Genomic DNA, 72,089 nt, shown 5'->3' on the forward strand with positions numbered 1-72,089 from the left:
ACTGCGGCGTACCTCAGGGATCTTGCGTGTCACCTACACTCTATAACATTTTCACGAAACCACTCTTTGATGTGCTTGACTATCTGGGTGTCTCCTACACTAACTATGCTGACGACACCCAGATACTCATTCCCATCACAGGTGATTATCTAGCTGACACCAAGGCCCTCAACAACGTCTACCTGGTCATCCAAGCCTGAATGGCCCAACACCAGTTATGCCTAAATGACGACAAGACGGAGCTCCTGATCCTGGGCACCGCACAACGCCTGAGCAAACTAGAGCTGTCCTATCTGTCATTCACCATGGACGGTAACACCATACGAGTCTCGAAAGATACTAAAACGCTAGGTTTTTACCTTGACGCCACCCTTTCATTATCCCGACAAATAAATGCTGTCAGATCTGCTTCTGCATACACATGCAAACTCATTGCAGCTTGCAGACCATTTCTTACTACCCCTAACAGTGTCACACTAGCTAGAACCCTCATCATGGCTAAAATTGATTATTGTAGTGCTGTTTACTTAGGCACCAGCCAAGAGAACCTGAATAAACTCCAAACAACCCAGAACAATGCCATTCGTGCTGCCCTAAACATTCCCCGCAACCACCACATTTCAGAATCTAGAACCAACCTAAAGTGGTTACCTGTCAAGCAGAGAATTTCACTAAATACACTCGCCCTTATGCACAAATGCTTGGCTAACAAGGCCCCTATCTACCTCTGCAGTCGGCTGTCACGCCACTCGACCTCCCGACCACTAAGAACTGCCCAGCCCCACTGTCTATCGATCCCTAGGTTTAAACTGCAAAAAGCCGGGGGCTCGAGCTTCCCTGTCCTAGCCTCTAAGCTATGGAACTCCCTTCCCACTACAATCAGAGCTGAAGACTCATTCAACACATTCAAGGCCAAAACCAAATCCTGGCTTTTCTACCAGCTTTAAGACATGTTCAGCGCCCTTGTCTTACATACCCTGACCCGATGACCTCCGTTACTATTTTTTACTGTACACCCTATGGGTATATCCACTGTTAAGCCTTAGCGGGACTGAAACCACTGTGATATATGTAGATAGAAACCCTTTTAATATTTCTCTGAATGTAATGTAATGTACTTTTTATGTCTGTATATATGCATTTCTGTAACTTTGTACAAATTGCGCCCTGATGCCTCTGGGCCTGATGGTCTGCGCGTTATAAATAAAACAAATACAAACAACTACAAATTAGGAATTGTCTGTAGTAGGTCATGGCATCAGCACATGGTTACACATTGGTATTGTAACATAATTCATTATTAGCAATAAGTGGCCTATGGCCTTTAACCTTAAGTTTGTTTACACATGGTCTGCCCCATACTCCTGGCTACTCTTTAGACATACTAATTTATGTGAACACCACTTGAGCACAGACACCCTGACTTCGAGTCTCATCTTAATTTCCAGCCTAAGCAAATGGTCAAGCCCCTCTACGTGACTTCATTGCAATGAGTGAGATTACATCTGTTCCCCTGGCCAACTGTTAAATTATAAACCTGTGTCCTGTTCGCAAACTGATCATTCTTTCTTGCGTCAACCCCCCAGAACCAGAATGCTACCTAAAATTCATTGTGCAGCTGCTAACCGCAAAGGTTGTGAAGTTACTCATTCACTTGCCCTCTGCTTTCTGAAAACCTGGCAAAGTCAGTTTAAAAGTGAAAGTGCATTTTGCAAAAGGGGCCCAACTACAATGTTTCTGATTCATGTGTGAGATTCATAAATTCCCCATGTATTTGTATTATTGTGCATGGATGTTTTTACATTTGGTGGGCTCAACATTTTATCTTTCTGCACACATTCAAGCTAACATGCATCAATTTCTAGACCAACAGTAACACTAAAGTAACATCTCCCATCTATGATTACATCCATTTGATGTATATACAATTGCAACTTTGCGCCCAATTTGCTGCCGCTGTCCCCAGTAATCAATATGGTGTGTGCAACATAAACACTTTTTGATCTTTGGGACCTCCCTGACCAAACCAACAAGTTGTAAGGGAGGATAGACAACAGTATGTGGCATGGAATTTTTCAGCCATGGATGTGAGGTGTGATTTGGGATTGAAGGAGACTATGGTGCACATAGTTATTGACTGAATAATACAATCCTGTGGTCCTTCAATAACTGCAAGTGCATTGGCATGGTTTGCATTACCACCATGATGATGCTCTAATAGGCAGAGGCATACCAAGAGACATACCTTTTTTCTGGTTTCCTGTGTTTCCATCAGTTTTATTTGGAGACTAGCGATGGCCTAGTTTGTGGAGGTGCATGACCTACCTGAGTGACAGAGTTTTACTGCTAGATATGCATATGTTCAAGCAGTGACTACTTGGAAGTTGTGTTGCAGGAACGTTGGTGAGGACGGAGTTTCTCCCATTGATGTGGGAGATTACTAGGGTCTGGAGGGTAGTTTGAAGTCCTTGGTAGGAATACAGATTTTTATCATCTGGCAAAGGCATAACTAATAACAGGTGACTTGGGCATTTATGGTGATCTGTTGTTGCAAGATGAACATGCTCTCCACAGTGAACCCAAATGATTTGGAAGTTGGGGGCACCTTACAACAGGGTGGAAAAGCCCACAGAAAAAGGAGAGGTTGGCAATGTGGGAAATATGGTTGCAAGTAAGGATTGTAAGAGATTTAGTTTTATTGTGGTAAATTCAGGATTTGGCAGTATTTTCTTACCATAAAAATATTGCTGGTAATTTGGCGGTAAATTAGTCTTACATTTAGATTGGGTTTGGTATCACACTATTTTAGTGTCCATATCTTGTTAGCTTGTATTGATGGTAATTTTAGTGGTATCTTGTTTTACGGCCTGTGGTATAATGGTGAGCATGGTTTCTTTTTATACTATAACCCCATCCTAAAACAAACTTTTCCTTTCTATTAGAATACCTCCTAGTTGTCTGTAGAGAGTCCCAGACGTATACACTTTAGTAGAACCCAATGATTTTATTCATAACGCCACCTACAGTTTGTGGCTGGTATTACTGGCTTATGTGCATCCAGTAATCTATGTGCCATCAGGCATTACTGGTTTATGTACGTCCAGCAGTCTATGTATTAGATCAGACACCTTCCCATCAGCATGCAAGGAAGGAAACATTTATCACACCGCACACAAACCTCTGCTTTATAGCTGTTTATTACTAGCTTTCTCTTGTTTGCTATTTTACTTGCAGTGGACTTGCAGTGGATTAATTGCAGCAACATCTGCAATACAAGAGAAAAAAACAGAACACACAGATATGTTTTAAACATGGATTAATGTTCCCACAGTCTGAAAATAATTGGAAAATTAACATGCAATGATTTCCTAACATCCGTACACTGCAATAAATCTTAGTCACACATAAAGCATTTTGTCTGGTCCTCACTTAGCACTTATCTTACCAAGGTTGGCCTTTCTTTGAAGTCCCCCACACAACCTTGTTGTCTTCACAGATGCAGACCCAGTGTCAGTGCGAAACTCTTCTGTAATCTTGTGTGGAGAGCGCCAGATGATTACGTCCCACAGCTAGCGCTCTACCCCTTGGAACCTCCGTCTGTCTCCTCAGCCCAGCATGAACTAACTTCTCTCCTCATTTCTTGTTACTAAGAAAACTCTTATCCATCCCCTTATTGACGTGGCTTGCCTGCCTACAATTTCCACCAATCATAGTAAAATAATATGCTATGTACCAGCCCTCATTCTCAGAAAAATGAAAGCTTTAGGCCCAGAGTTACTGTTTCACTTTGTTTCCTGCCGCTTGCATTTTTTCTGTTCTCCACAAGCTGAAGAAAACGCCATTGTGCATTTAAAAATGAATCTCAACAGTGCCACCAAAAAATGGAATTCACTTCATTTTGCATATGAGACTGCATTTTAATGTTAGAGAAGTTAGAATTAGTATTTTAGTAATGTTAATAATGTTACTATACATGAAGCATCAACAAAAATAAAATAATCATGGTGCACTTCATTATTTGAACCTGGCAGCACACTAAGCTTTTTATGCATGCTCTGAATAGCTGCAGTTTCAAATTGGGCCTGACTGTGCTGGAAATCCTGTACTTTGCATACTACCAATAATGTTATTTATTATACTGGCAAAAAAAATGCTATATTACATACTAGCAAAATGCTATTATATTTTGGCAAAATGCTTTACATGTCCTCACATACCCTCCTTTTTTTCGGCAATTCTGGCTAACCAAATCCACAATTGGAGGAAACCCAAATTGTTCTTCTTTCTTTTTCTATTATATATAGCAGCTCAGTAAAATGAACATTGAAATATTTCTTAATAAACCACTGCTTAATCATAATAAAAGTAACATATGCCAAATGGGTCCATGAGTCCTCATACACATGTGCATGTATATGTATAACGAAATATCCACACGTCTTTCTTTGCAACTGAAGTGTCCGCGTAGGTTTGAATGTTCTTTTACTCATAGTCTTTATATATATATATATGGCATCAACATTTCATATATAACAAAAATAATAAAATAAAATAAATAAATAAATAAAATGACTAATATAACTAACTAAAACAAATAATTAAAATAACAAACAGGTGATTCTCCACCACACTTATTCTCAGTCCCATAGAATAATACTATGTTTAATGAGGAATGCTATAGAATTAAGTTCAATTCACTACTGTTCCTTTAATGATGTTTACCATCTTTATGACTGCACCTTTGAGATGTCCTGATTGTCAATTTCTCATCATCTGGTTCATTCGGTGAAACTCTTTCAGCCTGGCACTCTTGGGTGCTTTTCCATAGAAATCATCTCTTTAGGCATCCCTGTCGCTTTGTCTTCATCTCCATACTTCAGTCCGGAGACTTTACTTGAGCTTCAGTACGTGGACTCCATGACTCCATCATCTCTCGAGTTCTCCGGTCCTGTGACCTCCGACCCCAATCAATATTTATTAGTATTCTAAATTAAATAGGAAAGGAACAGATTAAGTACATAGCACGATACCAATTTTACCCTTTCTACCACTCAAGAACAAAATGTAATCCAAAATATTCCAATTGACTCTTCCGATATCTGAACTAAGCACATGTTAGAGAGAAAACAATAATATACATATGACATCATTATACATCAAAACTGTAGTAAATCAACCCGATTCAGCGCCTTCAATTAATTCTATTATCACACCTTTCTTAAATGTGGTATTTTCATCTGCATTTATCTCCACCATAATCATTATATCTATTTTTATTTGTATGGTGTGGGACACTATGAAGACAGTCACTGCATCTTTCTCTACATGTACTCAGGACACTTAAGCTGTCTCTACTTGCTCAAGTCTCCTGATTTCATGTTTGGGGTGGGAGGGCTTAATTTGGTCAACATGAACAAATTGTTCTGTCACCATTTGACCATCTGTCTTTAATATTTTGTAAACTACTGGAGACACCTTATCAATTATTCGAGATGGCCCTTGCCAGGCCGCAAGAAATGTAAAATGTTTATGTTTACCTTTTCCAAAATGAAATTTATGTACCTGACCCCCTACATTATACTCTTTCACAGACGTCTTTTTATCATAATATGACTTTGCACTGTCAGCAGCTCTCTCCAAATTTCACTGCACAAATGCAAATGCATGTTGTAAATGCTTCCTTAGTTCTTCCACATATTCGTGAACTGTAAATGCACTCACAAGTGTCTGCTCATGTGACCTGTATAATAAATGTGTGGCAGTACCATCTTCCTTCCTGTTAACACCTCATGAGGACTGATACCTGTTGCTTTAGCAGGAGTCGATCTGATTGCCATCAATACCAGAAGTAATCGTAAATCCTGACTGGAACCTGCCTCTGCTACAAACTTCTTTAATATCTCCACAACAGACCTGTTGCAACGGTCAATATTTCCAGAAGAGGCAGGCCGGTACGCAATATGCAGTTTCATTTTCATCCTCAATATCTGCCACACCTTACTCATTAAGGTGCTTGTGAAATGACTTCCTCTGTCCGACTCTATTCTTTGTGGTAATCCGAATCTTGAAAATATATGATTTATCAGTACTGTAGCTGCTATTTGTGCACTACAATCTGGTGCAGGGATACACTCTACCCATTTCAATATTAAACAAACCAGGGTAAAAAAATAACAGTTTCCCCTTCTCAACCTTTTTACAGGCCCTACATAGTCGATTTGTTGCAAATCTGACCATGGAAGAGTTAAACCTCTTTTCATCAGTGGAGCTCTATGCAATGGTGAAGCGGGTTTAAATTGGGCACATACCAGGCACCCCTAGTGTATAATTCCACATCTTGGGACATATGTGGCCAGTAAGCATAATCTTTCAGTATTTCTAAAGTCTTTTGTGAAGCTCTGTGTCCTGCAGTTATTGCATCATGTGCATGGTGTAACATTAGCCCTCTGAATAAAAGGGGTACCACCTAGTGTATCTGTCTTGTTATGGATTCCCTGATCATAAATCTATCCTGAAGTCTAATCAGTTTTTTTTTCTTTAATAACACCTTCAACTCTTCTTTCCCTGTACAATCATTTTCAGTCAAAGGATTTTGTTCAGGGTCCATCAAATGATCATAATATATCCCAAATATTGGATCATCTTTTTTGCGCCTCAATCAGATCCTGAGCTGGTATTGTACTAGAATACTGGTTGCTCTACCTCTTTTGGAGCCTTAGAGTGTGTAACTGCATCTATTTGTATTTCTCCAATTAGGTGTTCAACGAGTATCAACTCTCCCATAACAGCCCCAATATTGGCCAATTGATCTGCTTTATCATGTCCCTCCTTATCTTCTCCTGGAGTTTTCAAATGTCCACAAATTGTCCCCCAGTATACTGTTAAATCATTCTCTGACACTAATGTTTCTATAGCTTGTATCATTTTCCTGTGCTTGAGGAGCTTTTCATTATATGTGATCATGCCTCTTGCTTTCCAGCCAGGCAAATATTCTACAGAGCTATTTCATGCATAATGAGAATCAGTCACCAATACAATTTCACTGAATTTATTATCAACTGCAGTAGTAATTGCTTTATAAATGGCTGACAACTCTGCTACCTGGCTACTCCTAGCCCCAATTCTCATTCCTATATTAGGAATGTCCTCACATTTCAACCAGACATTTCCTATCCCTGATACCAACTGTTTACTGCTGTCATTTCCAATGTGAAAAGCACCTCCATCAACATATACAGTTGGGAATTCTTGCATGTCTTTTCATAAAAAGCTTTGTGTGGTGATTGTTCAAACTCCTGCAAACTAGATACCACCTCTACTTCATCTGATACATATTTACCTGCACAGTTATGTGAATCTGCTAATCCTTGAGCAACTGGGCTCTTTTTATTCTGGCCGTACCTCACTTCTACAGGAAAGCCTTGCAATACCAATGTCCATGAAGTAATTCTGGACTGTGCTAGATTGCCTGACTTAATCCTTGTACTCTGTAAAAACTGCAATGGTTGATGACTGGTCTCAATGATTACCTTTTCCACTTGAACAATGGGGCGAAAATGTTGCAACGCCCACACAGTGGTCAGAAGAGCCTGTTCACATTGACTGAATTTAATCTTAACCTGGGAAAATGCCTTACATGCATAAGCAATAGTTTTGTGGTTCAAATCATGTATTTGAGATAACACTGCTGACATACAATGTTCAGTGAAACCTATTTCTATAAAGAAATCTCTGTTTTTTATGGGATATGCTAAGCATGGTGCCTTTATGAGACATTCCTTCAATTTAGCAACTGCCTCAGATTGCTCCTTTTCCCATTTCCAGGGTGTATTCAGCTTCAATAGTCTAGTCAATGGTTGAGTAATTTCAGCATCATTTTCAATAAATTTCCTGTTATATCCCGTCATTCCTATTCAACTTTTTCAACCCTTCACATTTCTAGGCTCTTTCAATTTCTGTTTCGCGTTCTCTGCGTACATACATGTCTTTGAAGAGAAGGAATCGAGCTGTTCAACGTCCTATCCTTTTTACTTCTGAAAGTTTGTCAAAGAGAATATTGACAAACTGAATTCTGTTGTCACGTGGGTATGTTTGAAAGCCAACAACTGTACCCAGTGCTCCATTAACTAGTCCTTGGTCCACGTCAAGTTTACGTTTAAGCATTACTCTGCAATTAAAGGATAATTTTAATATCCTTTCCAATCCTGCTGTGTTTGAGATTGATTTTTCTAAACTATTTAGTCTTGTTGTGGCTTGGTCACACATGGGTAGTGTCATACCATGTACATCTAGTTTGTCTGTGGCACTAATTTCCATTATTGGTTGCATTTCTTTACTTAACATTATTTCATTGAATATGAAACAGCTTGCAAGAGATGGCATTAAGGCCATACAATTGACATTTTTGTGGGCTAATTGTTCCATAACATCTGTAGCACATGCATTATCACCATAAAGTGCATGAATGTGCCTGGTTTTCAATATTGCTTCTGCTTCTTTAGAAAGTATACCAACTCTGATACTTGGCATGTTGGCATAAGTGAGATCTGCTGATTACTGCATGTTTTCTGTTAATTCGCTGTATTGGAAATGTTGCCAAAGGTTGACATTTCCAATGCTGCCAACAGTTTTACGGCAGAGTTTGTGTCTTAATGTTTTAAAAATAGGCTGACCTTTTACTGGTGTCAATTGAAGAAGATCTCCAAAAACAATAATGTGTTTTCCTGCAAAGAGCTCTTCATAGTTTGTTTTGAGTACTTCTTGTATTCTGAGGTAAATCAAAGCCAACATTAGGTTGGACACCATGCTCACTTCATCTATTAGAAGCATTTTCATTTGTTTCAATACTCTACGTAGTTCCATTGCAGCTTCTGTAGAAAGATTGTAATAGTCTAATTTGTTTTGGTGTTCTACTGGCAGGAGTAGTAGTCGGTGTAAAGTGACACCACCTATGTTGTAGGCAGCTAAACCTGTGGGGGCAGTGACAACAGCTGACAGTTTGATGTTTGTCAATTGTTGAAGGAACTTACTGATGATTTTGATTAGGAATGTTTTGCCAGAACCAGCTTCACCACTGACAAGCAATAGTATAGGTTTGTAATTTTGGCAGGTGCATTCTTTGTTTTCATGTTGTACACCATGTGCAATTTCTTTTGTTACTTCTTGAAAAATGCTACGTTACTCATTGTTTAGTTTTGATTGTAGTATAGTTAAGTCTTCTTTATCTTCATACTGACACATGGTGTTTTCTACTTCTATCATATCAAATTCTGCCTCATTGTGGCTCTCCCAGTGGTTCGTGGCTTCCTGTTACAGAAGGTTGACTACTGTCAGGAGTGTCCTTATCTAGTTGGGCCTGGAGTTCTTCTTTGTGTTGCTGTTCATTGTGCAACATTGTTTTGTACTGTGTAAAGTTTACATCAGTTATAATGCTTTCATTTCCTTTGAAAGCGTCTTCATATGAGTCATAGTTATCCACTATTTCTTCTTCTTTTCTCCATGGTTTAAAGAGTTGTAGCAGGGACATGTAATACACTTCTTTATGTTGAGGAGTGTTTAATGAAAATTTGATATGATTAATTAAATTTGGTTTGGTAAGTTTTACTAAGCTGCCTTCACAGTTTGTCACTCTGTATTTACTGTTTTTTTCATCAGGTTTTATAATATGTTTGTATGTGTAGTTTTTGGCTATGTGGTATAGACACATGGTTTCCAAAGTGGTACTCCTGTTTGGGTAGTATGTTTCCAATAAATTGTTTTTTAAAATGTCTTGGCTGTTGGAATCATGTTTGGCTATTGTTTCTATATCTTCGTCTGATTTTAGAATTCTTTTTCTAGATTTATCTGGACCAAGACTTAGCCATACTATATTTTCAGTTCTTCCATACAGTGCAGTACAAATTAAACGATCAGCTGCTTCATAGGATCCACATTCTGTATGGGACATCATTTTTATGCCCAAGCTGTATAATTTTTGAGACACTGTTTTATCTGATGACATGTCATTCCAGAGGTCTTGCAGCTCTGTCTTTTCTGATTTGGTTAAGTATGCTGTGACATATCGTGCAACTGCAGTAGAATTGTCTGCAATGTACTGCACATCTATGTTTGCATTCCATAAGTGTGCAATGATTGCATTGTAATCATTGATATATTTTTCCTCTTCTTTTCTTTTTATGTAATATGTATTTTTAGGTGATTTACCTTTAACACTATGTCTAACTGAAGACATGAGGTTGTTCACTTGACCTGTATTTGTAACTGGTCTAGGGAAACCAAATTGGCATTTGGTGTAGTATTTCCCTTTGTTTTTGTATTTGCGACGACAATATTTGCCACATTTGTGTCTTTGTCCATGAAGATCACTATTTTTGGATTCCGATGGAATTTCACAAGTGACATATTTTTCAATAAACTGTAAAACAGTGGCATCACTGTCTTGACCAAATTTAGGAGCATCTTTAATCCATAAAAGCATGTGGATATGTGGTGCTCCTCTGGCTTGGCATTCTTTTCTCCAAAAGAAGTGTTGCACTTCTCCAAGAGGAGGAACAGTTTTATTACAAATAAAATGTAGCATAGCAATGAAGCGACAGTGAAAATATCTCGAAACATTAACAGGATCCAGAGAACAAAGTTCTCCAGGTGTTAGTATATCTATGTTTGTTTTGTTTTTGTTTGATATGCATAGGAAATCATGTAAATCTTCCCCTTCATATTCTGCACAACTTAATGTAACAAACCAAGTGGGTGGGCCCAGTTTTCTGATCATACAACATACATCTCCTTGAAGTCGAAACAAGTACTCTTTAGTACCACGCATATTTGCTAATAGGTTTGTAATATTTGATTGTAAAACCTCATCTTTTTGTTGCACTTTTTGTAATAATTGTGTAGCTGTCATATTTTGAAAGTGTGATCCTGATTTTAATATGTGTGCAACTCCGTAACATAAAGTTGCTAGTTCACTTTCAAAGAGTATGTGGAATATTTATTCCACATTTTGTCTAAATCTGGGATCTTCAGAATATATCCGTAATGAGCGGTATTCTGATGCTGATATTTGAATAGGTCTATCATCGTACCTTCCTCCTTTGCCAGTAGCAAAGAGTAAAAGAAAAGCACGTGCTTCTATACTTTTTCCCATATGCTGATTGGTGATCCTTTTGTTTGATGCATTTGGTACGTTTCCAGTGCATCTTCTATGGAGTCATTAGAGTCCAATGGATGAATTGTATAATGGTCTAAAGTGTTTGATATTGTAGCAGGATCTAGGAGCTCAAATTGACCAGTTTCTTGGTCTCTTGAATTATTTCAGTTGTATCCTTCAAGTTTTCTTCAATATTAATTTATTTGTAATATTCATTATTCTCTTTAAGATATTGCAAGGCTTCTCAAACTTTATGTAAATCTACCAGCTGTTGCCAAATTTCTTTGTCTTTTGTAGGTACTCCATTTATCAAGATAATTAAAGATTGTTGCATTGGACGTTGCACTCCTAGAGTGTGCACATTTTCTTTTAGATCTAATGGTAAATACACTACTTTTCCATGAATACCTTTCACTAATTCAGAGGGAGGTAATTTTGCAGTTTTTGGTTGAAGACGTATTGTTGTTTGAATTATGATGCTCTCATATAAATTAAGTTGTTGAAGGGGTTTTGGTAGTGGATATAATTCCAAATTATTTGTGATAGCACGTGAAGGAGTTTGGTTGTTGTCAAGTTTTGTAGTGCAGTAACTACAAAGCATTACGGGGTTAGTTATTTCATATTTGTTTTCTGCTATAAGGTAGAGAGCTAATTCAAACCATTTAGAATCTTCATTGTCTTCTATTTTGTATGATAGGTCTACAGTTTTTGTGTTACTTTTATAAAAAGTTCTGCGGCAACATACACACAGATGGTTTGGTACTTCAGCTGATGTACTTTTAAATTTTAGTATTTCTTTTTTGTATGTGTGTAGTAAAAGGTTGCCATGTGTAGAATTGTTACTAGTTTGGATTACAGCTATTTCATTCTGTAAGTGGGTTTCACTTCCAAAATATTTTTTCTGGATATAGTCGATTTCTTCTAGTAGGTCTTTTGCTGTACCATGTAGAAGAATGTTATTTAAATTGGCTAGTGCTAAAGCAGGACTTTTAGCATAGTACAGTTTATAAACTAGATTTCTTATACTTGCATGATGTGTTGATATCCTTTTGATATCATGGAAGGTTGTTTTGCAAGTAGGTCCTGTAATGCAGGCCAGTGAATGTCCTTGTAGTCCTGTGTACTTGTGTACTGGACAAGCATCCATATTTTGCAGTAGTTTAATTTTGATTTTGTCTTTGCTTTTCACATATTGATTGAGGAATTGGCGTAAAGACTTGAACATTTTTTTGGGAATGTTACACATTGACGTGCATGGCCATTTGTACACTAGATGTTCTGATTCAGTTGAATGGAGGGGTAAATCTACGTTTTCAGGGCATATTTTTGTAAGGAGTACTTCTTGTTCCATTATGGTATTATTAACTTTTTCATAACCTCGACCACTGCTATGTATGGCAATTGTATTTGTTTGCTTTTGTTTGTACGCTTCTTCATTAAAGTATGGTTTTGTGCTTGTAGTGTGACTCCATTCACCTCCACAGATATTTAAGAAGTTATTTCTGTTCACATTTCGTTTATTGAGAAGTCTTTTTTGTGATTTAGTTATTAGTTTTGTTAGTGGTTTCATTCTGTTTAACACTAAAATAAATAACTTTCTTTTGAGAAGAATTGCACTGTCTATCTAAGCTTCTAAGATTACTTTCCTACGATAGGTTTGAAGTGTTGAACCTGGTTTCTCTCCTGTTTTTGTAAGATGTTGAATGACTTTGTGGCGGAACATTTTGGCTAAAATACTTTTCTTGGTATGCTTACTTTGTACTATATCAAGATTTACAGAAGAAGTTTTATTTGTAGGGATAGTTGATTTTCTGTTAATTGTTTTTCGGGTTGTTTTACTTTTTGATAGAGGAGGCAAAGTTTTTGTACTAGAAACTTCTTCTGTTTCACTACATGACTGTATTAGCTGTTGTGTTTCAACTTTTTTTTACAAATTCTGCTATAGATGGATGTTTATGTTGGAGACTTTTCTTTTCATTTGCTCTACTTCTGTGTTCCTTTCTACAGAGTTGCTTTTTGGTAGGCATTCTTTAGGGTCTGTTGAAAAAAATACAGAAGGTATAGGTTTGGGTGTTCTGCAATGCATGTGTGTTGTGTGCATGAGTGTTTGAGTAAGATGATAAAAATGTATGTAATGGTGTGTGATTGTGCATTGGGAAGTACTAGGGATGGGTATTCTTGAATTAATGTGTTACTAAACTGGGGTTCAGATGACAGAAAAAAGTAAGCCAGTGGTGTGGAGAAGTATACATAGTATATCCAAAGCTATACTATTAAAACAGTTGTTTGTTCTACAACATCTAAATTCTAGCGGCTGAGTTGGGTAATTTGTGTGTCGAAAAATAGGAATTTGTGGGCCATTCTGCCAGTAAATCACTGTTTAAGATGGGGGGATTTTTGGTCAGAATGGTGCAGGATCTCTATTTTTAGGCACAGAAATAGCATGAATTAACCTTAGTGTGTTTGAGTAGTAATTCAAATATTATGGTAACATTCTACTTACTTTTTTTCCAAAATGAGCAGTTTACTTCTTAGTTGTTCTTTGTACTTCAAATTTGGCTGCTTCTTTCCAGGAGAATGGTCTTCACTGCAATTGTAAAAGAAAGAAATTAGTAATTTGGTTTGTATATAGCACTGTTTTTAATTTAGACATTGATTTTTTTAAATTGAAATGCTCAGCGCCTTCCTCAAAACCATTAAAACTATTTTATGACTAACTGTAGGAAAGATCTTTACTATAGCTTGTTTAATTCATAATGTACCACTGTATACCACTATTCCTGTAACTAAGCTTTTCCACGTAATATTGAGTCAATGTCATAGCCTGTTTTTCCACGTAATAGTTAGTCAATGTCATAGCCTGCTTGTCCTATATAAATGTAAGTAATTATATAAATTTAAAAAATTAAAACCAATTATGTGTTTGTACAAATATTATTGTTTGAGATTTGATCATAGAGTTTGCATGTAATTTTGTTTGATTATATGTAGTCTATATTTTATTTCAAAAATGTTAGTTTAACATTATTGCGTGTGTGTGTGTGTGTATGAAGAAATTAAACGGCATAAAGGTTTTTTAAGTCACAGTTCATTTTAGGACAATGAAAAATGATCGTAGATTCATTTTACCGATTATACAAGGTAAAAGTCGGTTAGAAATGTGTTCATGTACTGTATAGAAAATACGCATACCTGTAGTTTGTGTTGCATATGGATATGGACGAAGCTGCAAGTAGAAATCTTGGAGACTTGTATAGTATTTCTCTTAGATCATGCTTGCCAATGGTATGAGACTTGTACTCCGAGAGATTCACCGTACATTTGCAGTGCTGATCTATGATGATGTAGTTACATGTAGAGGTCTTGGATCTGATTGGTGGATGGTCATGTGATTTCTTAGATACATCCAATGAGGGAATGGCACAGAGAGTGAAGTGGAAATGGTAGAAGGGCTGTCCATGTTACGATATGTTCGCGGACATGGTGGTAGTTCTAGGACACCGCGTATTACATCCGGGGAATTTGGGGTGGGGAGGCATGCAAATGAGATTGAATGTAGCAAGGGATTGGTCAGTAAAGTTTAGTGAGTGTGTTGTGCTAGGAGAGGTTTTCTCAGATATTCTTTTTGCGAGAGAAGAACAGATAGCTATGGCTGAGTGTTTCAAAAAACAGATTGTGTGGATTTTGGGAGACTCATGGATACATTGGTTGAAGGTGCATGCAGAAAGCTGTGGAGTACCTATAGATCTTGGATTCGCACATGTGGAAGTGCACTGGCATGGAGTGCTTGGAATGAGGTGGTTGGACTTGCTACCTCTCTGTGCAACTTTGAAGATAGAGGAACATCCAGACATAATTGTAATTCATTGTGGAGGGAACAGTTTAGGACATGTGTCTGGAATTTCTTTGCAATTTGCAATGAAAGAACGACTTCAGAAGATCATGGACATGTTTCCAAACTCCAAAGTAATTTTTTCACGGTGGCTTCGTTCTTTCTCATGTGGTCCACAAATGGAGAAAGCAAGGCGTAATGTTAATAAGGCTGTTTGTGCCTTCCTAAGAGATTTTGGCATGTCCTCTTTTCACAATGAAAATATTATGTTTCGTAGTACATACATTTTTCGCAGAGATGGAGTCCATCTTACTTATGCTGGCAATCAGATTTGTCTGAGAAATGTACAAAATGCATTGCGACCTTTTTAAGAAATACAGCATCCATTTTGAAGTAGGTGTTAAGTATTTATCATTTTTGACATACAAACACCTCCCAAAGGCTCTTTTCAGAGCCACCACTTCCTCCCAGAGAAAAATGCAATGGTTACAATAGGGTAGTACCCCACATTTTTTTATGTTCGCGAACTGTCCGCAGACTTTCAAGAAATACAAAGGGCCCTGTTTTATTTATCTTCACTTCTATTTTTTAACTGTGAAAGGCGGCTCTGAAAAGAGCTGTATTTTTTTGATTTTTGTTATTTTGTATTTTTTTTTTTTGTTTTTTATACATGACACACTAGGAGAGGAGGGGAAAGGAGGGTAAAGGGGGATACCAACCACAGGTATAAGAAAGGGCGAGCTGAGAGAGGAAGATGTAGAGTGGGTTTTATTTGGGTAGTGAGCAGGTCTTCTCGTGCTGTGAGACGATAGTCTCAAAAGCACTCCGAAGTCGCTCCCCCCTGCAGAGTACTGTGTCACAGTACATACATACAATTGTGACCCTCGAAAGGTAAGGGTCATCAGAATTCTGTATGGCCTGTGAGGCAGCTTGAGGAAGACGCTGTCCCACAGAGGTGTTCCTTGTGGTGACAGGATCAGAAACGGAGGATGAAGTAGAGGCAATCAACCTACTACGCTCTTCGCAAGGTACAACCTGGTGAATGGCCCCAGTGTGGAATGAGTTGAGGTGTTGCTTCATGGTAGTGGTCCCAAAGCTGTACAAACCATGCCTCCCGTGACTGAGTACCATTTTGCACTCATTGCAGGTGACACGGTTCGCACGAGCCTTAGGACCATTCCCATGAACGGTAAACAACCACCACACCCAAGAATCACGGCGAGGGTGGGTAGTAGGGATTTCCTCTACCTCATTCTCGTCATCCTCTTCTTCCTCCTCTGTATCCTCAGGGAGATGGTGGTGGTGGAGGGGGTGGGGGTGTTGCTGAGGCAGATGTAGCACCAGGAGGCAATAGTGGAGCCATGGATGTCATCGGCTTGCAGATGGAAATCTCAAAATCTGCAAAGTATACTGCAAAATGCAGTGTACTCTGTGGAATAGCCAGAAACACAATGAGAATGAGCTCTAGGGGGTGGTCTTTTATAGGGGTGCTTGTACACAGTTCGCGGACATGCGCGTCGTCTGCAAGACAGATCGAACACCAAAAAAGGTTCAAAAAGTCACAAAAACTATGTGGAAACTTAGGATTAGTATGTGGGATTTGTGGTATGGTGAGTTTTTAATGAGAAATATTGTGGATTACTTGGAAATGTACTTTTAAACTGTTCGGGGACACGAACAGTGTCCGCATTCAGAACACGCCATCAGCGTGGGCACAGTCACATGATTGCTTCGTGAGCATGTTCGCTAAGGAAGCAGCTGTTCGCAGGACACCCAATGTACGGACATTGCTTTTGCGCATGCGCGTTGATGTTCTACAGACAGTGTTCAGATCCTGAACTAATTAAAAGTGCGTCACACGTAAAACGAACAGTCTACGGACAGCCGTTTGTTCTTAGCACAGTTTAACTTACTAGCGAACACTACGAACAGGCATAGGGTTCTTAAGGACACCTCCATTTTCGTTTATTTACGAACATTTTAGGACACTACAAGTGTTCTTAGAACAGTTTCATCTTGCATGAGAACATTACGGACAGATATAGTGTCCTCAGGATACTTACATTTTCATCTATTTACGAACATTTCCGAACAACCGCGCTGTCCGTGGACACCTAAATTGGTTTTAACAAAAATAACTGAAACTAATTACAACACAATATAAAAAAGTAACTTTATTTGACATATATTAACAATTTATGACTGAGAAGGTGGGTCAGAAACGGAAACAAAAACAGGAGAATTAGGGATTTCAACATAATTGGGATCAGGTGAAGAAGGGATGGAAATGTCATCAAAATGTTTTGTTCCATGGAGAGGGTTTGGGGTTAAATGAGTGGGATATGGTGAGGAGGAACAAGTACAGGTGGGACAAAGGTATCTTGTTGGTAGTTTTAAGTGATCTTCCACAAAGTTTTTTAAATTGGTAAAATTTGCCATAAATTGGTCAATTTTTTCGTTTATGTGCTCCAGAGTGTTATCCACTGCTTCTTTTTCTGTAGTAGTTTCAATTTTTGTATGGTCTGTACAAAAAAAAAAGTATATGTTAAATGTATACAAAATAATATTTATTAATTGGTTTATATAGTAAAGTGTGTACCATTAGGTGCACTATCTTCTGACATTTCCTCTCGTGGGAAATGCTCCTCTAGCCACTCCAGAGTGCTACACATTTCTGTGAGAAAACAAAAAAGTAATATTTTTTTTTTATCTAATACATAAAGGTTATAAATATATGAGTAAAATGAAGTGCACTTACTATTTCAGGTAAGATATGTGATGAGTAGTCTGTACATCTGGTCTTGCTCTTAGTTGTGGAGTGTCTGTGAGGTAATTATGTTGGAAACCACTTCATCTTCTTTTGGTATATTCCATTTTAGAACATATTGTATTTAAATGAATGGTTAGTGTGTTACATATATGGATCACATTTCTTAAGTATTACTGCATATACTTTGTATGTGTGCTGCTTTGTGAATTTGTTAAATGTTCCTATGTTATGATATAACAATTACATATACCCCCCCAGAGTTTTTAGGTGGTGGTACTGTTGTCCGAACATGTCCGCGGACAGTCAAATTCAGTAAAAAGGGTTCAGTATGTTCCATATTACATGTACATAAAGTCAAAGTTATTATTGTTAAGTTGTGCTACTAAAAAACTATGAAATTCAGTAAAAAAACTTTGTTAAGGGACGTTATGGTTCAGTTGCACTACGAAAAACCTATGAAATTCAGTTAAAAAACGTTGTTAAAGGGACGTTATGGTTAAGTTGCGCTACTAAAAAGCAGCACATAAACACATTATATGTAATAATAAATAAGAAGTGGAACCTATATATGTAACACATCAACCGTCAATTTAAATAACATATATACTAAAATGGAATATACCAAAACAAAAAAGATATGCCTCCAACATAATTAGTTCACAGAAACTGCAGAGCAAGAAGCAACAGCAGACCTACACAACAGTAACAACACTTAGCAGAAACCAGTAAGTAAACTTCATTTTTCTTATATATTTCTAAACTTTCTGTATTAGGTATACTAAAAGTAATATATTTTTTTTTACACATAAATGTCCAGTACTTTGGAATGACTTGAAAACAATTTCCCACGTGAGTAAATGACTGAAGACCGTGATACTAATGGTAGACACTTCTCTATATAAGCAAATTAATAAGCATTACTTTATGTGTACTTAACATATCTTTTTTTTAACATACCATACAAACATTGAAAATAATATAGCAAAAGAGACATTACAAAATACTCTGCAGCGCATGGAACAAAAAATTGATATGCTTATGGAAAATTTCAATGTTTTAAAACAATTTGTGGAGGAACACATACAATAAAAATTAAATATCATTGCCCCACATGCACCTGTTACCCCTCTCCATGTCCCAGTCAACTATCCCCAAACCCTAACCACCAAGAAAAACGTTATGATGAAACTTCCATCCCTTCATCCTGTCCCATCCATCCTCTCCAATCCCCTAATTCCCCTTTGTTTATGTCAGTTTCTGCTTCCCCATCTCTTTCATAAATTTTATAGCTGCATATAATAAAAAATATGATGTGTGTTTTAATTCAGTCCTTTGTGTCAAATGGTGAACACCTTCTGCAAAATGGATTGCTGTAATTCCAAAAAAGGTTGCAATGCATTTTGTACATTTCTCAGAAAAATCTGATTGCCAGCATAAGTAAGATGGACTCTATCTCTGCGAAAAATGTATATGCTACGAAACATAATATTTTCATAGTGAAAAAAGGACATGCCACCATCTCTTAAAAAGGCACAAACAGCCTTATTGACATTGTGCCTCGCTTTCTCCATTTGTGGACCATTTTTCTGCGCAATACGAGAAAAAATTACTTGGGAATTTGGAAACATGTCTTTGACCTTCCCAAGTCCTTCTTTCATTGCAAATTGCAAATAAATTCCAGACACATGTCCTAAACTGTTCCCTCCACAATGAATTATAATTATGTCTGGATGATAATGTGTCTCGAAAGTAGCACAGAGAGGTACGAAGTCCAGCTACTTCATTTCACGCACTCCATGCCAATGCACTTCCACATGAGAGAATCCAAGATGTGCAGCTACTCCACTGCATTCTGCATGCACCTCCAAACAATGTATCCATGAGTCTCCCAAAATCCAGATAATCTGTTTTCTGAAACACACAGCCATAGCTATCTGTTCTTCTCTCAGGAAAAAAACTGTCTGACAAACTCTCTCCTCACACAACACACCCAGCATACTTTACTGACCAATCCCTTGCTCTACTCTCCAATCCCTACTGACCAATCCCTTGCTCTACTCTCTTGCATGCCTCTCCACCCCAGAATCCCTGTATGTAATATGCGATGTCCGCGGACCACCGCCATGTCCACAGACATATCCAAAATCTGAGCATGGTGAATTTAAATTTAAATAGTGTGCCCCATTTCCCCTTTAAAGGTGGCTCTGAAAAGAGCCATTTTCTTGGGGGTGGGGGGGTTGCAGATGCTTGACAGACACCTGTTATTTTGTATCTTTTGTGTGTTTTATTTTCTTACCTTTACTCCTACAATCTTCACATAACCTTCTCCAAAGCAACCCTTACATTCCAAAACAGCATGGCATTTGCCATAAAAGATAAAGAAATGCCATCTTCTTTAAAATAAACATAATTACTGGAATCAATATTCTCATTATTACAGAAGAACATACCAGCTCTAAGCATGAAAGCACACATGCCTCGGTTGATTGCACACCTAGCAATGTTTCGCTGAGGACAAAAAAACTGAACTATTGTCCCATATTGCCCTAGGTACTAATCCAGAAAAAAATGACTTTGGCATTTGGAAGGATGTTCATTACTGCTTGAACCAAGTGTTCTAAATCTGCCAACTAAGTAGGGGCACTGACACACCCCAAATGGAAAGCACCACAGTGCAAAACTACCACATGGGGACTGTTCATCCTGCCCATATCTTCACAAACTTGTACAATTCCCTGTACATTGCAATCAGGCACAGTGCTCCACACCGCCTCCACTCCCTTTAACATCAAAATTGTTTGCCACATGCCTGCATTGAGCATACTGCTGTAAACCATGCACAAACATATCTCCAAGCACCAACACCCTGACTTTCTCTGCCTCTGCCATCTTCACTACACACAGCCTCTTTCAACACAAATCCTCAACCTCAACACCTGATTGGCTAATCTCTACAGTCCCTTTTCCATATTGGTTTTGCTGGAAAAACCCAGATGTGGCACGCCCTGTCCACGGACAGCCGCGGTGTCCGTGGAGCGTGTAACTCTTAGACAGACCTTCTACCCTTTTCACTTCACTCTCTGTGCCATTCCCTCATTGGATACAGCTAAGCAGTCACACGACCATCCGCCAATCACATCCAAGACCTCTACATTTAACTCCATCATCAGAGTTCAGCACTTCAAATATACTGTTGATCACTCTGAGTACAAGTCTCATTCATTGGAAAGCACCTACTACAAAAACTATTGTACAAGTCTCCAAGATTTCTACTTGCAGCTGCATGCATATCCACAAGCATGAATACAAACTACAGGTATGCATATTCTATGCAGAGTGCATGCACAACTCTTATAAATGCATATAAACAGAGTGACTGCCACTTAATCTGAATAACCTATAAATTGAACTTACTATTATTTTTCCATCTGCTATAATCAACTGTCACTTCCAAACCTGTCTGCTATCTAAATTGTTTCTTTACACACATAACTATCTAAAAAATTGTTATATTAAAAGATGGGAAATATAACAGTATAATTGTAGAAAAACACTTAGTAGTGTATTATAAAATTAGACACAGCCAGGATAAGTTCATGCATCTTTATACACTCACACAGATAGACACTATCATTGAAAAGCTCCCAGCTGAAATAACACCACTGCCTGTACATCACATCCTTCTGCTTTATTACCCACACCTTCACAAACACATACGTTCTCTGCTTTTCTATACAGTTTCTGCCATTTACCTTATAAAAATTGCAAAACAAGTATATCATTATTTCTTCTATCTCCTAACATGCAATAACACAGCCTTAAGAAACCAAGTGAGTTTCATACACTTAGAGGCCGATTCATGGAATAAATGTGCGCCGTGCAAGAGTGCGAATTGCAGCGCAAGCATGAAATATCGCAGCACAAGCGTTCAAAAGCCACGCACATCGATTCATGGAAGTCCGTGCGTTTGTAAATCCTGGGATGTGCGCTAAAATCCTGTGTGGCGCACGCAGGCGCACATGTCATCAAACGGTGTGCGCGACGCGCACAGCAAAAGCACACATAGCGCGGTGCACACAACAAAAGTGGGCGGAACACGGGGCGTAACATGCGGAATGGGGAACAAAGCGTGAAAAAGAAGACGTGACTGGGGAAGAACTGCAGGGAACTACACAGAACACCCACATGCACGCGAACAACCTGTATTCATGGATTTGAATACGTGAAACCCGCGCAAGCCAAAAGATGTGCATAGGCGTCAACGTTTCCACCACACGAAGGCAGGCCGAAGCGTCCCCGTGCACAGTATAAAAGTGCACGCAAACAACAAACACGTATATACAGCTATGATGAATGCCCCATTTGTCGCAGCACTGATCATGGGACACCGCAGGAGGAGCAGAATAGCCAGGGCCCGCATTTTTTCACCCCGGACAAGCCTTTTTGGGATGCCTGACGACCAGGTCTACAGTATGTCACACAGGGGGTAGCCGCCTGACAAAGTTGGATCATACTTTAAATTGGGTATGTAATTAATTATATTTGAGTTAGTGGTGTTATCATAAATTCACCAGTGATGAAATCTAAACCCCCCATAGGGGTAAACAAGACCAATAGATAAAATTATATTGGTAAACTCTATATGATTAAGAGCAACATTCATTAGTGATACAATTTTAATACTCACAGCTTCCTATATCAAAAACAACAAGAACCAAAGTGTGGTGTCCTGATATAAAGGAAGAGCAGAAGGAAGAGGAGCTGTAGACATTAATAAAGCATAAATCTCAAGTGTGTTCTTCAGTCCAAAGACAAGAGAAGGAAAGCAGAACAAAATACCAGAAAACAAACTGGAGATGTAGTGCTGAGCTTTTAACAAATAACTACATAACATCTTTTCTTGAGTAGAAAATACTTTGCAGAACTGAATATGGGCATCAATAGTTAGAAATACATTTTCATCAGTTTCAAAAGGTGTCCCACTACAAGAGAGCTGTGGCAAGAGCAAAGCAAGACAGACTGGTGGATGTTAGTAGAAAGTGTACATGTATATATAGGTCAGGGGCAGTTATTCTTCAGGTGCCATATATTTGTACACTGTTTTTAAATCTATTGTTGACCAATCCTCGGTCTACGGCAGGTATAGGTTTCCACCTCGTATCATCCTAGACCTGGTAAGGGAGTGGGAAGATGACCTTACATCCCCCACCCTCTGCTCCCAAGCATTGAGCCCCTTGGAGAGGGGCCACTGGGTCATTTCATCAGACTACTGCCATAGTGGGGGGGTCTCACAGGCCACGCAGTAACACTGCCTACACCAGGTCTTGGCAATCATGATAGCGCGCCCCTCAGTCCGCAGGCACACATACATGCCCAGAACACCAGCAGAAAGGCAGGCCGTTGTCCAGGACTTTTACAGGGTGGCACACTTCCCCAAAGTGCTTGGTGCCATAGATTGCACCCATGTGGACCTACGTCCACCTAAGGCCACTGAGCACATCTACCGAAACCGCAAGCACTGGCATTCCATCAACGTGCAGGTGGTATGCGATGTAAAAGGAATCATCACCTCTGTCTATGCAAACTACCCTGGCTCCACCCATGACAGTTTCATATACAGAATGTCTGCCGTGAGCCGGGCGCTGGAAGCTGGGCAGCATGGTGACACATGGCTCCTAGGTGAGTACAAATGCCAGTGCACATGCATGGATGTCACACACACACAAATACACAAACCCCAATAATCACAACCATCATCACCTCTCCAGGGGACAGTGCTTACCCTCTGAGCAACCACATGATGAAGCCAATCCGCGACCCCATCACACCACCCCAGGTAAGGTACAACGTGGCCCATATTGCAACCAGGGCCATAGTGGGGCGCACATTCGGAGTGCTCAAGTCACGCTTCTGCTCCCTTGACCACTCTGGCGGGCAGCTACTCTATGCACCCCCAGTAGTGTGCAGGATCATTGTGGCAGCATGTGTCCTGCACAATGTTGCAACATGGCAGGGCGTAACAGTGGACATGGTGGTGTCCCCACATCCCCAACCACAGGCACAGAACCCAGCTTGTGGCCACATTTTTCACCTAAACTCCCACCCCTGCGGAGTGCACACAGGCCTGGCACATACCAGGTGACAATCGATGATGACAAAGAGACAGTCAACTGTCACAACCTTACCACCCTGAGAATGTTGCCATGGAAGTGCCACATTGTGTGCATCCCTAGCTACTTAAACATAAGCAATCCTGTGTGACTAAAAGGCACGCATGCAAGGTGTGAATCACACAGATCTGCAAAACAGGCCATGACTATCACTGCTATGTCACCCAAACCCTCCCAAACCACAACATGACATGGCAAGCAATAGCTATACACCAACACAGTACCAATAAGGTACACATTGACACGTGAAAAATGTAAAGTGGTATCAGACAATGATGCCTGACATGGAATCAGATGTAATGACTGACCAGCAACCTCCCACCCAAAAGAAGTCATACCCAAATGCATTCCAACCGTTGTAGTTGTAACATAACAATGAATGCCTGTCTACATGCACATTGTGCATTGCAAAATCAACACTGCAGCTTCTGTGTGCCGTGTCCACCTCCTGCAAAACACTGCTCAGCGCACAGCATAGTGAACAGCCATTGTGTGTGATGCACACCCTGAGCATCTCATCTAAGTGACAAACTACATCAAAAAGCAAATTACGCATGTACAGGATCCACAATTGGTCATAGATCATGTGCTGCAGGGACATAGTGGGCACCAGAAGGCAAACAGAGTGTACATGTGGACATGGAAGGGTGGTTGTCCATGTAGTGGATCATAGTGCAAGTGTGTGGGTCAGTAGGGGCATGCACTCAATATATGCATGTGCAATCAAGTGACCATCAGTGTCCTCTACACATCACATGTGAACATTGACCATGTATACACCCCAGCATGTCAAGCCACAACTATTCCCTCACACCTGAAAGGTAAACACAACACATGAACAGGCATTGATCATCAGAATACATCATGTACATAGAATACCACAATCACAATGTCAGGGTGTGCATCACACTGTAGTGCAAGGCAACTGTCAACAACAAAACACCCCCCCCCCTCCCTCACAAATCACCATGACCCACTGAACAACTTGGGTTATGTAGCCTTCATCCTTGAAGTTCACCTGGCCACAGGATCACCCTTCCCCTTTGTCACCATCTTCCACCTTGTGTGTAAAAAGTGTCCAGCACCCTCAGAGGCCACCTTGACTTACAAAAACACCAAATCAAAGATAACTCAAAGCTCAAAGCAGGCCAACACAGAAGCCAAGCAAAAAGCCTGCAGGCAGCAAAACAAACCAGAAAAGCCTCCAGTAGATGACTTGAAGTAGCTTTACGTCACAAAGCCCAAGTACTACCACAATGACGTAACAACCAAGGTAGCACAGTAAAACAATGTCACAACAGGATGTGTACCATGTGTGGCACATAACACAGAATGATGCACCACAAACTGATGTGTACTCTCACAGCTCCTGTGTACAGATGCATGAGTGGCACGAACCAACCACCCCCACAGTGGTCTGGGTGGCTGCAAGGTCAAACTCACACAGGCCTCTGAGACCCTGGTGGGGAAGGAGGGTCAGGGATATGCAGTTGGGACAAGCATTGCTATACTGGATAACCGGAATGAGGGGCAGGAGAGGGGAGTAGGATTGACATGGGAAAGTAGCAAATGCACAAAACTGTACTACTCACATTAACACATATCTAATTACTCCTAACTTGATCATCACGCACATAGTAACAAATTACTCAAATGGAAGACAAAAAGAACCTTATCTTTGGGGTGAGTGCTGGGCTCCTGCCTGCGCACTCTCAGGTCCGGTAACAGGAGCAGTTCAATGCTGCAAAGAGAGCCACAGTTACTAATCTGTGCGTGCCCATAACACACAAACACACCACCATATATGTCCCTCACACCTGAACTATTCCCTCACACCTGAAAGGTAAACACAACACATGAACAGGCATTGATCATCAGAATACATCATGTACATAGAATACCACAATCACAATGTCAGGGTGTGCATCACACTGTAGTGCAAGGCAACTGTCAACAACAAAACACCCCCCCCCCCTCCCTCACAAATCACCATGACCCACTGAACAACTTGGGTTATGTAGCCTTCATCCTTGAAGTTCACCTGGCCACAGGATCACCCTTCCCCTTTGTCACCATCTTCCACCTTGTGTGTAAAAAGTGTCCAGCACCCTCAGAGGCCACCTTGACTTACAAAAACACCAAATCAAAGATAACTCAAAGCTCAAAGCAGGCCAACACAGAAGCCAAGCAAAAAGCCTGCAGGCAGCAAAACAAACCAGAAAAGCCTCCAGTAGATGACTTGAAGTAGCTTTACGTCACAAAGCCCAAGTACTACCACAATGACGTAACAACCAAGGTAGCACAGTAAAACAATGTCACAACAGGATGTGTACCATGTGTGGTACATAACACAGAATGATGCACCACAAACTGATGTGTACTGTCACAGCTCCTGTGTACAGATGCAGGAGTGGCACGAACCAACCACCCCCACAGTGGTCTGGGTGGCTGCAAGGTCAAACTCACACAGGCCTCTGAGACCCTGGTGGGGAAGGAGGGTCAGGGATATGCAGTTGGGACAAGCATTGCTATACTGGATAACCGGAATGAGGGGCAGGAGAGGGGAGTAGGATTGACATGGGAAAGTAGCAAATGCACAAAACTGTACTACTCACATTAACACATATCTAATTACTCCTAACTTGATCATCATGCACATAGTAACAAATTACTCAAATGGAAGACAAAGAGAACCTTATCTTTGGGGTGAGTGCTGGGCTCCTGCCTGCGCACTCTCAGGTCCGGTAACAGGAGCAGTTCAATGCTGCAAAGAGAGCCACCGTTACTAATCTGTGCGTGCCCATAACACACAAACACACCACCATATATGTCCCAAACTGACAAACTACTCTACAAACAAACAATCTGGTGTGGATGCTTTGTACCCATACGTAACATTACCCCTGTGATGGTTCATACACAGTCAATGCAGTAAGTCAGGCGCAGGTGGTTGCATGGCAAATGGAAGACCAATGTGTCACGATTCACACAACATGCAATGTTCCCTGGGTAAGCAGCCAGACGCATACAGCAAGGTATGACTTCAGAACAAGTCGTGTTCCACCATGACCAAAATAAAGTAGGTAGTGCATGTGTGAAATTCTACATGGAAATGAAATGCACTGCACACAAGTCTGTCCCTTGCTGTCTGTCCCTGTGAGCTGCTTCTTTCCATGTCTTGGAATGCTACATGTCTAATACAAGTGCCTCAATGGACCATGGTGGACCGGAGGGTATGTGCCACTGCCCCTGCAGGTGCCCCAGACAACTTTCCCATCAACTAGCCATCAACTAGCCATTAGTCCACCAACGCATCTCAGCTGTATTGTGCGCTTCAACACCAATATTGGTCCAAGCTCACCGTCAGTGCTGCTACTAAGCATGCAAGTGCAAATGGCCTGGTGAAAAGCTTGCTGCGTTGTGGCCCCCCTGTGCTGCTCACCTTGCCTGGAAACCCTTGAAACACATCAGCTGTTTTTGGATGTATGAGCGCAATCCCTGTGCTTCTGCTTGCGCACACATGTCCATGTCGGCACCACCAAACATGTCCAGCTTCCAGACATCCAATGGGCCATGTCTGCTGGCAAAGGTGGTCTGGAGGCTCATCCCCCTGCAGAAAGGGCATGAAACACATGATTAATGCTTTAAAATCATCTGTGTGTGTCTCTTCAGGCATTTCATGACTGGACCATGCCAGAGACATACATCAGAAATCACACCATCAGTACGACTTTCACAGGCAAAGTGTGGTACACACTATCTATGGCATGAATTGCAACAAGCACATGTACAGTAAAGATAAGAAACATACTTCACAATGCATAGCAATTAATGTACACATGAATCATGAAACCTCCCATCTAGCGAAAGAAGAACAGTGGTCAATAACACCCCTATCATCCCCACTAGGGGTGTTAACACAAGTTGGACAGCAGAAGACATGACGCAGAAATGACAGTCCAAAGCCCTTGTGTAATAGGCTGTAACACCGAACCATCCTTGCGAGCCCATGGATAAGGGAAGCAGGAGTGGCATATGTGAGTCAGGACCCCAAGCTGCAAACACATACATGAGACAAGCTTGAAAGCACCACACCGTCACATGAAAGCACAATAGACAAGCGATTTTAAACTATATTAACTAATTAGACTAACTATGAAAAACCTACATTACCTAATTAAACTAACTATCACATTGAAAGTTAACTAACTAAACTAAAAGAAAAGTCAAAAATGGCCACATACGACCTGGGGGGGCACCCAGGAGGTGGGAGGTACAGGGTGCTGCTCAACACCCACATGCGGTGATGTTGAGAAAAAAAAAACCTTCATGGGCTCAACGCCTGCACAGCCCGACCTATGTGGGAGATACATTGTCGTCCGAGTCTGGCTGTTCCTGGAAAGGAGGATGTGACACAGGAGCCTGACCACAGCGAACCGCAGCTTGCCGGATGGGTGAGCCTGGTTCTGTGTGGCGATGACACATAGGTCTGCATGCAAACCTCCCGTGATACACGTGCTTCGTGCTTCCTCTTGCAAGGTAGCACGTATAACACAGAGTTCCTCCTGCAAGGCCTGGCTGGACAACTGCTGCACCTCCGAGCAAGCATGTAGCTCAGCCGAGATGGTACGCTCAAGCTGCGCAAACCTCTCCTCTGCCTGATCCCTCTGGGACATCAAAAGGACACCCAGAGTGGATCTGAGGGAAGCATACTCCTGCCTCAGGGCCTCCATGTGTGCCTCTGCGTGAGCAGGAATTGCTTTACGCAGAGACATTTTAGCCTAGCGTCCCCTGTCTGAGGCCGCCATGCCCAGCCTTAGCGAGCGGGCTGTGGACCGTGCCGCCAGCTGCAGGAGGGAGCACGGATTGGGCCACACGCTCCATGCTCTCAGCGATGTTCTCCATTGCTGCTCCCTGCGGTTCAGAATTGGCAGTCATGTATTGCTCCCACTCAGTATACTGCGGTTGCACGTGGCGACCGCGTTGCTGGGCTTCACCCCTGCGGGACCCAAGGACCGGGTGTCCTTGTGTTGGCACCGCCCGCGGCTGCACGACTACATGCCCCCATCGATGTGATGCCCCAGGCACATCAGTGACTGGTGTGGAGGGTGACCCTGTGTCCCGATCCACCACCGGCGGAGGTTCCAACACTGTCTGACCCCTCAGTCCAGGTGTCACGGACAGAGGAGTGCCCACATCAGAATCACTCACCCCTGACATATGGACCTGATGCACATCCAACTGGACATGGACGTCAGAGTGTTCATCAGGGCTGGACACATTGCCAGCCAGAGACAAAGATGGACTGTAGCACATGTGGGTTTTCGTGGCCTACCACCCCACTACCCCCACTTGTGCCGGGTTGCTGTAGTGATAACAACCCTGTGCCTGGCATGACAACACCATCATCTGGCTCCATTGCGTCATCATCTGAAAAGTAGAGAGAAAAAAGGTCACTACACATGTTAAAAGCACACAACACACACACACACACACAGACATCACACAGACACCAAACACATCAGGCAGACATGTCACACACAAAATAGAACCTGCCATGCATGCTGGGTCAACTTGACATTGCTTCTGTGATTAGGCATGTAGAATGGTGTCAGTTTGCACAGAAGTGGGTCGATGCAGTACAGCAAATTTGTACGTTACTCACTATCGACAAGTACAAGTACTTCATGATGTGTGTCAGAAAATGTGCTGGGCAAGGCCAACTTCAGGTATCACGTGCAAAGTGCATTCAATGGGTAGTATGACTACAAGCAAACCACCCCTCCCTCCAAGTGCAAATGCAGGGATGCCTAGCATGGTATCAAAAGGCTGACCATAGACCTGTCTATTGACAGACAGTGTTGACTAGCATCAACTGCATCATGTGAGTCAAGTGACAACACAGCAAATGATGATGGGACAGTAAGCAGGACACATGAGGAAACCTCTGGAGTACACCCAAATGTGAAAAAGACACTACACCAGTTGGACAGAGTCATTGGTCATTAAACAGGCTGAGGCCTATGACCCACACAGACTGTCATACCCTAAACATATGTGCGATGCAGGACTGAGCCACAGTGGACATGGGAAGGCTGATGGAATACCATGCAATGTAGTTCACCCTGGACTCATACTACAATGATCATCCAGTCAAGGACACATAGGGGCATGCGTGGAATACACATGGAGCATGAATGGGCACTCATGTCCCTGCGGGGCATCTGACCTCTGCACAGTCCAAGTGAGACACCCTGCATCAAGTACAAAGGTTCTACCACACAGCATATGTCTGGCAGATTGGCCACTGGAAGTTAGCATGTACACAGGACGCATGAACAGGCAAGTACTCAATGGCAAAATTGAAGCAGACCAGTGCAAAGGTGGAATTGGGGTGCAGAGTGGGGGGTGGAGGGGCAAGGGAGCATGCCTACATAGAGTACCCACATGCAGGCAGAGGACACATGCACGTCAGTCATGCTATGACATAGTCCCTGGGCTGAGAGGAAGGTCACCCCACTCTACATGCAGAAGGGCCAGTGAGCTGGAATATGGACTGGAGGGGCATCCTGGTGACCAGCATGTGAGTAGGGAGCAATAGTGGTGATGCAGACAGTCCCCGTCCACTCCACATGTTCACCATTCAGCAGAGCAGCCATGCATCAAGGAAGCATTGCATTACATCAGAACCATGTACACTTGACATGTAGTGCCAGTCATGCACAACACATCACACAAGTAAAACACACATGTCCTCAACAAACATGCAGCAACACTCACTGGACTGGGCATCAAAGTCCGGCATCTCTCCCACTCCTTCAACCGATTCAGATGGTATGAACTCTGCAACGAGTGACTCATGCGGAGTGAGGTCTTTCTCCTCAGGTGCAGGCCCACCGCCAGTCACCAGAGTCAAGTTGTAATTTGAGGCAAGCTTAGCCTTAGCGCTGCGTTTGAGGTCATTCCAACTCTTTTTTGCACTCTTGTGCCGTGCGCACCTCATGGCCGAATGCACTCACATGTTCCGCAACTTGCTTCCAGTGGCTATCACGGTGGGCAGCCGTAGTCTGACAATTAGGACACACTAGCATGTCACGGCTGTGGGGCCGCATGTAGTCCACAAGGAAGTCCAGTTCCTGGTTGCAGAAAGGCTTCTTCCTCGACATGCAGGCGATCGTGGCTGTGTGTGGGGTCCCAGCCTGTGCTGCAGGTGCAACCTTCCTCCTCTTGGATTGTGGTGCAGACCCTGGCTGGCAAATGCCGCCCTGATCAGTATGGCCAGTGGCAACGGTGGATTGAGCCAAGGGAGTGGCAGGTGGAGGGATGACCAAAAGCCTGACTTGCGTCAGTGGCAGCTGGGTGCCCTCTAATGGACCCTGCACAGCAACATCCGCTGTGACAGGGTAATTGACCGCGACTGTCCTGGTTGGCAGACTCACAACCAGGGTGTTGTTGGCTGCTTCTGCCCCTGCACTTGCCAACACCCGGCTGTTCAGGGCAGCAGATGACATTACTACCCCAGGGACACGTGTCTTGGTCAGGGCAGCCCTGCGTGCACCTACGGTTTCCATCCTGGCCTGTTGGAAATCTTCCAAGGACTCTTCAAGTGCCAATGCAGCCTGCGCTGGCAGACCCTGAGCCTGGGTGGTGGTGTCCACAGCTGCACCTGCAGCTACCACTACCTTTGGGCCCGTGGCAGTCGATGAAACGGACTGCCGGGTCACACGGGCGCCAGTGCCAGATGCAGAAGCTGCATCTCCTGGAACCACATAGGGTGGTGGCATGACTGCACCGACACATGGCACAACATCGTTCTCAAGTGGCGCACCCCTGCCTCTTCCCCCTCTGTGGCCACCGTGGACACCCTGGAGTCCCCCTACTCCCTGGTCACTCCGGCCATTTCCCTGACCACGCCCGCCACAAGGAGGACGCCCAGCTGAGGCGCCCCTCACCTTTGGTGGCCTCCCAACCATGGCACAGATAGAGTAGTGCCGGCACAGATGGAGGAGTGCCAATGGGAGGTGTACACCACAATTGTCCTGGGCAATTAGGATGAAGGGGGTTGGATGCAAGATGTTAACAGCCCCCCTGCACTTGCAAGGCTGTATGTGACCCCGGTGATGTAGTGACGGGTCACGCAACCCCCAGCCACCGCAAAACTGCAGTAAAATGGTGCACGCAACCCTGCAGCCTACATGCGTGGAATTAACCTCCCGCAGTACGCGGTGGCACCCAGTAACACGCAAAACGCATACGCGTGGGACATGCAGGCTACTATGACCTCAAAAACGGGTGCGATACACAGGGGCACCCACAGTGGGAAAAATAGCGTGTGCGACTCACCGTCTGATTAGCATGATAATGAAAAACACGCGTAGCCAATACCCCCGCCAAAAGAAGAGATAAGTCCTTGATCCGCTGTGAAGTTGTGATTGCGTGCAACAACACGAAGTAGCAACACACGTCGGTCTCCACGAAAGGCATGTACAGCGAAATGCTTGCCCCTCTCACCTTTAACCTGTTCTGAGGAAAACACCTGCGCGCGTCGCGTCACTTATGCGCAGAGCCCCCTTCCTCAGATTACACGCATTCACATGCGGACGTGCAGTTTTTTCACATGCGCGCTGAGCCACTATGCCCACTTCACAAGGGAAACACCTGTGCACGCTACGTCACAGACGCGCTTACGCGCTAAGGGCCTTTCCTCGAATTACATGCTGACGTGCAATTTTTTTCACGTGCCAAATCACTCCGTATCAAGCTGGCCATGCAACAACACATGGAAGACCACGCTCCTGCCCAGAAGGCCGAAGTACTGCCCTCCAGAGCCCTGAGCACGCTCCCACCTGCCATCTGCTGCTGCCTGCCTGCCTGCTGCCCACATGCCCTGCTATTTGGTGCCTGCACGTCAGTAAGGGGTGCAGTTGCTGTGACCACCCCTGCTGTAACTGAAGACTCCCGACTGGGATACCATCGCTCTACAGCCCAGCCCCAGGACCCAGTTGCCCACCCACACCTGCCTCTGTGGTTGCCATGTCGGGCACAACACCATCTGGCACCACTGGCAACCCCCATCCAGAGAGGCAGAGGCCCACCAGCTTCAGTGCCAGGGAAGTTGGTGTCCTGGTGGAGCAAGTCCTGGGGCAGTATGATGCCCTCTTTGGAAGGTCGCGCGCCGACAATGAAGGACGGGCCAGGATTTGGATGGACATCATGAGTGCCATCAACGAGGAGGGGGTGGCAGTCCGTGACATCAAACATGTCCGGAAGCGCTGGCATGACTTCAGGTCCAGGACCCTCGACAAGGCCCAGCACCTCTTGAAGGCAGCGGATGCGGAGGGGTGACGGGGCCACCTGTCCGACCACCAAATGAGGGTCCTGGAACGCATATGCCCAGCACTCCACGTCCAGGTCCTTGAGAGGCAGACCCGTCTGGAGTCGAGCGGTAAGTGTACACGCATACTGATTGGACACTGTGCGTGTTGTGGTGACCCTAGATTACTTCTTTGTACATAGTTGAACAGTGGATTTATCTATTATTATTTTTGTCACCATGGAGCAATGGATTTTACTGTTTCCGTTTTCTTTGGATTTGATTTGGTGGCCGGAGACTTTGGACACGTTTTCATTTCGATTTATTTGGATTCAGACTTCATGTTTTTCTTTTTGCTGCATTTCATCTTTTTTTCAAACATTTTTTTCATGTTTTCATTTGATTACATTCTTTTTGTGTTCAATACATTTTGGTTTATTACTTTGATGTGTGGTATTCTCTCATTGGTTTCATGCATGTCACGGTGTAGGTTTTCACAATCACCAGCAACCATTGTGTGTGTGTGACAGACATGTGTTGATGTACATTCTTGCCATTTGGGTTGTATCATGTAATGGGCATTTCAATGTGGGGTGGATGGGATACTTGGTTGGGTCTTTGCACAGGGGTGGCATGCGGTGGGATTTGGGAGGCCATGAGGCCCATGATTTTGGATCACGATGATGTGTTGGGGGGACATGAGTCGGGGCCTGCTGGCAGGTGCCCCTCACTGCTGGGTGGGTGGGGGTCCTGGGGGACATGAGTCAGGGCCTGCTGGCAGGTGCCCCTCACAGCTGGGTGGGTGGGGGTGCTGGGGGACATGAGTCAGGGCCTGCGCCTTACTGCTGGGTGGGTGGGGGTGCTGGGGGAAATGAGTCGGGGCCTGAGCCTCACTGCTGGGGGATGGGGTGCTGGGGGACATGAGTCGGGGCCAGCTGGCAGGTGCCCATCACTGCTGGGTGGGTTGGGGATGCTGGGGGACATAAGTTAAGGCCTGAGCCTCACTGCTGGGTGGGTGGGGCTGCGGGGGGACATGAATCAGGGCCTGAGCCGCACTGCTGGGTGGGTGGGGGTGCTGGGGGACATGAGTCGGGGCCTGAGCCTCACTGCTGGGGAATGGGGGTGCTGGGGGACATGAGTCGGGGCCTGCTGGCAGGTGCCCGTCAATGCTGGGTGTGTGGGGGTCCTGGGGGACATGAGTCGGGGCCTGAGCCTCACTGCTGGGGAATGGGGGTGCTGTGGGACATGAGTCGGGGCCTGCTGGCAGGTGCCCGTCAATGCTGGTTGGGTGGGGGTGCTGGGGGACATGAGACGGGGCCTGCTGGCAGGTGCCCCTCACTGATGGGTGGGTGGGGGTGCTGGGGGACATGAGTCGGGGCCTGCTGGCAGGTGCCCCTCACTGCTGGGGGGTGAGCGTGCTGGGGGACATGAGCCGGGGCCTGTTGGCAGGTGCCCGTCAATGAAGGGTGAGTGGGAGTGCTGGGGGACATGAGTCAGGGCCTGAGCCTCACTGCTGGGTGGGTGGGGGTGCTGGGGGACATGAGTTGGTGATCACTAATGCAAGGTGACATGTGGGCTCGCTGGGGGAGCATGCCCATGGTGGATGGGTTGCGTGCGGAACATTACCAGGGGTGCAGGGTAGTCCCCTGTGGTGTGGGCTGCCTGCATTGGCCATGGAGGTGATAGAGGGCACACCTGGGAGGACCCACACTGCCAATTCACGTGTGGGACTCCCTGCGCACCCCAGTAATACACGTACCCCGCTCGCACAGGGCCAATCGCTGTGAAACTCCCCGCAAACCCCAGTAATACACGTACCTCGCTCGCACAGGCCCAATTGCGTGTGAAACTCCCTGCGAACCCCAGTAATACACGTACTCTGCTCGCACAGGGCCAATCGTGTGTGAAACTCCCCGCAACCCCAGTAATACACGTACCCCGCTCGCACAGGGACAATAACGTGTGAAAATCCCTGCAAACCCCAGTAATACACGTACCCCGCTCGCACAGGGCCAATCGCGTGTGAAACTCCCCGTGAACACCAGTAATACACGTACCCCACTCGCACAGCGAAATCGCATGTTAAACTCCCTGCGAACTCCTGTAATACACGTACCCCGCTCGCACAGGCCCAATTGCGTATGAAACTCCCTGCGAACCCCAGTAATACACGTACCCCGCTCGCACAGGGCCAATCGCGTGTGAAACTCCCTGCAAACCCCAGTAATACACGTACCCCACTCGCACAGGGCCAATCGCGTGTGAAACTCCCCGTGAACCACAGTAATACACGTGCCCCGCTCGCACAGGGCCAATCGCATGTGAAACTCCCCGCGAACCCCAGTAATACACGTACCCCGCTTGCACAGGGTCAATTGCGTGTGAAACTCCCCGCGAACCCCAGTAATACACGTACCCCACTCGCACAGGGCCAATCGCGTGTGAAACTCCCCGTGAACCACAGTAATACACGTGCCCCGCTCGCACAGGGCCAATCGCATGTGAAACTCCCCGCGAACCCCAGTAATACACGTACCCCGCTTGCACATGGTCAATTGCGTGTGAAACTCCCCGCGAACCCCAGTAATACACGTACCCCGCTCGCTGAGGGCCAATCGCGTGTGAAACTCCCCGCGAACCCCTGTAATATACGTACCCAGCTCGCACAGTCCCAATTGCGTGTGAAACTCCCCGTGAACCCCAGTAATACACGTACCCTGCTCGCACAGGCCCAATCGCGTGTGAAACTCCCCGCAAACCCCAGTAATACACGTACCCAGCTCGCACAGTCCCAATTGCGTGTGAAACTCCCTGTGAACCCCAGTAATACACATACCCCGCTCGCACAGGCCCAATCGCGTGTGAAACTCCCCGCGAACCCCAGTAATACACGTACCCCGCTCGCACAGGGCCAATCGCTGTGAAACTCCCCGCGAACCCCAGTAATACACGTACCTCGCTCGCACAGCGAAATTACGTGTGAAACTCCCGCGAACCCCTTTAAAACACGTACCCCACTCGCACAGGCCCAATTGCATGTGAAACTCCCTGCCAACCCCAGTAATACACGTACTCCGCTCACGCAGGGCCAATCGTGTGTGAAACTCCCCGCAAACCCCTGTAATACACGTACCCCGCTAGCACAGGGACAATCGCGTGTGAAAATCCCTGCGAACCCCAGTAATACTCGTACCCCGCTCGCACAGGGCCAATCGCGTGTGAAACTCCCCGCGAACACCACTAATACACGTACCCCACTCGCACAGCAAAATTGCATGTTAAACTCCCTGCGAACCCCTGTAATACACGTACCCCGCTCGCACAGGCCCAATTGCGTTTGAAATTCCCCGCGAACCCCGGTAATACACGTACCCAACTCGCACAGGGCCAATCACGTGTGAAACTCCCTGCGAACCCCACTAATACACGTACCCCACTCGCACAGGGCCAATCGCGTGTGAAACTCCCCGTGAACCACAGTAATAATACACGTACCCCGCTCGCACAGGGCCAATCGCGTGTGAAACTCCCTGCGAACCCCAGTAATACACGTACCCTGCTCGCACAGGGCCAATTGCGTGTGAAACTCCCCGCGAACCCCAGTAATACACCTACCCCGCTCGCACAGGGCCAATCGCATGTGAAACTCCCCGCGAAGCCCTGTAATATACGTACCCCGCTCGCACAGGGCCAATTGCGTGTGAAACTCCCCACGAACCCCAGTAATACACCTACCCCGCTCGCACAGGGCCAATCGCATCTGAAACTCCCCGTGAACCCCAGTAATACATGTACCCCGCTCGCACAGGGCCAATTGCGTGTGAAACTCCCCGCAAACCCCAGTAATACACCTAGCCCGCTCGCACAGGGCCAATCGCATGTGAAACTCCCCGTGAACCCCAGTAATACATGTACCCCGCTCGCACAGGGCCAATCGCGTGTGAAACTCCCCGCGAACCCCAGTCATACACGTACCCCGCTCGCACAGGGCCAATTGCGTGTGAAACTCCCCGCGAACCCCTGTAATACACGTACCCCGCTCGCACAGGGACAATTGCATGTGAAACTCCCTGCGCACCCCAATAATACACGTACCTCGCTCGCACAGCGAAATTGCGTGTGAAACTCCCGCGAACCCCTGTAAAACACGTACCCAACTCGCACAGGCCCAATTGCGTGTGAAACTCCCTGCGAACCCCAGTAATACACGTACTCTGCTCGCACAGGGCCAATCGTGTGTGAAACTCCCCGCAACCCCCAGTAATACACGTACCCCGCTCGCACAGGGACAATCGCGTGTGAAAATCCCTGCAAACCCCAGTAATACACGTACCCCGCTCGCACAGGGCCAATCGCGTGTGAAACTCCCCGTGAACACCAGTAATACACGTACCCCACTCGCACAGCGAAATCGCATGTTAAACTCCCTGCGAACTCCTGTAATACACGTACCCCGCTCGCACAGGCCCAATTGCGTATGAAACTCCCCGCGAACCCCAGTAATACACGTACCCCGCTCGCACAGGGCCAATCGCGTGTGAAACTCCCTGCGAACCCCAGTAATACACGTACCCCACTCGCACAGGGCCAATCGCGTGTGAAACTCCCCGTGAACCACAGTAATACACGTACCCCGCTCGCACAGGGCCAATCGCATGTGAAACTCCCCGCGAACCCCAGTAATACACGTACCCCGCTCGCACAGGGTCAATTGCGTGTGAAACTCCCCGCGAACCCCAGTAATACACGTACCCCGCTCGCTCAGGGCCAATCGCGTGTGAAACTCCCCGCGAACCCCTGTAATACACGTACCCCGCTCGCACAGGGACAATTGCATGTGAAACTCCCTGCGCACCCCAGTAATACACGTACCTCGCTCGCACGGCGAAATTGCGTGTGAAACTCCCGCGAACCCCTGTAAAACACGTACCCAACTCGCACAGGCCCAATTGCGTGTGAAACTCCCTGCAAACCCCAGTAATACACGTACTCTGCTCGCACAGGGCCAATCGTGTGTGAAACTCCCCACAACCCCCAGTAATACACGTACCCCGCTCGCACAGGGACAATCGCGTGTGAAAATCCCTGCAAACCCCAGTAATACACGTACCCCGCTCGCACAGGGCCAATCGCGTGTGAAACTCCCCGTGAACACCAGTAATACACGTACCCCACTCGCACAGCGAAATCGCATGTTAAACTCCCTGCGAACTCCTGTAATACACGTACCCCGCTCGCACAGGCCCAATTGCGTATGAAACTCCCCGCGAACCCCAGTAATACACGTACCCCGCTCGCACAGGGCCAATCGCGTGTGAAACTCCCTACGAACCCCAGTAATACACGTACCCCACTCGCACAGGGCCAATCGCGTGTGAAACTCCCCGTGAACCACAGTAATACACGTACCCCGCTCGCACAGGGCCAAACCCATGTGAAACTCCCCGCGAACCCCAGTAATACACGTACCCCGCTCGCACAGGGTCAATTGCGTGTAAAACTCCCCGCGAACCCCAGTAATACACGTACCCCGCTCGCTCAGGGCCAATCGCGTGTGAAACTCCCCGCGAACCCCTGTAATATACGTACCCAGCTCGCACAGTCCCAATTGCGTGTGAAACTCCCCGTGAACCCCAGTAATACACGTACCCCGCTCGCACAGGCCCAATCGCGTGTGAAACTCCCCGCGAACCCCAGTAATACACTTACCCAGCTCGCACAGTCCCAATTCCGTGTGAAACTCCCTGTGAACCCCAGTAATACACGTACCCCGCTCGCACAGGCCCAATCGCGTGTGAAACTCCCCGCGAACCCCAGTAATACACGTACCCCGCTCGCACAGGGCCAATCGCTGTGAAACTCCCCGCGAACCCCAGTAATACACGTACCTCGCTCGCACAGCGAAATTACGTGTGAAACTCCCGCGAACCCCTGTAAAACACATACCCCACTCGCACAGGCCCAATTGCGTGTGAAACTCCCTGCCAACCCCAGTAATACACGTACTCCGCTCGCACAGGGCCAATCGTGTGTGAAACTCCCCGCAAACCCCAGTAATACACGTACCGCGCTCGCACAGGGACAATCGCATGTGAAAATCCCTGCGAACCCCAGTAATACTCGTACCCCACTCGCACAGGGCCAATCGCGTGTGAAACTCCCCGCGAACACCACTAATACACGTACCCCACTTGCACAGTGAAATCGCATGTTAAACTCCCTGCGAACCCCTGTAATACACGTACCCCGCTCGCACAGGCCCAATTGCGTATGAAATTCCCCGCGAACCCCAGTAATACACGTACCCCACTTGCACAGGGCCAATCACGTGTGAAACTCCCTGCGAACCCCAGTTATACACGTACACCGCTCGCACAGGGCCAATCGCGTGTGAAACTCCCCGTAACCCCCAGTAATACACGTACCCCGCTTGCACAGGGACAATCGCGTGTGAAAATCCCTGCAAACCCCAGTAATACCCGTACCCCGCTCGCACAGGGCCAATCGCGTGTGAAACTCCCCGTGAACACCAGTAATACACGTACCCCACTCGCACAGCGAAATCGCATGTTAAACTCCCTGCGAACTCCTGTAATACATGTACCCCGCTCGCACAGGCCCAATTGCGTATGAAACTCCCCGCGAACCCCAGTAATACACGTACCCCGCTCGCACAGGGCCAATCGCATGTGAAACTCCCTGCGAACCCCAGTAATACACGTACCCCACTCGCACAGGGCCAATCGCGTGTGAAACTCCCCGTGAACCACAGTAATACACGTACCCCGCTCGCACAGGGCCAATCGCATGTGAAACTCCCCGCGAACCCCAGTAATACACGTACCCCGCTCGCACAGGGTCAATTGCGTGTGAAACTCCCCGCGAACCCCAGTAATACACGTACCCCGCTCGCTCAGGGCCAATCGCGTGTGAAACTCCCCGCGAACCCCTGTAATATACGTACCCAGCTCGCACAGTCCCAATCGCGTGTGAAACTCCCCGTGAACCCCAGTAATACACGTACCCCGCTCGCACAGGCCCAATCGCGTGTGAAACTCCCCGCGAACCCCAGTAATACACGTACCCCGCTCGCACAGGGCCAATCGCTGTGAAACTCCCCGCGAACCCCAGTAATACACGTACCTCGCTCGCACAGCGAAATTACGTGTGAAACTCCCGCGAACCCCTGTAAAACACATACCCCACTCGCACAGGCCCAATTGCGTGTGAAACTCCCTGCCAACCCCAGTAATACACGTACTCCGCTCGCACAGGGCCAATCGTGTGTGAAACTCCCCGCAAACCCCAGTAATACACGTACCGCGCTCGCACAGGGACAATCGCATGTGAAAATCCCTGCGAACCCCAGTAATACTCGTACCCCGCTCGCACAGGGCCAATCGCGTGTGAAACTCCCCGCGAACACCACTAATACACGTACCCCACTTGCACAGTGAAATCGCATGTTAAACTCCCTGCGAACCCCTGTAATACACGTACCCCGCTCGCACAGGCCCAATTGCGTATGAAATTCCCCGCGAACCCCAGTAATACACGTACCCCACTTGCACAGGGCCAATCACGTGTGAAACTCCCTGCGAACCCCAGTTATACACGTACACCGCTCGCACAGGGCCAATCGCGTGTGAAACTCCCCGTAACCCCCAGTAATACACGTACCCCGCTCGCACAGGGACAATCGCGTGTGAAAATCCCTGCAAACCCCAGTAATACCCGTACCCCGCTCGCACAGGGCCAATCGCGTGTGAAACTCCCCGTGAACACCAGTAATACACGTACCCCACTCGCACAGCGAAATCGCATGTTAAACTCCCTGCGAACTCCTGTAATACATGTACCCCGCTCGCACAGGCCCAATTGCGTACGAAACTCCCCGCGAACCCCAGTAATACACGTACCCCGCTCGCACAGGGCCAATCGCATGTGAAACTCCCTGCGAACCCCAGTAATACACGTACCCCACTCGCACAGGGCCAATCGCGTGTGAAACTCCCCGTGAACCACAGTAATACACGTACCCCGCTCGCACAGGGCCAATCGCATGTGAAACTCCCCGCGAACCCCAGTAATACACGTACCCCGCTCGCACAGGGTCAATTGCGTGTGAAACTCCCCGCGAACCCCAGTAATACACGTACCCCGCTCGCTCAGGGCCAATCGCGTGTGAAACTCCCCGCGAACCCCTGTAATATACGTACCCAGCTCGCACAGTCCCAATCGCGTGTGAAACTCCCCGTGAACCCCAGTAATACACGTACCCCGCTCGCACAGGCCCAATCGCGTGTGAAACTCCCCGCGAACCCCAGTAATACACGTACCCAGCTCGCACAGTCCCAATTGCGTGTGAAACTCCCTGTGAACCCCAGTAATACACGTACCCCGCTCGCACAGGCCCAATCGCGTGTGAAACTCCCCGCGAACCCCAGTAATACACGTACCCCGCTCGCACAGGGCCAATCGCTGTGAAACTCCCCGCGAACCCCTTTAATACACGTACCTCGCTCGCACAGCGAAATTACGTGTGAAACTCCCACGAACCCCTGTAAAACACGTACCCCACTCGCACAGGCCCAATTGCGTGTGAAACTCCCTGCCAACCCCAGTAATACACGTACTCCGCTCGCGCAGGGCCAATCGTGTGTGAAACTCCCCACAAACCCCAGTAATACACGTACCCCGCTCGCACAGGGACAATCGCGTGTGAAAATCCCTGCGAACCCCAGTAATACTCGTACCCCGCTCGCACAGGGCCAATCGCGTGTGAAACTCCCCGCGAACACCACTAATACACGTACCCCACTCGCACAGCGAAATCGCATGTTAAACTCCCTGCGAACCCCTGTAATACACGTACCCCGCTCGCACAGGCCCAATTGCGTATGAAATTCCCCGCGAACCCCAGTAATACATGTACCCCACTCGCACAGGGCCAATCATGTGTGAAACTCCCTGCAAACCCCAGTTATACACGTACCCCGCTCGCACAGGGCCAATCGCCTGTGAAACTCCCCGTGAACCACAGTAATACACGTACCCCACTCGCACAGGGCCAATCGCATGTGAAACTCCCCGCGAACCCCAGTAATACACGTACCCTGCTCGCACAGGGCCAATTGCATGTGAAACTCCCGCGAACCCCAGTAATACACCTACCCTGCTCGCACAGGGCCAATCGCGTGTGAAACTCCCCGCGAACCCCTGTAATATACGTACCCCGCTCTCACAGGGCCAATTGCGTGTGAAACTCCCCGCGAACCCCAGTAATACATGTACCCCGCTCGCACAGGGCCAATCGCGTGTGAAACTCCCCGCGAACCCCAGTCATACACGTACCCCGCTCGCACAGGGCCAATTGCGTGTGAAACTCCCCGCGAACCCCTGTAATACACGTACCCCGCTCGCACAGGGACAATTGCATGTGAAACTCCCCGCGAACCCCAGTAATACATGTACCCTGCTCGCACAGGGCCAATCGCGTGTGAAACTCCCCGCAAACCCCAGTAATACACGTACCCCGCTCGCACAGGGCCAATCACGTGTGAAACTCCCAGCGAACCCCAGTAATACATGTACCCCGCTCGCACAGGCCCAATCGCGTGTGAAACTCCCCGCGAATCCCAGTAATACACATACCCTGCTTGCACAGGGACAATCGCGTGTGAAACTCCCCGCAAACCCCAGAGATACACGTACCTGGCTCGCGCAGGCCAATCGCGTGTGAAACTCCCCGCGAACCCCAGTAATACACGTACCCCGCTCGCACAGGGCCAATCGCGTGTGAAACTCCCCGCAAACCCCAGTAATACATGTACCCCGCTCGCACAGGCCCAATCGCGTGTGATTCTCCCCGCGAACCCCAGTAATACACGTACCCCGCTTGCACAGGCCCAATTGCATGTGAAACTCCCCGCGAACCCCAGTAATACACGTACCCCGCTCATACAGGGCCAATTGCGTGTGAAATTCCCTGCGGACCCCAGTAATACACATACCGTGCTCGCACAGGGCCAATCGCGTGTGAAACTCCCCGCGAACCCCAGTAATACACGTACCCCACTCGCACAGGCCTCAATCGTGTGTGAAACTCCCCGCAAACCCCAGTAATACATGTACCCCGCTCGCACAGGCCCAATCGCGTGTGATTCTCCCCGCGAACCCCAGTAATACACGTACCCCACTTGCACAGGCCCAATTGCGTGTGAAACTCCCCGCGAACCCCAGTAATACACGTACCCCGCTCATACAGGGCCAATTGCGTGTGAAATTCCCTGCGGACCCCAGTAATACACCTACCGTGCTCGCACAGGGCCAATCGCGTGTGAAACTCCCCGCGAACCCCAGTAATACACGTACCCACTCGCATAGGGACAATGGCGTGTGAAACTCCCCGCGAACCCCAGTAGTACACGTACCCCACTCGCACAGGCCCAATCGTGTGTGAATCTCCCCACGAACCCTAGTAATACACGTACCCCACTCGCACAGCAAAATCGCATGTTAAACTCCCTGCGAACCCCTGTAATACACGTACCCCGCTCGCACAGGCCCAATTGCGTATGAAATTCCCTGCGAACCCCAGTAATACACGTACCCCGCTCGCACAGGGCCAATCACGTGTGAAACTCCCTGCGAACCCCAGTAAAACACGTACCCCGCTCGCACAGGGCCAATCGCGTGTGAAACTCCCCGTGAACCACAGTCATACACGTACCCCGCTCGCACAGGGCCAATCGCGTGTGAAACTCCCCGCGAACCCCAGTAATACACGTACCCCGCTCGCACAGGGCCAATCGCATGTGAAACTCCCTGCGAACCCCAGTAATACACGTACCCCACTCGCACAGGGCCAATCGCGTGTGAAACTCCCCGTGAACCACAGTAATACACGTACCCCGCTCGCACAGGGCCAATCGCATGTGAAACTCCTCGTGAACCCCAGTAATACACGTACCCCGCTCGCATAGGCCCAATCGCGTGTGAAACTCCCCGCGAACCCCAGTAATACACGTACCCCGCTCGCACAGGGCCAATCGCGTGTGAAACTCCCTGTGAACCCCAGTAATACACGTACCCTGCTCGCACAGGGCCAATCGCATGTGAAACTCCCCGCGAACCCCAGTAATACACGTACCCCGCTCGCATAGGGCCAATCGCGTGTGAAACTCCCCGCAAACCCCAGTAATACATGTACCCCGCTCGCACAGGCCCAATCGCGTGTGATTCTCCCCGTGAACCCCAGTAATACACGTACCCCGCTTGCACAGGCCCAATCGCATGTGAAACTCCCCGCGAACCCCAGTAATACACGTACCCCGCTCATACAGGGCCAATTGCGTGTGAAATTCCCTGCGGACCCCAGTAATACACCTACCGTGCTCGCACAGGGCCAATCGCGTGTGAAACTCCCCGCGAACCCCAGTAATACACGTACCCCACTCGCACAGGGCCAATGGCATGTGAAACTCCCCGCGAACCCCAGTAGTACACGTACCCCACTCGCACAGGCCCAATCGCGTGTGAATCTCCCCTCGAACCCTAGTAATACACGTACCCCGCTTGAACAGGCCCAATCGCGTGTGACACTTCCCACAAACCCCAGTAATACACGTACCCCGCTCGCACAGGCCCAATCGCGTGTGAAACTCCCCGCGAACCCCAGTAATACATGTACCCCGCTCACACAGGCCCAATCGTGTGTGATTCCCCCCGCGCAGGGGTGTACATGTATTCGGAGGGGTGCGCGGGGAGTTTTACAGGCGTTTTCATGGTTGGGGGGCTGTATGCTGGTCCACTGGCCTGTGCGCCATGTGTGGGATTTGTGCGCTGTGCATGGCGCACAGGGAGGTGTTGGGAGCATAACTGGTGCTGCTGCAGGGTTGCTGCGCCACTCTGCGCCACGGCTGGTTATGGATGTTAAAATCCATGAATACACTGTGCGCGGAAATGGATTTTGGCGCACGGGGCTGGCGCAGACTATCACACGTGCACACTGTGCGCCAGCCGCCTGCACCACTTGTGCACTGAATTCTATGAATTACCCCCTTAGTATTCGACTCATTTGCAAAGCATGTTGAACTAGCATATTGTAAGTAAAATATAAAGGCTGCACATAGTCAAAGGAACCTGCATGCACACACTATGTTCAGTTATGAAACAACAATACTACTACAAAAACATAAAAATCAACGTCTAAATTAAAATTATTGCTATAAACACACAAAATGACTAACTTCTTTCTTTTACAATTGCAGTGAAGACCACTCTCCTGAAAAGCAGCAACATCTGAAGTACAAACAACGACTCAGAAGAAACCTGCTCATTCCAAACAAAAAAAGTAAGTACAATACTACCATAATATTCTTACTGTTACTGTCACACACTGTGGGTTAGTTAATGGAATTTGTGCACAGAAAAACAGGGATTTGTGCACCATTCTGCCCATGAATCCCAATTAGTTGAGCACAGATTTGTAGGCAGATTGGTGCATAAATCCCTGTTTTTCAGCACACATATTCCATAAATCAGCCCCTAGAATGTTAGTATTGCAGAACAGAGAACTGTTTTAATTGTATACCATTAGATTTAGTACCTTAGTATAGTAACACACAAATACAAGAATAGCTTTCCCAACTAGTTGTAGCTGTCCAATGCACAATCACACCCCACCACATACATCCTTACCATCATACTCAGGTAATCATGCACACAGCACACATACATTGCAGAACAGCCCAACCATACCTTCTTTTTTTTCAACAGACCCCAAAGAATGCCTACCAAAAAGCAAGTCCATAGAAAGCAATGCAGAAGTAGAGCAAATTAAAATAAAAGTTTCCAAAATAATCATCCATCACTAGCAGAATTTGTACAAAAAGTTCAAATAAAAGATCTGATAGGGTCATTAAGCAAAACAAAACAAGCTTCCAGTACAAAAACTTTGCCTCTGCTTTCAAAATGTAATACGAAACAGAAAGTGATTAACAAGAATTCAGCTACCACTACTGCTAACACTGCACCTATACATCTTGATGTAGTGGCAAGTAACCATACCAAAAAAGTATTTTACAAAAAATGTTCTGCTACAGAGTCCTTCAGAATCTAATAAAAACAGGAGAGAAATCATACACAACCCTTAAAACGTACTCTAGAAAATTAATATTAGAAGCTCTCATCGACAGTGCAATCCTTCACAAAAGGAAGTTATTTATTTTAGTGTTAAATAGAATGAAACCACCGACAAAACTAACTACTAAATTACAAAAAAGACTACTCAATAAACGGAATGTCAACAAAAATAACTTTGGAGGTGAATGGAGTCACACCATGAGCACAGAACCATATTTCAATGAAGAAGCATACAAACAAAAGCAAACAAACACAATTGCCATAAATAGCAGTGGACAAGGGTATGGAAAACTTAATAATACCATTATGGAACAAGAAACCCTGCTCACAAAAATATCCCCAGAAACTCAGTATCACCTCTCATCAGACTGAACCAAAACGTCCAGTGTACAATTGTCCATGCACGTCAATGTGTAACATAGACAAAAAATCTTAAAAATGTTTACGCCAGTTCCTCAATCAATATGTAAAAGGCAAAGAAAAAATCAAAATTAAACTTCTACGAAACATGGATTCCTGTCCAGTGCACAAACACACAGGACTACAGGGACTTTCATTAGCCTGCATTTCAGGACCTAATTGCAAAAAGCACCTTCCATCATATCAAAATGATATCAACACTTAATTCAACTATAAGAAATCTAGTCCATAAACCGTACTATGCTAAAAATCCAGCTTTAGCATTAGAGAATTTAAATAACAATCTTCTACATGCTACAGCCAAAGACCTACTCAAAGAAATAGAGCATAAGCAGAGAAAATATTTTGGAAGTGAAAGCCACTTAAAAAAATCAATAGCTTCACAACGGACAAGGACAATTCTACAAATGGCAACCTTCTACTACACACATGCAAAAAAGAAATACTAAAATGTAAAAGAGCATCCGCTGAAGTACCAAACCATGTGTGTGTGTGTGTTGCCACAGAACTTTTAATAAAAGTAGCACAAAAACTGTAGATATAACATACAAAATAGAAGACAATGAAGATTCCAAATGGTTTGAATTAGCTCTCTACCTTATAGCAGAAAACAAATACAAAATAAATGACCCCTTAATAATTTGCAGTTACTGCACTGCAAAACTTGACAACTACCAAACTCCTTCACGTGCTAATTATTCCCACTACCAAAACCCTTCCAACAACTCAATTTATATGAGAGCATCATAATTCAAACAGTGCATCCATTTCATACAATAATATGCCCTCAACCAAAAACAGCAATATTACCTCCCTCAGAATTAGTGAAAGGCATTTGTGTCAAAGTAGTTTATTTACCATTAGATCTGAAAGAAAATGTACACAATGTAGGAGTGCAATGTCCAATAGAGTAGTATTTAATTGTCTTAGTAAATGGTGTACCTACAAAAGACAAAATAAATTGGCAACAACTTGTAGACTTACATAAAGTTAGACAAGCCTTGCAATATCTAAAAGACAACAATTAATACTACAAAGAAATTAATATTGAAGAAAACCTAAGGGAAACAACTGAAATAATTCAGAAGTCACCAGAAACTGGTCAATATGAACTTCTAGATCCTGCAACAGTATCCAATATTTTAGACCATTATACATTGTATCCACTACACTCTAAAGACACCATAGATGTTGCACTAGAAACATACCAAATGTGATAAACCAAAGGATCACCAATCAGCATATGGGAAAAAAGTATAGAAGCATGTGCTTTTCCTCTACTCTTTCCTACTGGGAAAGGAAGAAGGTACGATGATAGACCCACTCAGATAACAGCATCAGAATACCGCTCATTACAAATGTATTCTGAAGATCCCAGATTTAGACAAAATGTGGAATAAATATTCCACCTACTCTTTGAAAGTGAACTAGCAACTCTATGCTGCAGAGTTGCACACACATTGAAATCAGGTACCCATTTTCAAAATATGTCAGCTTCGCAATTACTACAAAAAAGTGCAAGAAAAAGATGAGGTTTTACAATCAAGCATTACATATATGTTAGCAAACATGCGTGGTACTAAAGAATACTGGTTCCAACGTCACGGAAATGTACGTTGTATGATAAGAAACTTTGGCCCACCAATTGGTTTGTTACATTAAGTTGTGCAGAATATGCGTGGGAAGATTTACATGATTTCCCATGCATATCAAGCAAAAATAACACAAACATAGATATAAAAATATCAGGAGAACTCTGCTCTCTAGATCCTGTAAATATATCAAGATATTTCCATCATCGCTCGTTTGCTATGCTAAACTTTATTTGTAATAAGACTGTTCTTCCCCTTGGAGAAGTTCAACACTTCTTTTGGAGAAAAGAATACCAAGCCAGAGGAGCACCACACATCCACATGCTTTTGTGGATTAAAGATGCTCCTAAATTTGGTCAAGACAGTGATGCTACTGTTTTACAGTTTCTCAAAAAATGTGTCACTTTTGTAATTCCATCAGAAGCAACAAATAGTGATCTTCATGCACAAATTTTACAATTTCATAGACACAAATGTGGGAAATATTATCTTCGCAAATACAAAAAACAAAGGGAAATACTGCACCAAATGCAGCTTTGGTTTCCCTAGACCAGTTACAGCAACAGGTTGAGTAAACAACTTCATGTCTTCAGTTGTACGATATGTTTCAGCCTACATAACCAAAGCAGAAAACAAAGAGCTTCAAGACCTCTGGAATTACCTATCATCGGACAAAATACTGTCTCAGAAATTGTACAGCTTAGGCATAAACATGCTCTCTCATAGAGAATGTTGCTGCTATGAAGCTGCAGATCATTTAACCGGTACTGCTTTGTATAGAAAATTTGAAAATATAGTATGGCTAAGTCTTGGTCCTGCTAAATCTAGAAAAAGAGTTCTCAAATCATACGACGACATAGAAACAATAGCCAAATATGATCCCAACAGCCAAGACATTTTGAAAAATGATTTACTAGACACATACTGCCCAAACATGAGTACCACTTTGGACCATGTGTCTATACCAAATAGCCCAAACTTAACATACAAAAATAATATAAAACCAGATGAAAATAATGGTAGATACAAAGTGACAAATTGTGAAGTCAGCTTAGTGAAACTTACCAAGCAAAGCATAATTAATCATATCAAATTGTCATTAAAAACTCCTCAACACACAGAACTATATTACACGTCCCTGCTACAACTTTTTAAACCATGGAGAAAAGAAGAAGGGTTACTAGATAACTATGACTCCTATGAAGACGCTTTCAAAGCAAATGAAAGCACTATAACCGATGTAAACTTTACACAGTACAAAACAATTTTGCATAATGAGCAGCAACACGAAGATGAACTCCAGGCCTAGCTAGATAAAGACACTCCCGACACTAGTCAACCTTCTATAACAGGAAGCCAAGAACCACTGGGACAGCCACTAATAATGAATGAGGCAGAATTAGCTGTGACAGAAGTAGAAAACACCATGTGTCACTATTAAGAAGATAGACTTAACTGTACTGCAATTAAAACTAAACAATGGACAGTGTAGCATTTTTAAATAAGTAACAAAAGAAATTTCACATGGTGTACAACATGAAAATGAAGAATGTACCTTTTAAATTACAAACCTATACTACTATACGTCAGTGGTCAAACTGGTTCAGGCATAGCATTCTTAATCAAAATCATCAGCAAATTCCTTCAACAATGAACAAACAACAAACGGTCAGCAGTTGTAACTGCCCCCACAGGTTTAGCTGCCGACAACATAGGCGGTGTCACTTTACACCAATTACTTCTCCTTCCAGTAGAACACCAAAACAAATTAGAATATTACAAACTTTCTACAGAAGCTGCAATGGAACTATGCAGAGTGTTAAAACAAATGAAAATGCTACTAATAGATGACGTGAGCATGGTTTCCAACCTAATGTTGGCTTTGATTTACCGGAGATTACAAGAAGTACTCAAAACAAACTACGAAGAGCTCTGTGGAGGAAAACACATTATTGTTTTTGGAGATGTTCTTCCATTGACACCAGTGAAAGGTAAACCTATTTTTCAAACTTTAGGACACACAAACTCTGCTGTAAAACTGTTGGCAGCATAGGAAATGTCAACCTTTGGCAACATTTCCAATACAGAGAATTAACAGAAAACATGTGCCTGTCTGCAGACCTCACATACGCCAACATTTAAAAAGTTTTAGAGTTGGTGTACTACCTCAAGAAGCACAATCAATATTAAAAACCCAGCACATCCATGCACTGTATGACCATAACTCATGTGCTACTGATGTCATTGAAAAATTAACACAGAAAAATGTCAATTGTATGTCCTTGATGCCAACTTTTGCAAGCTGTTCAAATATCAATGAAAAAATGTTGAAAAAAGAAATGCAACCAGTAATTTTAAATTTGCTCCACAGACAAACTTGACGTACATGGTATGACACTACCCATGTGTCAACAAGCCACAACAAGACTAAATACCTTAGACACAGCTGGTTTGGAGAAAGTATTAAAATTATCTTTAAACTGTAGAGTAATGCTTAAACATGACATTGATGTGGAGCAAGGACTAGTTAATGGAACACTTGCTACAGTTATTGGCTTTCAAACATTCTATTTGACAAACTGTCAGAAGTAAAAAGGACAGGACGCTCAACAGCATGATTCCTTCTTTTCAAAGACATATATTTACGCAGAGAGCAATTTTCTCTCACTCTAGCATACACAGTCACCATTCACAAATCACAAGGTCTTACCCTAGATAAAGCATTGATAGATATTGGGAACAGTCTTTAAAGAAGGCATGACCTATGTTGCACTATCACGCTTACGTACACTTGCCGGTCTATTTCTAATCAACTTTGATGCAAGTAAAGTAAACGCTGATATTCCTTGCATTTTAGAATACAATAGACTACATTCACTGTACAGCCCCATCTAAAAATCTATCCTGTTCCACAAAAAGCAAAACGTTGTAAAAGAAAACTACTTCAAACAGAAATGCAATAGGATCTCACTGCAAATCCTCCAAAGAGAGTAAAATAAGCTAATACTTCATCAATTACTACAACCAAAGAAGAATCTACTACTCACAGTAACCCAGGTACTTCTTCAAAGAAGCAACACACACTCCAAAGAAATGACTTGGACACAGAACTATCTGGTCCTTTCCCATTTTCTAATATAACTGGTGTAAATTGCTACGCAAATGTAGCAATAAATATTCTATTCCACTTGGCACCGATTGTTGATAACATTTACCTACACAATACAGACCAATTGTTTGCAAATGTTAGTCCTTCATAGAAATGCAAGCAACAATCCTGACCACACATACAATGTTCATGGAATAAGACAAGAATTGAACTACTGTGCTGGAATGGTGAAATTCACTATAAACTCACAAGAAGATCCACAAGAATTTCTAATGTACTTAATACACATACTGGAAAACAAAAACATACCTATAAATGAAATCTGGAAGATTTCATACATGTGGAAACATACATGCACTCTCTGCAACAATGTGGCAGAGAGTGCATGTCTGAACGCTTTGTGTATGTATCCATACCTAACTGTGAATCCATTCAATTTCAGCAACTTGTACAAAATGCAAACCATGGCCGATTATTTACTACCTGCAATACAGATAATCTCTCCACCTTACAAATACAAACACATAGTAAATACGTAATACTAATGCTTTTACGTTACAATGCAGATGGCACCAAAAACAACTGCAAGCTGACTGGATTCACATATTGTCAAGTATCACTTGGTAAGAAAACCTTTACAACAATAGGTATAATCTACCACGCAGGAACCACAACCAATGCAGGTCACACACTGCATATACAAAAAATTATTGTGGATGGTTTGAATGTAATGATAGTACCATTACTCTAAAGCAGAGATTACCAGCACATCTTATAAATGTTTATTTAATATTCTTAATGCCAAAATGTAATAACTAATCTGTGCATAAAAATTAATAAAACTTCAATTAGAAAACTATAAACAGTTAGAACATGCCAACAAGTATCTTACTGCCCCAAGATTCTGCAACAACCAAATAGATAAATCAATACCACTAAATTATAAGAAGAAATAAAGAGTTATAATATGCCAACAGGCATCTAACTGCCCCAAGATTTAGCAACAACCAAACAGATAAATCAATACCACTAAAATATAACAAGAAATAAACAGTTAGAATATGCCAACAGGTATCTAACTGCCCCAATAGTCTGCAACAACTCAACAGATAGATGAGTAACTTGAAAATATAAATAAAAAACGGTAACCAGTTAGAATTCGCCAACAGATATCTAACTTCCCCAAGATTCCCCAAGATTCTGCAACAACCAAACAGATTAATTAATACCACTAAAATATAAGAAGAAATAAACAGTTAGAATATGCCAACAGGTATCGAACTGCCCCAAAAATCCACAACAACCCAACAGATAGATGAGCAACTTGAAAATATAAATAAAAAACTATAACCAGTTAGAATTCGCCAACAGGTATCTAACAATCTGCCACAAGCCAACAGATAGAACATTAGCCAGAAACAACAAATAAACACTGAAAACAAAGAAAGAAATGTACTGTACCATACCAAAAAAGGGTTTTTTTTAATCCAACATGGATTTTTTTCCCACAGACCCAATGATTTACGAAACAAACACAGAAACTAAGCAAATTGCACAATACACTAGTTTGTAAATGACTAAATATGAGGGTCGAAATAGTGCAGAAATGTCTATTATGCAATGCAATAACTCTTTATAAACTACCTACACTAACATGATCTTTTCTTTTATCACAGAAATTGAAAAAGAATATCTGCTCCAGTTACCCAAGTCATGAAAAAAATATATCCAATCACAAAAAATCAAACAGTAAGTACATTATAATTCAACTCACAAATACTGTTCCATAACACAACCATTGAAGCAAACATCTAACCATACACCATAATCCAAAATGTTTACTTCCATGGATATGTTATACTGCAGTGTTTGTTACCAAACTCTACAATCTTAATTACATGACATAGCCAAAACTTCACTTACAAACTATACAAATCAAACAGTACACAAACTGTAGATTTGCGGATATTTGATAGATGTTTGATTCTATGGGTGAGTTATGCTGCGGTGGTTGTGGCCAGGGCCTAGAGTTTTGGGTGTAAGGCCTACAGCCTTCGGCCATGCACCCAAGACTCTAGACCCTGGCCACAACCACCGCAGCATATCACACCCATAGAATCAAACATTTTAACTGGGCTACTTCATTTTTTATGTCCGCGGACAGCCGGGGTGACCGCAGCCATGACGAACACATCAGGGGCGCCTGCCACCTAAACAAATACAGCATTTGACCCATCTCTTACTCCCCCACCATCCCCAAGTACTCTTACACACCAACACACTCCGAAAATTTGTATTTTTCCCTGTCCGCGGATGTCCGTGGTTACAAGATGGCGGGAGCATCAAAACAATATGACGCACCTCACGCTTCATTCCAGCCAACCAGCAAACACGTCGCATGTCTGCGGACATGACACAGGCCGATTAGCCAATCGGTGTCCTGTCCGCGGAGCAAACAGGGAAATGTGTCCGCGGAGCGGACATAGATATCACTGATTTTTTTACACCTACTTTTTGGTCGTTTTAAAATAAACTACTGGACGGATTTCCACCAGATTTACAAAAGCACACTTTCGGGACCAAACAGTTGTTCCTGTTGCAAATTTGGTGCAAATCCGTCCAGCGGGTTGAGCTGTAGGCGTGAGCAAAGTTTTTTCCCCCATTCACTCTATGGGAAAAAAGACATTTTGGGACCCCTTATAACTTTGCCCACCCTGCACCAAACCTCACCAAACTTTGCAAAAGAATTCAGAGTGGGGCATATACTTTTTTGCTAAGTTTGGTGAGAATTCATCCAGGGAGAGTGAAGTTATAAGCCACCCAAAAAGTGCTCTTCCTGTGAGATTAGCAATGTAACCATAACTACACAGTCTCTACCGTGGGACATCTAATAATGTGATATACATTTCATACAAGAATGGATCACCATATGTATCATTAATATCAGTATGCATAGGCCACTATTGCCCGATAACTTTGAATGCAAGGAGACGTCCAAGGCCAAATGATAATTATGTGTTATTATATAGCATTTAGACTTAAGCGCTTTATATAGAATAAATATACATGCAATATCACCCAACCTGTGTTGGCACTCATTAATAGACCTCAGAAGGATGGAAGGCTGAGTTGAGGTGTTTAAGAACAGACTAAATTAGTGACTCACCCCCATTAAGTGTGCCTGAAATAAACTTATAAAGAGTCTAGCAATTACTGTATAGAATTCCAGAAAGACAAATTATTTGTTATTCCTATTCTTTCTTATATAGGGTCACTGCTCAAAGTGTTACACTTTTGTTACCCCCTGTGTTTTTTAGAGGCCTGAACAAGGAAGCTAGCACCCCACAAACAGAGAGACACATGGCGCTGGCCAAAGCCCATGAGCTTATATATATATATTTTTTTTAACTTTTTTAAAATTTCTTTCTTTTTTTAGGGGTTGCAAGGGAGACCTCAGGGGTCACAGTTCCACCCCTGGCGGCCGCCAAATGACGTCCCTGTGCATGTGACTGGCAGCATGATGTGGATTTACAGTCTGATGATACAGATTGTTGCACTGAAACATGAGCCAGGGAAGAGGATGATGAGTCAGAACATACGGCACACCGCACAATGTAATGGTGAATAGATGTGGCGAATAGATGTGGCTACCAAAGGATGCTCTAGCTCTGTTATCTAATGTTAGGACCATGTGTAGAGTGCATGCTTCCTCACAAGTGGATTACTTTGTGCATGTGTTAGTGGGCAACGATGGAGGGCAGAATTGTTGGAGGTGCATGAGACAATGCTAGGGAGGATGGTGCCATGAAGCATGAACTCCATGTAAGTGTGTGGCTTTGAGCTACGTCATGTTACACTTTAGTTTCTGACACATAGCAAAAGTATGTCTCTGAGCAGAATTGAAACCAACACTGTAAAGATGCAGAACCCATAATACTCTGACCACATTGGCTCACTGCTAACTATTCCCTACTAGTGTCACACTTATTGAATGTTGTACTCTCACGGTAGTGTTGGAATCGAAATAATAGTATACCCCCTATTGCATTGTTTGAATGTGTGTTGGCCTACGCCAAGTTGTCTAAAACATCGTGTAAATAGATTCTGCGACAAGGTCTTGACCTTAATATACTGTGTAAATCGCCATCTTGGATTTAGCCGCCATTTTAGGTTCTCTTGTAATGTGGAAGTCACCCTGAACACCAAAATGGAGGCCGAATGACATTTCGAGTGGGATTCTGGCCATTGTGACCTCCGCACACTTGAATAAATAATATGCCTGCAGGCCACTTGTTGGGGTCACGAACTGAGACCTTGTCCTATCCCTGACCTATGTGTAAATGAACAACTGTATCAGCGAAACTGATCAAAATGCATACATTATGGGATTGACCTGGCAAGGAACCCTAGACTTGGTCCTAAGAATGGTTAACTCGCGAGGGGGTTGGCCAGAGCAGGATAAAGAGTATAAAAACACGAGTATCCCAATGTACGGTCTCTCACACTAACGGAGTGAACTCTCGTTGAAGTTTGTTCTGTTACTCTGAGAGCCGAATAGTTATCCGTTTGTCAATTGACTTTTTGGTAACTGTTGCAGCTTTTAAATAAAGCACTTTGTATGTTCTTTGTAACCTGTGTTGGTGTGTTTCCTTTGGGCTTCCCGGCCTCATATCAATTTCTTTTTTTTCACAGTTGGCGCCCGAATAGGGACCCTCAAGATTGATGCCGGATCATTGAAGGTTGACGCAGACTATCGAACCGGGATCGGACGGTGTGATTCTGTGGGCCCGACCGATCGAGACGCGATACCTCGGCAGTGCTGCACGATCCGATCCTTGGACGATAGTCGTGTGGTCTGTCACGGCATCTTGACGAGGGTCCAATTTTTGAGTCGGGCAGATTTGCCGAAACCACCAAACACAAGGTAAAATTTGTTAGGTAAGTTCTTTGATAAACCGTACGGTACTCCTTAGGTTTGGTCAGGTGTAGTCGTGACCCGGCTCTTAATTTAACCCTGACAATTTGAATTTGGCGTATTGTATCTGCAGACACAATTATTGACCAGGTAACACCAATTTTTTGTGAAATGCCTGGGAAATTGTCTAGCTGCTTTTGGGCTCTGTTCCGCAGCGATCGACAATCCTTGGAATTTAGCTGCCCGGCACCACAGGAGGGGTCGCCGGCATGTACTATGTACTGTAAGTATGGCATTGGAAGTATAGTATTTCATGATATTTGGCACAGACAGACCAGACATGCCTCCGAATTTCAGTCGCCAATAGTTTTGATATCCCCCGTATTGAATACTTAGAATCGATCTTGTTAAAGAAGAAGGCTAGACCAGCAGCCTTTGATGTTTTACAGAATTGGAAAAAAGAAGCATTACAGCAGCTTAAAAGTAGGGATAAACATGCACGTCGTCATAAAACAAACGCCGAAAAAGCATTATTATATGATAAAGAAAAGCGTAAAAATATGGATAGAGCTTTTTCACTCGGGATCCAGAAAATTTACCCCTCTAAAGATTTCCATGTTTCTGAGGAATTTATCGAGAAGTTATTGAACGAACGCAGGCCTGATGCCTCAGTGCCACCTCCGTATGCTCCTATTTTGGGCGCTCTGCCCATTCCTGCTGTCGCTCCTGTTCTTATTCCTGTTCCCCCTGTACAACCTATTGTTCCTAGTCCTCTGGTTGTTGTTCCTCCACCTATCACACCACCCCTTCCTTGTACACCGATAGTTGCACCTTTATTAAAATTACCTACACCCCCGCTCCCGATTGGCCCCGTATTGACTGAAGTCGATCCAGGTGCAGGATCAAAGATTGTCACTCGTAGTACTGTTTCTGCAGATAAGAAACAGGAATTGTTTGCATGGGCTAAGCATTGCATGGAGAAAGGTGATCAAGTTAATGTTTTTTCCACATTATCTAATTTATCTAATTTGAATAGTTTTCCTGAGAAAAATGTTTTTATCGAAGGTTTGGGGACTCATTTGTGTGTGATGTGGGGTAGATTACAAAATTCAGATCTTCCACAAGGAGTGAGAGATCTGAATGCTTTGGCACTTTCGAGGGACACAGAGCAGAAAGTATATGGGCATGTTGAAAAATTGATTGAGTTTAGGAAAGACTTTGAAAAGTCACGAGATGAGGACGACGAAGACGATAGAATATATGTACAGAAACGGTTCCTGCCGGTACCTGAGGAATTACGAATTTGTACTAAAGATGCGGTTCGATGGATCTCGGATTCATCGATTCCGCCAGAGAAAGTATATGACACGTATTGTCAGTATAGAGTAGAAATGCAAAGAAAGGTAATTCAGGTGATGGTACAGCACCTGCAGGAAGAATGTGTAAGAAAGAGGGTTAGTTGCCCCATAGAATTATTGGGGATTTGTAAAAGGGCTTTTTCACCCGATACTCCTACAGCTGCCTTAGCGCTCGACCTGGCCCTGTTGCTTAGTAAGCGGCCGGAGGTACCTATATCTCAGTTGCCTATGAGAGAGGTTCCTCCGACCTTTGTCCCAAAATTTGAGATGCCCGCCAACACTGGGACTGGTGCCCCCGCTGTGGATATCCCTGCACATTATGTATCGCAATTTGTTCACTTCCCGTTTTCACGACAGGAAGTGAACACAATTAGACAATCAGTTCCCGATATCAGGAAAAACCCAACAGGGTTTTACAAAGAAATAGAGTCCGTCTTGCAGTCCTCTGTTTTCACCTTGAGTGACATTGACTTGTTATTCCCTGTACTCCTACCCATAGATGTATGGAAACAGGTTCGGACAATGGACGATGTGCCGGGGTTGGGAGATACGTGGGTTAATATGATTAGAATTGATGGGGAAAGACCAGCTGGTGAGAAACCACCACAGGTAATATTTACTTTGCCTGATAGAATTGTCGCAAAACTGAAAACTATAATTCCAGAGAAAAGAATTATTTGGGACAAGCTTGCGGCCTGTGTCCAAGGAAAAACTGAAGGCGCCACCGAATTTTTTAATAGATTCGAGCAGGTATTTTCTGACTTCAGTGGACAGGATTTAGGTACAGAGTCGGGGAAAAGGTTGTTCGTGGACAAATTTGTATGTGGATTGTTACCTGACATCCAGTCACAGATTATGTCCTCTGAGAGCGCTTGGCAGGCAAAATCTCAATCTGAGGTTTTGCACATGGCTCAGTATTATGAGAACCGTGTTAATAATGAGAAGGAAAAAATTGAAAAGAGGAAAGGAGATTTGAAAACCAAAGTATTATTACAGCAAATTGTCAGAAACCCCAGAGGAGGCACGACACAGACTAGAGGTCAGTATGTCCCAAAAGGAAATTCTCCTTTGGGTCCTGTGAATATTAATCAATGTGCTTATTGCCGCTAGGAAGGTCACTGGCGAGCACAGTGCCCTGTCCTTCGCCAGAGGTCAAACAGTGCGTTTGGGGGTATGGGTAGACGACCTAGGGGCCGCCCTGGAGCAGGGGGCCCTGATAGAGGTCAGCTTTTACAAGATCCTCAGCAACCTCTTTCACGGGAAAATCAGACCTCGAGTGTGGACTCGAGGAACATATTTGATCACCCTTCTGCTGCCTACCTTTCTGAAGAGCTTCCTTTCGACGATACTCTATTTCATTAGGATTGCCGAAGCAGGGTTTGGAACCTTCACCTATTCCCGTTAATCAGAAAGGCCCCTACGTTGAACTATTAGTAGGGAATAGGAAACACCAGTTTTTGATTGACACTGGAGCGCAGAAGTGCTCCATTGATCATTTCGGGTTCCAAACATCCCACTGTCAGGGCAAACAAATGTTTCCGAAGGGGTTTCTGGTATACCAACTGCCTGTCCGGTTTCTGCACCGGTATCTGTTTCTTTGGGTCCCTTTACGGACCATTGCCCTTTTCTTCTCACTTCAAACTGTGGAGAGAATTTGCTGGGGTTGAATTTGTTAAAGAAATTGAACGCAGTAATTCATTATTTTTCTGATGGAGTACGGCTGACGGTTTCACCACAGCAACTTCCTAATTCTCAGTTTTTGATTCGACCTTTACCTCCTGAGTTTAGCATTGTCCCGGAATGTTTGTGGGCGGTGGACGACAATGATGTCGGGGTGTTACAGATTGAGCCCGTTAAAATAGTCCTGAAACATGGAGTGAAACTGCCACGCATTCCGCAGTATAAAATATCACCTGAGGGCGAACATGCTTTGAAATGCATTTTCTCCCATTTTGTGCATCGTGGGGTGATCGAGGAGATTACAGGTAGTTTGTGTAACAGTTCGATCTTTCCTGTATATAAGAAAGGTGACAATAAAATTCCATACCGGTTCATAATTGATCTTCGTGCTATTAACAGAGTGGTCGCCCCACAATTTCCAATTGTGCCCGATGTCGCGACGATATTAACAATGATCCCTGCTACGGCTACGGACTTTAGCGTTGTGGATTTAAAAAAACACTTTCTTTAGCATTCCTATACATGAAGAATGTAGATATTTGTTTGCGTTCACCTTTGGGGGACGCTCATTTACATTTACAAGGGCACCTCAAGGGTATACTGAAAGTCCCAGCATTTATAGTAGAGCTTTGAAAGAGCAGCTTGACACCCTTGAATTGCCACCTACATGTACGCTGCTCCAGTATGTTGATGATTTGCTTTTGGCTGCAGACTCTGAGAGTGCTTGTAAAGAAGGCACTGTACTGTTGCTTGTTCATTTAGCTAAAAATGGTCACAAAGCTTCGCTTAAAAAATTTCAATATTGTTGTCAGGAGGTCGTCTATTTAGGCTAACTCCTGTCAAAGGAGGGGAGAAGATTGACACCTGAAAGAATAAAACACATTTCTGGCATGTCTGTTCCAAATACACAGAAGAAAGTCAGAGCCCTAATAGGTATGGCTTCTTACTGTAGGTTGTGGATCCCGAACTTGTTGCTAGTGATAAAACCGATGTTGGCTCTGACGAAGAAGGGCATTTCTCTGCCACTGCCATGGGAATCGGAACATCAACGATCATTTGAGCTTCTCAAAACCGCGCTATGTTCTGCACCGGTTCTGGGTACTCCAAATTATGACAAGGCCTTTGTGTTGTTTGTGCATGAATGTGATGGATGTGCTTTGGCTGTGTTAACACAGGAACACGGAGGAAAGAATAGGCCGTGCGGCTACTACTCCGCCCTTGATCCTGTCGCATGCGCTTTGCCAAGATGTTTGCGCGCTGTCGCTGCTGCTGCCGCGTCTGTAAAACAGAGTGAGGGGATGGTCCTAGGCCATGATTTGATTTTGTTGGTACATCACTCTGTTGATATTCTATTGAACAAAACCCAAACGCAACACCTCACCTCTGCGCGGTTAACAAGGTATGAACTAATTCTGTTTGCCCCTCACATCTAAATTAAGAGGTGTTGTGTTCTTAATCCGGCTGAACTCTTACCTTTCCCGCAAAACACTGTTTGCGGTGACGAAGAATTACATGACTGCCTGTATACCACCTAACAAGAAACGAAGGGCAGGATAGATCTCATAGATACTCCTTTGGAGAATGCAGAAGGGGAGCTGTTTTGTGATGGCTCCTGCTTCAAACTTTCGGATGGTACATCTACAGCTGCTTATGCAGTTACTACATTGAGCAAAGTTGTCGAAACTAATAGAATTTCGCATAACTCCGCGCAGGCCGCAGAGATTATAGCGTTGACCCGAGCTTGTGAACTTTCCCAAGGGTGTAGAGTAAATATATATACTGATAGTCAGTACGCATTTGGGGTGGCTCACAACTTTGGAAGTCTCTGGTCGGAAAGAGGGTTCCTGACCTCGCATGGGACGAAGATCCAGCATGGCCCCTTGATAGTGCAATTACTCTCGGCACTCTCACTCCCTAAACAGTTAGCGATCATGAAATGTGCAGCACATCGCAAGGTCATAGATGATGTGGGCAAAGGGAACGCTTTTGCGGACTTGATAGCCAGACAAACGGCCACAGACCTTAGCACGGACATGTATGCCTCGAGGGAAATGAGAGATGCTTACATAATGGATGAAGGTATTGGGTCTGTGCGAGATATTCAAACTGATGCCACAATAGAAGAATCTAAAAGGTGGGCTGAAGGAATGGGGAAACTGGATGATGAAGGGTGTTGGGTGGATACATCCGAAGGGAAATGGTTTCTCCCTGATTCATATGTATTGGCAATGGTTACGATGGTACACGGTCCTACGCATGTGTGTGCCCAGCAGATCACGAAAATGCTAGAACAGGTTTGGGTAAATGACAAGATTCTGGAGACTGCGAAGAGGCACGTCCAGAACTGTATGATCTGTTTACAGCACAATGTGGGTAAGGAGACAGTGACTCCAAGGGGAAGCTTTGGGCCCCCTTCTGTTCCCTTCAAGGTCATTCACTTTGATTTTATTGAGATGGAACGATGTAATAATCTAAAATATGTTCTTGTAATTATTTGTGCCTTCAGTAAATGGGTCGAGGCTTTCCCCGTTAAAGATGCTACCGCCATGACCACTGCAAAGATTATGGTAAAATAATTTTTTCCTCGTTTTGGGCTCCCGAGGATAACTTGGTCGGATAATGGTCCCCACTTTATTGCAGCAGTAATTTGGCAGATATGCACAGCCCTATGTATTGAGAAACAATTTCACTCAGCTAGACATCCTCAAAGCGCTGGGTTGGTGGAAAGACACTAAAGTATTTTAAAGAATAAGCTTGCAAAAACATGTGCTGATACCAAACTAAAATGGCCAGATGCCTTACCTATCGTGTTATTAGCTATGCGTACCACACCTCAGACTAAGACTGGGCTTTCTCCATTTGAGGTAGTGATGGGGAGACCTGCTAACATTTGGGGTCTCCCAAAACCTAAAGCCCTGAGAGAGGTGGATAATGTATTGCTTGTAGACTACTGTAACCAGTTAACTAAAAACCTGTATTTCATTTATCACCAGGTACACTCGGCTTTACCTGTACGGTTCATGGGCCCAGGACATGATATACAGCCTGGAAGTTGGGTCCTAGTGAAGGCCTACAAGAGGTCTTCCTGTCTCACGCCTCGCTGGCGGGGACCCCACCAGGTGTTATTGGTCACCAGGACAGAAGTGCGGGTGGCTGGAAAGAAGAACTGGATTCACGCGACGCACGTCAAGAAACTTCCTCACCCGACGCCACACGTTACAGAAGAAGCAGAACCCCTCGCTGATGCTACAGTCTCTGATCTTGGAGTAGCAAACAGCGCTGTGTGTGCGTTGGAGAATTTCTCTGAGCCCGAGGATCGTGGGGAACAGTCCATTTCGTCTCCGCATTCTCTTGAAAAATCACTCCCGGAAAACACTGTTTCAAGCTTTGCGACTTCCGTCGCCTCCAACACGTCGCTTCCCTCAGGAAGTGACGACACTTTACTTCCGGACCAGACAATTTTGGGTACCACCAGGTACAACCTTCAACGAAGGAAATAGAACTACGGCACAAGTTTTTCGTGCATCTGGAAAAAGGAAGTGATTGGAAATTCTCTTTTTATGAGAAAGTTCTGTTGAACAAAAGGGATTCTGCTGGCTAGGGTTGGGAAGGACTAAGAAATCGCGCGACCGTAGCGTCGCCAGCAATGAACATTGGGGTCGTCGATTGAGGAACTACGTTGCCTGCACCCTCCGTTGCTGCCCCACACATTGGACTTGTGAATAAGGGTGTGACCAAATTGGACAATGAACAATGTGCCTGGGCCCCGAAAACGTACTGCTGTGTGTTGATAATGATAATTGTTATTTTTGCAACTGCTGCTGTAGGACTTTGGTATTTTGAAGAAATCTCATTTTAGCAATCTCATTTTAATGAGACTATTCTAGTGCTGCTTCGATGTTACAAGCAGTTAACTCTCTCCTTTAAGTATGAAAGCACCCACTTATGAACTGTTGTGAGAATGAACAGTCTCCTGTTCCCTTTCTACACTTACAATCACTTCGCTGGCATGAACGTGCTAAACACACATCACAATTTCAATTGCCTAAAAAGTTTGGCATTTGAAGGCAGGTACTAAAAGTGAAATGCTTTACGTTAGTAACTGCTTGGCACTTGTTAACAGCGAAACCTAGGTGCCGTTTAACTTCTGTGTCCTGTTCTGTCCGGCAACTGCTCAGAAGGTCAGCCAGGTTGAGTCAACATAGCCCAAAATTTCTGAGGGCGAGTGTTGCAGCCCAGTCAACTGAATATTGTTAAGCACCTACTTGTGTTTAATGCCTTAATTACTTATTAGAAATCGTCTTTACTCCTAGCCCTATTCTTCCTTGCCCCTGTAATTGTGTATGAGGCAGTACTTGTGTATGAGGCACTATGCCTCATACACAAGCATTGGGATGAGGTAGAGGTACATGGAGGTAATGCCTGACTTAGCTACTGGTATCTTCATTACTACTAATCCCACTCTTCCTCATCCCAGTACTTACCTATGAGGCAAGGAGCCTCAAAAGTAAGCTCTGGGACTGCAAAGGTAATTCTGGGCCAAGGAGCTGATTTTGGAGGTTGGGGTAGAGCATGGGTGCAAGAGGGTATGTGTGGGAGGTGGGATTGTGTGATAAATCATAATGGTTGTCCATGTCCAGGCTAAGCAGGCATGATATGTGGACTTAGTGGCTAGAGAGGCTATTTGGTGCAGCCAGTCTAGTTATTCCTCAATTTGGTATGACTTTTTTTTAACTGCACATTTCTGATAAAGCAGTCCTGCGAAGTGTAATTACCTGGCTAGATTGGCATTTGGTGCTGCCAGTCTAGCCAATTCTTACTGCAGCATTGTATATTCTTTTGAGCATCTGTGATAAAATGATATGGTAGCAGTCTATTATAATACGCCTGTAAACCAGTGTTTCTTGGTGAGACAAGCAATGGAGTGAAGATAGAGGGTTGACAAGACAAATTATCTTACTAGGCCTTGTGTCATTCAAATCATGCAAGTGCGAGAATGAGAAATGCAAGGGTAAAGTGAGGGGCAGAGTGCAAGGAAGAAGGGATGGGAAAACAGGGCTGTAATGCTCTGAGTAAGTGCAGCCAGGACAGTGTGGCTCTGGGTAGTGCAAGGAGAACACATGACTGTAGGATTACAGTTACAGTCTCTAAGTATGTGGTAGGCTGTCGGCAGTGCAACGGTGACTGATCGAGAAAGAGCCTGGACTCAGTGAGACCCTGAGGTTAGCCAAGCAACCAGTCAGTACAGCAGACAGGTAGGTCAGCTGGGGAGGGAGAGAGTGAAAACAGAGAAGAAGAGGGAATTTTTTAGTTGCTTCCAGACATCAGGTGGTCCGCTAAAGTTTGAGAGGAGCAGGGAGGCCATTCCAGAGGGAGGCATCTGCAGAGGAGAGGGATCTACCCCCCACTCTCTGCCTGAAGTAGCATCTAGCCCTTAGAGAGTTAGAGGTAGCCGGGGAAGGGCTCAAGAAAAAAGGTATTTTGGAAGAGAGTGTTGGATGTAGTGGTGGCCTGACCCCAGAAAGCCTTGTGGACAAAGCAAAGGGCCTTGAACTTTATTCTTGCAACAACCGAGAGCCAGTGGAGAGATTTCAGGGCTGTAGAGATATAATCCCTGGGCTTGTAGCCAAGGACAATTCTCACTGTCCTGTTCTGGATTAGTTGCAGAGGGCGGAGAGTAGAGGAAGGCAGCTTGAGAAAGAGGCTGTTGCAGTAGTCCAGCGTAGAGAGAAACAGGGCTCTGGAGACAGTGAGCATCTGGGGAAAAGTGAGAAAGGGAAGAGCACCTTTGAGGAGGAGCAGCTGTTAGGTAGTGGGACTTCTTGGCGACGTCCGAGATATGAGGAGAGAAAGACGAGTAGAATCAAACATGACACAAACGTTTTTTGCCTCACAGGAAGGCGAAAGAAGAGGGCCCAAGGTGGGCGGCCAGAGTGAGAGAAGGAAAGCAGGGGCAGGGGTCCCAATGAGAAGGTTCTTCATCTTAATGGCACTAACGTAGATATCGTTGGAGGTCCACCCATCCTGAATCACTGATGGAGAGTCAGAAATGAGCAAGAGATGAGAGGAGCCTGAAGGAAAGCTGAGTGCCAAATGCATAACACTGAAAGTTAGAGGAGAAGGTAGAGATCAGGTGGACCAAAGGGGCCAATTAGAGGTTGAAAAACCAGGGTGAGAGGATAGAGACCTGGGCAATGTCACAGGAAGAGAGAGATGTGGTGGGAAAAAAGGGACCAAGTTGGACCTGGGAGGGGCAGTCCACTCCAGGGCCTGATCCGTGATACCCAGGTTCTCACGTAGTCGATTGATCAGGATGGCATAGTTGACTATGTCGAAAGTAGAGGAAAGATCAAGGAGGATTATGATAGAAAGAATGCTGGAATCAAGGTTAGAGAGCAGATCATCACAGGTGTTCAGGATAGATGTTTCCGTGCCTCTGGCAGCTCTGGAGCCAGACTTATGGTCATGGCGACAACCAACAGATTCAATGTGGAGAGTAAGCTGGGAGATGGCCGACTTTTTTCCAAGAGTTTGCCCAGGAAAGGCGTGATGGAAATTGGGCGATAGTTTGCCAGACAGGTAGGATTGGCAGACGGCTTCTTGAGGATTGGGTGCACAAGGGAGTGCTTAAGGGGAGAGGGGAACATTCCAGTGGTGAAAGAGTGATTGCAGAAATCGGCCAAGGTGCAGCGAGGGTGTCAATTTGGTCCTTGATGGTTCTGGAGGAGCAGGGGAGCACCTGTATGGATGACACTTTCATGGATCGGACTTGTCTAGAAACCTTGTCAGGTGTTGTCACAGAGAAAGAGGAGAAAGGAGAAGGAGAGGTAGAGATGTCCAAAGGGGGGCAGAGAGAGGAAGAGGGAGAGGAGGAGAAGATAGTGGACAGGATGTCCTGAGTTTTAGCTGAGAAGTGAGGGGCCAGAGCCATACAGAGGACCTGGGAGGGAACAGGAGAGGTGGAGACCGCAATAGGATTGACCAGTTCCGTGCAGATTTTAAAGAGTTTGGCCGTGTTGTTAGAGGAAGCAGAGACGCGGGCTTCAATGTGTGCTCTCTTCTGGATGAGTGTAATTGCTTCGACTGGCATTTTTGTGCAACCAGTCTAGGTAAGTCTAATGTGGCCTGGCATGCTTTACTGTAATATCATAACGTGTCTACACTGGTCTACATTGTGCAGCCAGTGGGACATGTTTTCAATGTGGCATGGTATTTCTAATAGCAAAGCATTAATGTTCATGTGCACTGTTGGTGACTTGCATATATTGGACTGGTGTAACCCTACAAAACAATTGCAAACACTATGGCTTTTTAGCCAATTATTCTCTGAAAGTGTGCTGTATATTGCATTAAAACACATATTTATATCTTTCTCCTAGTACAGTGCGGCATACCCCTTCAGCAGCACGTTCATGCGTATTGTGCAAGCATGATAACGTAGGTCTGCCCAGAGTGTGGCACGACCATGATTTGTTGCCGAGATGGGGGGCCCCCTCAGCATGGCTCGCAGGGGGGACCCCACATTTTGTGTTACGCCACTGAACAGGGGAGAACAAAAAATTATCTTACTAGGCCCAGTGACATTGAGAAAATACCTTACCGCACGTCTGCATCTCTCCATGCATGTCAAATCAAAGGGACAGAATGCAGAATAAAGATGATATTAAAATTACTTTTTGAATCTTCTTTATCAGAAAATAGAAGTTATGCAAGTTACACAGAGTGACACTTATGCCCACATTGTACTTAACAGTGCAATTACATTTTTTTTGCAATGGCTTGCAGCACTCTATATCATAAAACTTGGCAAGAACAATACCCTTTAAAAAAACAGTGTAATGACTCCTGCCCCTCATGTCCCCAGCCCTCCAAGATGTCAGGCTGGAGCCAGGCCACAATCACCTACATGGCCCTCAAGGGCCTCTCCATCCCTCCAAAGACCCACTTGGAGTCAGACTTGCCGCTTGTGGCACCAGACCCACTCACTCCCATAGGATAACATTGGGGATTGGACTTGTAGTGCATTGATGGGGACAAGATGGATGCCCCCACAAATTTCGGTTCCCAGAACTGCATGTGCAGTCTACTCTTTTGGGTGTGGTTCAGCCCAGAGACACCTGGGATACCCAGAGACTATTTAAGCCACGCCCAGGCTGAGAAACATGCTTTGCGTTTTCTGCACCTGCAGCGTGACACTCACCGTGTTCGGATCAGTCTCCAGTAGGCCTGCATCTTTCTTCTGCGCTCAGCTCCTGCAGGAACAAGAACACCAATAGGAACAGCCTTACCTTGCAGCACTTCTCCCATCATTCATCGCTCCTTCTGTTCTGCGGGCATCTTCGGTGGTGTCATTCCTATCCCGGCATGCCGCTTCCTAAGGAAAAGGGAAAAGAACAGAAAAAAGGCATTAGTAAGCATTCTGCAAATCTTTGCTTATTTTTAAATACTGTTCAAGCTTCAAACGCTTACCTGAATCCCAGCCGCTCTGGGGGAACTCTGTCTCCGGAACTTCTCATCCATCTGCAAGAGGGAAAAGACACTCCAGGTTAGCGTGGAAACATCTAGAGGCGCTGCATACCGCACTTACTCACCGCATTTGTTCTTCATAACCGGCATCCACGCTGAAAACATTGCAGCACCTAAAAGACACAGAAAAAGAACTCAGTTCAATACAAATATGAAAGGGGTGCATTGCGCATCGCGCTCTCACTCACCTTTAGCGCTACTCATCTCAGCAGCACTCCGCTATCCCCGGACGCCGGCCATCATCTAAGGAAGGAAAGGAACGAAGTTAGAGAACTGTTCAAAAGACTCATTATACTTACCTGTTAGACTCTTGCCAGTGAAGTAACTAAGCAGCAACGAGCCTGCATCAATCAACGCGCCCCTGCGCTGAAAGCAGGATGGAGAGCACACTATCCAAGAAAACAAGGTGAGCTGTGGATCAAAGGAAAGGGTTGGTCCCCGGGGAAGAAGGGGTTCAATCACACAGAGACAATAGGGAGTTAAACTCTACCAATCCTGTGTTTCAGGCCCAGTCTCCAGTCGAATAGCCTCCAGGGAAGGTTTTGAGGTCTTAAGAGGTCAGAAGAGGCTGAGTGACGTCCCCGTGGATACCAGGTGAGCGTTACAGAATGCAAAGCCTCACATCAAAATCCACCTGGGCGTCATGGAAACGTCAGAAACTGTCCAGTTAGCCCACATGTTGGGACAGCTACGTTCTGAAGTACATGCAGCCAGGCAGGAGACCAACACCCTGAGGAGAGAGCTGATAGTAGCCAAAGAACGCACTAATGATTTAAGCCGGCAACTTCTCCAGTCATAAGCAGGGCATGCACCATTGCCGGGAAGCATGCCCTCGATGCCAGCGCCATCAGCCATTCCCGTTCAGATAACCCTTCCTGGGGCAGTTCCCTTGGCCCCGCCTGAACAATTTATGGGGGAGCCCAAGAGGTTTGCAACGTTCATGAACCAGTGCGGCCTGCACTTCCTTTGTAGGCCAGAGGCCTTTCCGAATGACCCATCACGGGTCGCTTTTGAGCTATCCTACCTGAGTGGTAGCACTGCGGACTGGTCTGTACCCTTTGTGGCCCAAGACGATCCTTTGCTGCATGACTTCAGGGGCTTTCAGCAGGAGATGGAAAAGCTGTTCGCCCATCGTACTCATGGTCATGCATTAGACAGCGAACTTCTGTCCCTACGCCAAGGGAATCAAGACCTATTAACATACATAGCCACGTTCAATAGACTAGTAGTTGAAGCAGAATGGCCAGTGGAGAAGAGAACCACAATATTTCATCCGGGGTTGCGGTGGGAGCTCAAGGATGTTCTCACACAAGCAGTGAACCCCCCGAAAGACTGCTCAGAATTCATTGACCTTGTTGGTCAACTGGATCATAGATTGGAGGACCGAAGAGCAGATCGAACCACACCGGACCCTCGCCCTATGTATGTGTGTTCAAAGGACAATACTGCCCGAACAACGGAAGGTTCAGGAGAACCAATGCAAATTGGAGGGGGTCAGATCTTACACCACCCTCGCCCTGATCTCCCATACCTGGTGGAAACGGACACCTCATGCATGGCTATGGGAGCCATCCTCTCACAAAAGGACCACAAAACGTGCCAGTTACACCCTGTTGCCTTCTGGTCACGTAAATTCACACCCCCTGAACTCAATTACGCTATCACAGACAAAGAACTCCTGGCCATTAAGTCAGCCTTTAAGGCATGGTGGCACTACCTCTTGGGCGCCAGACACACAATCACCGTAATAACTGACCACCAGAACCTCCAGTACCTAAAAACGGCAAAGGCCCAATCCTCACAACAACTACGTTGGGCTGTTTTTTTTGCTGAATATGACTATGTGATTACATTTCGACCAGGGGTGAAAAACGGCAAGGCCGATGCCCTTTCCCGTATGGGGGTGGAAGAGCAAGGGTACCAGACCCCTGACCCAATAGCAATCATCCCGAGTGACAAGCTCCTAGGAATCACAGCAACCATAACTCAGAAAGAATTACATAAAGAAATCCAAAACCTGATGAGTCCGGAGCAATTACAAGCATGGAGTGAGCATGGAGAACATTACATGATAAAAGATCAGTTGCCCTACTTCAGGAATTGTTTATTCTTACCAAACCAAGAACTACGAGAACAAGTCTTGTCCGGTTATCATGATTCCTTAATCGATGGCCACCCCGAAATTGCTAAAACCCTAGCCAAGGTAAAACAAAATTATTGGTGGCCCACGTGGCATAAAGACATTATCCAATTCATCATATCTTGTGGAGTGTGTGCTCAAAACAAGTCATCCAAACAGAAACCGGCTGGACTATTACAACCATTGGAAATCCCACCAGCACCCTGGTACATTTTGTCCCTTGATTTTATTACTGACTTACCACCCAGTCAAGGGTTTAACACTATTCTTGTGGTTGTGGACCTATTTTCAAAAATGGCACATTTCATTCCTCTTAAGGGGCTCCCAAATGCTTCCACCCTGGCAAAGGTATTTCTTGAATGCATCGTACGGCTCCATGGGTTTCCTTCAGTTTTGGTCTCAGACCGAGGTACTCAGTTCGTATCTAACTTCTGGAGAAAATGCTGCTTTATGTCCCAGATCGACATCCGGCTATCCACCAGTCACCATCCCCAAACGGATGGTCAAACTGAGAGGACAAATAAGACGCTCGAGCAGTATCTGCTTTCCATGTTACACTAAGTTGTAGGAAGCTGGTTCTACCTATTATGGATAGCTGAATATGCTTATAATAATTCCCTGCACACCAGCACTGGGCAGACACCCTTTTATACCATGTATGGCAGGCACCCACGTACTTCTGAGTTGGACGTTCCTACAACCCTGGAAATGCCAGCAGTCAAAACCTTGCACACAACCATTTCTCAAACCTTTAAAAGGGCAGCTGAACACCTACTTCAAGCTAAGAACAGCCAAAAGTAGTTTGCTTATCAACACTGAGCAAAGACCCCAAACTACCAAGTGGGAGACAAAGTCTGGCTGGCGTCTAAACATGTGTCTATTAAAGGAACCCAAACTTTCCGTCCAAGATACCAGGGTCAATTCACCGTCACCTCCGTGATAAATCATGTGGCGGTCAAACTAGCATTTCCGTCAAAAATGCAGATTCATCCTGTGTTCCACGTGTCTCTCCTTAAACCTGTTCAACCTGGGACCTGGGTAGCAACGCCACCACAGCCAGCAGTAGTCACCGGGGAGCCAGAATTCGAAGTCAAGGACATCCTAGATTCAAAGTACGTCAGATCCAAATTATACTACTTAGTAGACTGGAAGGGGTATCGTGCAAAAGACAGGACATGGGAGCCTTGTGAGTACATCCATGCCCCTCGCGTGCTTAGATTATTTCATCAAAACCATCCAACCAAACCAGGACCAGACAGAAGATCCACCAAGAGAGGGGCCTTGGGGGGGGAGTGCTGTCATGAATCCTGACCCTCATGTCCCCAGCCCTCCAAGATGTCAGGCTGGAGCCAGGCCATGATCACCTACATGGCCCTCAAGGGCCTCTTCATCCCTCCAAATACCCACTTGGAGTCAGACTTGGCACTTGTGGCACCAGGCTCACTCACTCCCATAGGATAACATTGGGGATTGGACTTGTAGTGCATTGATGGGGACAAGATGGATTCCCCAACATATTTCATTCCCAGAACTGCATGTGCAGTCTAGTCTTTTGGGTGTGGTTCAGCCCAGAGACACCTGGGATACCCAGAGACTATTTAAGCCACACACAGGCTGAGAAACATGCTTTGCATTTTCTGCACCTGCAGCGTGACACTCACCGTGTTCGGATCGGTCTCCAGTAGGCCTGCATCTTTTTTCTGCGCTCAGCTCCTACGAGAACAAGAACACTGTTAGGAACAGCCTTACCTTGCAGCGCTTTTGCCCATCATTCATTGCTCCTTCTGTTCTGCAGGCATCTTCGGCGGTGTCATTCCCATCCAGGCACACCACTTTCTAAGGAAAAGGGAAAAGAACAGAAAAAAGGCATTAGTAAGCATTCTGCAAATGTTCGCTTATTTTTAAATACTGTTTGAGCTTCAAGCGCTTACCTGAATCCCAGCCGCTCTGGGGGATCTCTTGTCTCCGG

This window comes from Ambystoma mexicanum, chromosome 7q (assembly GCF_040938575.1).
Source record: "Ambystoma mexicanum isolate Mex_15411 chromosome 7q, UKY_AmexF1_1, whole genome shotgun sequence".
In the NCBI taxonomy this organism is placed as follows: Eukaryota; Metazoa; Chordata; class Amphibia; order Caudata; family Ambystomatidae; genus Ambystoma; species Ambystoma mexicanum.